Raw genomic sequence first — 72,089 nt, forward strand, 5'->3', positions numbered from 1 at the left:
CTTCGGAGTCCTCGTGGTCACTCAACCATGATCCTACCTACCATGCACATATCATTAGGTTGATCAGGCCCAATACTATATATAGTGATATTAAGAATCATGTTGGCTAAATACACATATGAGGCAGGAATAGATTTTTACTTATGATGTTTCAAGGATAGATCGAGAATCGACCTGCTCTGATACCAACTGTAACAGCCCGTATAATATATATCTAAAATAATATCATACAAGTGTTAAATTTTGGTACTCTCACAACATAAGTGCCTAATGGCATCAATATATCTATACATGTCCAAACTAAAAACATCAATGGAACATGTTATACAATAATGCCTAAATAATAAAATCTAAGAACTATGTGCAGTATCTTCATTGCACGCAACTCCACAGCGGAAGATCCGAATAACTGCGTCCCTTGAAACATCCATAACAGCTTCTCATAGATTCAACCTGTAAGGATTACCTGAAAAATAACAACAATAGTGGGATGAGATAATAATCTCAATGAGTTCTCCTATCCTATGGGTCCACTCGGCTCTACAGGGTTTCTAATCAATATTCAACTCATATCCAACTCAAGTCAACAAGGGAACGAAGACTTGAGCGATGGGGAGACTATCTCGCAATTGTATGGCAACATGCATCTGAGTCCTCATAACTCAACCACGATAATTATCCAGATCACGACGCATCAATTCCCGAACGGACTTACGTCTAAGCCAAGCCCGGTTCATGCATGCTCGTATGATTCGACTTTTGCGGTGGATATCCGGTTCCCCTATGGGACTTAAACCCACTATTGAGAACCATCACTCGTATGGGACTTTACCCACTTTGAGTCTCTTTCACTGTATGGGCCTTATCCCACTTTGGTGTCCACCTTTCCCCCATGTCCGCCATGGTTGGGGCTCAAACCCAATTGAGGCTCGAATCATTGGTCCCACATCCCAATGCTTACACGTTTAAGCATACCAAAATAGATGTGTATCTCAATTGATATTTCATCTTCTAGTACCAATTGACCAATTATTAATGTTACCAAAAATGTCCTCTCTTGTACTTATTAATATTGGTCTGTCTCTTTATTAATAGTTAATCTCTTTAGAGTTCACTGGTTACTCTATTGGTCCCAACTGACAGCATTTAGAGCACATAGGAGCTCTAATTGTTACAACTAACAAAAGATATAATACACAGGTACTCAATTGATCTCAACTGACAACTAATTGAGCATTTAAGGAAATATGGGATATCACAGTTGTATAAATATTTTCTACTTCTTTCTTTAAAAGAAACTATTAAATTAATACTTTAGACAATATACACGCATGGCCCATTAACTCAGTTGGTTAGAGTGTCGTGCTAATAATGCGAAGGTCACACGTTCGAGACTTGCATGGGCCAATGATTGTTTCATTATGGGTTAAATCTGAAATCATTTGAGAAACATACCTAGTAGCTTAATTTCTATAATCTTTTTTATTTCTCCTTGTTCAAATATGTCATATAAATTACTTTACAAAAAGAAGTATGTGATAGAAAAATGTTCACATGCAATCGTTGTGCTGATGGTTGTCTTTGAAGGCATGCATCGCCATGTAAAATATTTCTCATGGTTAAACCTTGGCAAATTAGGGTTTCTATTTATTTTTCCACATATAAACCGCGGCTAACCTACATAGGACTTCTAACAATTTAACACAGTCATGATTATGCTTATAGGTATCTAAAAACTAATTCCATCATATGCATATTCTTAAATTTCATTTCCTTTTGTTGGTTTATATGGCCATAATTGATAAACCATGACCGAGCAACCCTATATTTAATTCAGAAAAGATTTAAGATGAACAATTATTGCTAGCTCAAGAAAGAAGTACCTATACGAAGGATGTGATAATTTGTTATGTACACTAGGAAAATACATACTCCCTCCGACCTTATTTATCAGAAGAAAAAAATCTTCTAATATGTTTAGTCTTAAATATAAGTCAGTGATAAAGAAAATCTAGGCACATTAAATTCTTTTAATAAAAAAAGTTAATCTTGCATTAATTACTTAATACTGCCTCTTTTTTTAATTAGAAGTAGTTTTGACATTTTCGCTCATATTAAAAAACGTAATCATTGTTGTATGAAAAAGAGAAATTATGAAATATTATTAAATTATCTTTTATTAATGGTATTATAAAGATAAACTTAAAGAAAGGGAATAAGAGAGAGTAATAAATTCTCAACCGTATAATAAGAAAAATAATATTAATGATTTATTGGTATTGTTAAATGACTTATAATTTGGTACATTTATTTTCTCAAAGCGACTTATAATAAAAAAAATAGAGGGAGTATCTTTAGGGGATGACAATTTAATTAAGGGAAAATTAGTAATTGTGTCTATTCTTGTAGGTGGAATCAAGAAAATTAAATATATTAACTACCATCCTTAATAAACGTGAAAGTTGTATTTTTTTTTTGTTTATAAGTATGTCCGAAGTACTATTTGATTAGGACGAACAATGTTATTATGATATAATAATTAGCGGTCGTACATGAAAGAAGGTCTTTATAGGCTATCACATGGCCAACCAAGAACATGATTTGATCAACCCTTCAAAAAAGTCAATGACTAGAAAATGGTCCTTTGAATATGTTTTTATTATCATTTCCTCAAGAGAATGACATAATAAAATGAATTGTATAATTAGTGTTTCTTATCTTATGTCTTCATCAGATTCATTCATTAATATGATGACCCTTCTTATCCGTCTCATTGAACTTTACAAAAGGTAATGACAGTGACAACTAGTTAATTGTGGATAACAGTTGGGAAGTTGAAGAGTATGCCTCTAAACGCCTTAGCAATGCCCCTTATTTCATGTAAGACCTTTCTACTAAATTCCCATAAGTCCATTAGGGTGTTTTCTCCAATTTTATCACGACATGTTTCCTTTGGCATGTCTTCTATATGGAACTTAGAAAGACCTTATTTAATAACATCATTGTCAAATAACACTCATCTGATATTGAAACTTGACACATACCGTGATTCACATGTCATAATAGTTTGATTTTATCGTTAATAAATTATGATTACACGAAACAATATTTTAAAACATAACACTAATATCAAGATTAATCAAGCTTTATCTTAAATGACTTAATTATTATATACATTCATTAACTAACCTAATTAAGTCTAATCACACTTCATTGTCTATCACCCATTTAGTCTTAAGTCTTACTATTATCTCATGCTTACTTAAAAATAAATGTCTTACAACCTAAAAATTGATTTCTATAACGCTTCAAAAATTAAGACTTTTACATACCTAAAATAATTTTTAATGCGTTATAAATCGATTTTTAGCTACCAAATAGCCTAATCAGTTCAAATACCTTATAAATTCATCTCCACATAACAACCACACCTTAGTATTTTCATATTTTCAGCGCCTGACTAACCTGACTCATATGACTTAACCTAACAAATACATTGTTGTTGTTGAAATTCAAGTACTTGATTTCCTATTATTGTAAATTTTCAACCTATTGTGAGATTTTCTCATTGTTTCCTCTATCACCTTAGCTTTCTTTGCATCCTTCTAGCCCACATTCAATTTTAAAATAAGATTGAAATTATGAAAAGTTAGAGATGCATGAACAATATTGTAGAAGAAGAAGATAAGGGTAACACATCAATACAATTGTATAAATATTTTCTACTTCTTTTTTTAAAAGAAACTATTAAATTTATATTTTAGACAATATACACTAATGGCCCATTAGCTCAGTTGGTTAGAGCGTCGTGTTAATAACGCGAATGTCCCAGGTTTGAGACCTGGATGGGCCAATGATTATTTTATTTTTGGCTAATAACACGAATGCCGCAGATTTAAGATGAAAAATTATTGCTAGCTCAAGAAAGAAGTACCTATATGAAGGATGTGATAATTTGTTATGTACACTAGGAAAATACATACTCCCTCCGACCTTATTTATCAGAAGAAAAAAAATCTTCTAATATGTTTAGTCTTAAATATAAGTCAGTGACAAAGAAAATCTAGGCACGTTTAATTCTTTTAATAAAAAAAAATTAATCTTGCATTAATTACTTAATATTGCCTCTTTTTTTTATTATAAGTAGTTTTGACATTTTCGCTCATATTAAAAAACGTAATCATTGTTGTATGAAAAAGAGAAATTATATAATATTATAAAATTATCTTTTATTAATGGTATTATAAAGATAAACTTAAAGAAAGGGAAGAAGAGAGAGTAGTAAATTCTCAAGCGTATAATAAGAAAAAAAAATATTAATGATTTATTGGTATTGTGAAATGACTTATAATTTGGTACATTTATTTTCTCAAAGCGAATTATAATAAAAAAAATAGAGGGGGTATTGTTAGGGGATGACAATTTAATTAAGGGTAAATTAGTAATTGTGTTTATTCTTATCTGTGGAATCAAGAAAATTAAATATATTAACTACAATTCTTAATAATCGTGAAAGTTGTATTTTTTTTGTTTATAATTATGGCCGAAACACTATTTGATTAGGATGAACAATGTTATTATGATATAATAACTAGCGGCCGTACATGAAAGAAGGTCTTTATAGGCTATCACATGGCCAACCAAGAACATGATTTGATCAACCCTTCAAAAAAGTCAATGACTAGAAAATGGTCCTTTGAATATGTTTTTATTATCATTTCCTCAAGAGAATGACATAATAAAATGAATTGTATAATTAGTGTTTCTTATATTATGTCTTCATCAGATTCATTCATTAATATGACGATCCTTCTTATCCGTCTCATTGAACTTTACAAAAGGTAATGACAGTGACAAGTAGTTAATTGTGGATAACAGTTGCGAAGTTGAAGAGTGCGCCTCTAGACTCCTTAGCGATGCCCCTTATTTCATGTAAGACCTTTCTACTAAATTCCCATATGTCCATTAGGGTGTTTTCTCCAATTCTATCACGACATGTTTCCTTTGGCATGTCATCTATATGGAACTTAGAAAGACCTTATTTAATAGCATCATTGTCAAATAACACTCATCTGATATTGAAACTTGACACATACCGTGATTCACATGTCATAATAGTTTAATTTTATCGTTAACAAAATATGATTACACGAAACAATATTTTAAAACATAACACTAATATCGAGATTAATCAAGCTTTATCTTAAATGACTTAATTATTATTTACATCCATTAACTAACCTAATAAAGTCTAATTACACTTCATTATTTATCACCCATTTATTCTTAAGTCTTACTAATATCTCATGCTCACCTAAAAATAAATGTCTTACAACCTAAAAATTGATTTCTATAACGCTTCAAAAATTTATGACTTTTACATCCCTAAAACAATTTTTAATGCCTTATAAATCGATTTTTAGCTACTAAATAGCCTAATCAGTTCTAATACCTTATAAATTAATCTCCACATAACAACCACACCCTAGTATTTTCATATTTTCAGCGCCTGACTAACTTGACTCATATGATTGAACCTAACAAATACATTGTTGTTTTATTGAAATTCAAGTACTTGCTTTCCTATTATTGTATATTTTCAACCTATTGTGAGATTTTCTCATTGTTTCCTCTATCACCTTAGCTTTCTTTGCATCCTTCTCGGACACATTCAATTCTAACATAAGATTGAATTTATGAAAAGTTAGAGATGCATGAACAATATTGTAGAAGAAGACGATAAGGGTAACACATCAATACACTTGTATAAATATTTCCTACTTCTTTATTTAATAGAAACCATTAAATCAATATTTTAGACAATATACACGCATGGCCCATTAGCTCAGTTGGTTAGAGCGTCGTGCTAATAATGTGAAGGTTGCATGTTCGAGACCTATATAGGCCAATCATTGTTTTATTTTTGGTTAAATCTGAAATCATTTGAGAAATATACCTAGTAGCTTAGCTTCTATAATCTTTTTTATTTCTCCTTGTTCAAATATGTTATATAAATTACTTTACAAAAAGAGGTATATAATAGAAAAATGTTCACACTCAATCGTTGTGCTGATGGTTGTCTTTGAAGGCATGCATCATATACATATTCTTAAATTTCATTTCCTTTTGTTGGTTTATATGGTCACAATTGATACACCATGACCGAGAAACCCTATATTTAATTCAAAAAATATTTAAGATGAACAATTATTGCTAGTTCAAGAAAGAAGTACCTATATGAAGGATGTGATAATTTGTTATGTACACTAGGAAAATACATACTCCCTCCGACCTTATTTATCATAAAAAAATCTTCTAATATGTTTAGTCTTAAATATAAGTCAGTGACAAAGAAAATCTAGGCACGATTAATTCTTTTAATAAAAAAAATTAATCTTGCATTAATTACTTAATACTGCCTCTTTTTTTATTAGAAGTCATTTTGACATTTTTCGTTTATATTAAAAAATGTAATCATTGTTGTATAAAAAAGAGAAAATATGAAATATTTCAAAATTATCTTTTATTAATGGTATTATAAAGATAAACTTAAAGAAAGGGAAGAAGAGAGAGTAGTAAATTCTCAAGCTTATAATAAGAAAAATAGTATTAATGATTTATTGGTATTGTGAAATGACTTATGATTTGGTACATTTATTTTCTCAAAGCGACTTATAATAAAAAAATAGATGGAGTATTGTTAGGGGATGACAATTTAATTAAGGGTAAATTAGTAATTGTGTTTATTCTTATAGGTGGAATCTAGAAAATTAAATATATTAATGTAATATCCCATATTCCCTTAAATGCTCAATTAGTTGTCAGTTGAGATCAATTGAGTTCCTGTATACTATATCTTTTGTTAGTTGTAACAATTGGAGCTCCTATATGCTCTAAATGTTGTCAATTGGGACCAATAGAGTAACCAGTGAACTCTGAAGATATTAATTATTACTAAAAGAGACAGACCAATATTAATAAGTACAAGAGAGGGCATTTTTGGTAACATTAATAATTGGTCAATTGGTACTGGAAGATGATATATCAGTTGAGATATTTTATGTTACTACCTAATATTATAATATATATAAAGTATATGTTATATATTTGTGTGGTTGTAAGAGAAAGAGAAAGAAAAGGATAAGAAGAGTAGGTAGAAAAAGAGAGAGAGAGTTATCAGAAAGAAGAAAGGGAAGAGTAGAGAAGAGGAAAAGAGAAGAAAGAAGAAGAGAGAAAGAAGGAAGAAAGGCTTAAAGGAGAAGAAGGAAAAGCTCATCATCACCATTTTCTACTCATCATCCTCACCAAACTTCATCTTCTTCTTCTACTAGGTGAGTTCTAGTTAGAAACTCTAGGTTTCTAGAAAAGTTAGGGTTGTAGAATGTTAGACAAATCATGATAATCCATGCCATATAATGAATATGTTCTTGCTCTTGTTGATTTCCATGAACATGTGCTTTGTTGTGTTCTTATATTGGTTATGATAACATGATTTGTTATGGTTGTGGTGAGATGATTGGTTGTGATTATGACCTTGAAAATCCTTGTGATTGTGAGCTTGAAAGCCTTGATTTATATGTGTATGAGAACATGTAATATGATGGGTTGTTGTTGGAAGAAGTAGTGGTAATTTGTAGAAATGGTAGAACAAAGGAAAATGGTGTCTGTGAGGTGAAATGAGAAAATGTGAGAGGATCAATCGATTGGCCTCTGTTTGTGAAGAAGTGAAGTTTTTCAGGAACTAATCGATTGGTCATTTGCATCAATCGATTGTTTAAACTTTCTGTTTTTGAAGAAATTGAAATTTTTCAAAGACCAATCAATTGATTCCTTTGTATTTTGTGAGTACGGAGTTCCAACCAATCGATTGGTCCTTCCCCAGCAGAGTCGCCACTTTTCTGTAGCGGGGTATTCGTTACCATTAGAGATATTGACTAAATCCAAGGTAAACCATACAAGTCGAGTCACCACCGCACTTCTATTTATCCAAAGGAATGGTTAGAAAGCGAACAAAAACCTAAAAGTTTTATCGAATCAAAAACTAGTAAAAATGTCAGAGATCTGGGTAAGGGGGTTGGTTATGCAATGGGAAGGTTTTAAGCACCCCAAAACATCCTATGTACTCCTAGGGAGCCCTTTTCATAAGTGTTGTTCTAGTCTAAAGGGTGTAGGTATATCTAAAGTACTATTTACTAAAAGGAAGGTTAAAAGAAAATGACTCGCAAGGATGTCGCATCCACTGCCTACGTATCTCATCTGAGTATGAGAATCAGAGTCTTCGTAGCTCGGCTACCTATGGGTTAAAGAGAAGTGTGCTCGGTAAGACGTCGCATCTTATGCCTACGTATCTTATCTGGAATGAGAATCAAAGCAAAACGTAGTTCGGCTAACTAGGGGTTAAGGATTTCCATCTAAACATGGACTTACAAAAGAGGACACCAGTTGTGTCAAAGGAGGGTGGGCAGTGTATTCAATGTCCTAGCAGTAGGTGTCAAAGCTCGCTGAATCGAGTCTTAGGCAGTTACCTCTTTGCAATAGAACTGACTGACATGCCACAAGATCGGAGACGCACGGAAGGTCTAAAAGTGGGGAAGCTCTGCTCTAGAGTTGTCATGCAATATGGACCTATGTGTTAAGATTTGCAAAGGGGAACATTTACCTAATGTTAGCATGCAAAGAATAAGGGAATTCTACCTATGTTATCATACAAAGGGTTCTACCTAATGGGTGCTACCTAAACGGAACAAGAGTCGACGGATGGAGCGCGGAGAGGAGTTACGGATAAGGGTAGATGGCGATGCCGGAGGCAATCGACTTATAGGTAGATGGCGATGCCTGAGGCAATCGACTTACAAGAGGATGGATGAATGCGTGCTGGTTTTGTTAAGTTTTGAAAATGATTACTCGACGTTGGATCGAGCTTTTGATCTTATTTTGAAATGATTATCGGATGTTCGTTTTAATTCTTGTATTAATAGATGAATAAAGAATGAAAGAATAAATATTATACACTTCATGGGAGAGGGGTATATTTTTTATGAATGGGGATTGTTCATGGCAAACAAACAATAAGAATATATGCCTCATGCATCATACAAGTAGGCAACAGTTATCAATCAGATCGGATAAATAAACAATATATAATCAAACCAAAGAATCAAATAATGGAGCATTTAAACAATGCATGGGAGTATGAACATGTTAAATAATCAAGCAATAGAAAGCATGAATGAGAGAAACAAGTATAAAAGATAACAGATGAATCAAACAGATGAAAATATACACACGAAGGGTCCACTGAATAATTTGATCAGGAAATGAGGTAAGGACCAAATAAAATCAAGGTAAAAGGCCTCTAATACATGGCATATGAGATGAACAAGGGAGGATCAAAAGATCTCTTCAATTGCCATAAGCAATCCCTAAGTCAAACATCGATCATAAAGAAGTCAACTGAAAATTCAAGTCAACTTAAAAAATAACAAATAAATAGCAAATTAATCAAGAAAATTATGAAAAATTAAACTAAATAAGGTGGGGTCAGGACATCATCATCCCCCAAAAAGATTTTAACATTAACGAAAATTGGTACATAAATTAATTAAAATAAAACAGATGTCAAACCAAAAGTCAATTAATGAGACTGTGTTAGAAATAAATCAAGAATAAATAGCAAATTAATCAAGAAAATTATGAAAAATAAAATTAAATAAGGTGGGGTCAGGGCATCATCATCCCCCAGAAATATTTTAAAAATAACGAAAATTGGTACATAAATTAATTAAAATAAAACAGAGGTCAAACCAAAAGTCAATTAATGAGACTAGGTTAGAAATAAATCAAGAATAAATAGTAAATTAATCAAGAAAATTATGAAAAATTAAAATAAATGAGTTGGGGTCAGGAAATCATCACCCCCCAAAAAGATTTTAAAAATAATGAAAATTGGTATGTGAATTAATTAAAATAAAACAGAAGTCAAATTAAAAGTCAACCAACCAAACTAGGTCAAAAATAAATCCAAAATAAATTGAAAACGTGAAATAAAATTCCAAGAAAAGGTCAGGTTGACCATGAGACAGTGGTAAACCTTCATCTCAAAAATCAAACGCTAACAATAATTTTAAGTCATTAAAATAAAATCAATAAAATAAGTGTGTTAAAATGGACGAGTTATAATAAATAATTAAAATAAAATATTAATATTAAAAAAATACGAAATTAAAAATTATATAAAATTAAATAAAATGTTAAGAAAAGTGAAAAATATTTTTGGGTAATTTTATGGACAAAGAAAATATTTTAAATAAGAAAAAGAAATATGAAAATGGAAGGATTAATGGTGATGAACATGGTAAGCAAGCGCAGATATATCAAAACATGGCCATGGAAGAGATGATTACCTAATGGAAAATAGAAGTGAAATGGAATCTGATATGTGATGAAGCTTTTCCTCCTTTCCACGAAATTCTAATGCTCCTTTAGGGTTAGGGTTTCAGCTTCTTAAATAGGGTGGATTAGGTGTTCTCATGGCCTTTTTAATAAGTGATTTATCCATAAGAATAAAAGTGTGAAGTGAGGTGTAAAATGTTGTTATTTTGGGTCAAACTTAAGTGAATGGATTTCCCATGCATGGCCAAAAGAGGTAAAAAAAAACGTGGCTGGTTTGTGCAGCATGCTTAAAAAATCTGATTGGGCCAGCCAGGCCCAAAATCTGCCTAGAAAATCAAGTCATGGTGCCCACTTTAAATGAATGTATCTCTCAAACCATGGATCCAAATGAGATGATTCCGAAAGGATGTGAAAGAGGACATGGCAAGGTACAATTGTTGTGAATAAAGTATTTTCAAATAATGTCTTGAAGTGCAAGAAAACTGGCCAAGAAGTCTTGACAAATTTTGAAGATTTTGGACTTAGAAATTTTTCTAAGTGTCCTAAAAAAATGTCTCATTTTGACTAAGCATAACTTTCTCAATTCTAATAAAAATGGAGCAAACTTTATATCTCTAGAAAGCTTGGAACAAGAGGAACAACTTTCATGTTAGAGAAATTTTCAAATGGAGCTTTTATCTTGATGAAAAATGGGCTTAAAGTGAGTGCAACGATCATGAAAACTTACCCTAAATAGAAAGTCAACCATTTCCAAATTAAGTAACTTTTCCAATTCCTGATTAAATGATAAATCCATGATCCAACCTTGATCAAATTTCACATGTAGGATCCCCTAGGCATGGATTTTGAGATTCCACTCTCAAAATGTCAGGAGTTGACTTTTCTGGCCCCACAGTTGACTTTTCCCAAACTGTCTGATTCCCGATTCCATTGATCAATTGAAGCACTTCTAGCTCAAATAAAGAGCTGATGTTTTGTATGTAGACCCTTGTGGACATATGGAGTCCATGGAGAAGAGTTTCACCCAAAGAATCAAAAATAAACTGATTTTATACCAAATCCTAGTTTTAGGGCAAAATGATCAGGAACTGATTGCACTGATTGCCAATGGATCTTTCTGAGATAATTGTGTATCTTCCTAGGCTAAGATACCTCTCTTATCATGACATGGATGAGCTCCTCTACTTCCAACCAAACATTTCATGTTGTAGGTAGCCATGAAACCCTAATTTCTGATTAAATCCAGATGAACACTCTAATAGCTTTGAATCCTTCACTGATGAACTGAGGACCATAATAAGATACTTGGACCCCCCTGAGACCCTTGAGACTTGTATACTTAGAAAATGAAGTCCAATTCTCAATCTTGCTTTGTGTGGGCTCCTTCTGTTAAGGAGTGATCGATCAAAACCTGATCTCCATGTCAGTAATGCAGTATGCAATGAGTATGACCTAATATGATGATAATGAAGTGTAAAACATAATCCCATGCTTCCAGGAAAAATGAAGGGTAAATTTTGGGGTATTACAGCTACCCCTATTCAATCAACTGGAAACCCGAAAGGAAGATAGCAACGGCTTTCACACTTTTGAGGTATCAAGTGTTTGAATACGATAAAAGCCCGAAAATTTACACTGAAGTGAAAAAATGAAGTAACAATGCCTGTCAGAATCGGCCAAGAGGTGGTCTTGAAAAAGAACCCGTCTGGTACGGTGAGAGTCGGTCTGAACACCGAAACAAGGAATGTTATCCTGAATACCAAAATAAATGGTAACACAGAAATAACCATGGCCTGAATGTCACTCATCAATCTGAATACTGGAAATGACTTCGATATGAGCATCGGACGATACTTGATTATCAAACATCGGTCTGAACACCGGGAAACTGGCCTGAATGCCACTTCGGTCTGAATACTGGAAAACTGGCCTGAATGCCACAAGTTGCATTGACCTGAATGTCGGAAACTTCTTCGATCTGAACATCGGAAGATATTAGATTATCAAACATCGGTCTGAACACCGGGAAACTGGCCTGAGTGCCACTTCGGTCTGAATACCGAAAAACTGGCCTGAATGCCACAAGTTGCATCGACCTGAATGTCGGAAACTTCTTTGATCTGAACATCGAAAAACTGGCCTGAATGCCACTTCGGTCTGAATACCGGAAACTTGGCCTGAATGCCACAAGTTGCATCGACCAGAACGTTGGAAACTTCTTCGATCTGAACATCGGAAGATATTAGATCATCAAACATCGGCCTGAACACCGGGAAATTGGCCTGAGTGCCACTTCGGTCTGAATACCGAAAAACTGGCCTGAATGCCACAAGTTGCATCGACCTGAATGTCAGAAACTTCTTCTATTTGAACATCGGAAAACTGGCCTGAATGCCACTTCAGTCTGAATACCGGAAACTTTCATGCCTGTCAGCATCGGTAGAAATAGGGAAAATGATAATTGAGGCGGCGCGTGGGCCAACGACCCCTGTTGGGAATAATAAAGATAAGTCATGAACAATCTTCAGTCTGAGTACTGTAAACAACTTATGGCTTATCACTTGGGATACTGAGAATGCCTTATGCTTTACATGTGTATGTTTGAATTTTTCAATGGCGTAATGCTCCATGAAAATGGAAATGCTACGCAATTTGGGAGGATGCAATGCAATATGATTCTACATGCAGGGATGCGAAATGCTTGATTAGAGAGAACGCCAAGCCGAGGCAAGGAATTCTGCTGGGGAAATGATCGCCATCTTCTGGACCCTGGCAAGGTTGTTGGAGATGCACAGCACAAAGAACTCTGTGGGGAAATGACCCGCCACACGGTGTTCTGGCAAATAACAAAATACTGAGGCTCTGACTGGGGAGAGAATGGCACTAAAAACTTGTTGCTGAGGAAAGCGACAGTGGTTCTGGCAACCATAATCTGCGAGAGAGATGACTCAGCAGGGGAAGCAAACACCGATACGGTACCGAGATTCTGCTTCAAGGAAAGAGACCATGGGTCTAGCGTCGAGATCATCGATCTGGCATCGAACTCTGAGGAGCAGCCGCTTCTGCTGGGAAGATATAGTTTGGCACTGTCAACTCCGCTGGGGATATACAGTCTGACACTGTCAACTCCGTTAGTGAATGTATAATCTGAAACAAATGCTTGGGGAAGTACAGCAGTGAGAGCCTGCTGGGGATTTAGGAATCCAACGCTCGGACCAGCTCTGCAGGGATAAGATACCAAATTCCAACTGTTGAGGAAAAACATCCGTGATCATTTGATGGGGACCTTAAGGAAATGCCCCGAGTGTACCTGTTCTGAATAGACGATCCAAAGCACTTAAAATTTACAGCAATTTTCAATGTTTATTAAGCACGTACCTATAAAGCTCTTATGTTTCATGATGCAATGTTTATCAAAAATTCGGACGTCATTTTTGCAAACAAAACAGTAAAATGAAAATGAACACAGAGATGTACTGAATAACATGATTTTATTGATTGAGTGGCCTCTGAATAGGTATTTACATCAGGAAGCAATCCCTGGAAAGAGGTAATTGCACAATAGATAAAAAACAGAAATTAATCTAATGGCAATGTGAAATGGATTTCTATCGGGTTCCAATTCTACTATGATTCGCTCGTCTTCAAGATCCTCCAGATGATCAGCTTTCCGAAAAAGGTGATTGGACTGTTTCCTATCCTTCGGAAGTTTCCGATTATCGACACGAGATGATATTCAGAACTACTCAGAACGCAGCCATTCGCTTAATCCCTAACTTTTTCCTGGATCGCCCTTTCGGGTTTTCAATCCACCGGGATACCCATTTTTGCCTAAGTTGCCCTTTCAGGTTTTCAACTTATCGGGTGTACAATCTTTTCATTTTTTAATCCCTAACTTTTGCCCGAACCTTTTTCATTTTCTTGGTTCGCCGGGATGCCCATTTTTTTGCCTGGACTATTCTTTTTATCGTCTAGCGGGTCTATTTTATGTGTAGTATTTTTTAACTGCATCTGAGTTCACAGGGGAAGTGAAGTTTTCACCATCCATAGTTGCAAGCATTAAGTCTCCACCATCAAAAACCTTGGTGACAATATACGGTCCATCATAATTAGGAGTCCACTTGCCCCTGTGATCTGTCTGAGGAGGAAGGATCCTTTTCAACACCAAATCTCCGAATTGGAAGCATCGAGGACGCACCTTCTGATCAAAGACTCTCTTCATCCGACTCTGATATAATTTCCCATGACAAATGGCTGCCATTCGCTTCTCTTCGATAAGACTCAACTCATTGAACCTTCTCTGAATCCATTCAGCTTCGTCTAACTTGACATCCAACATGACTCTTAGAGAAGGAATCTCCACTTCAACAGGTAGGACTGCTTCCATACCATACACAAGGGAATAAGGGGTTGCCCCGGTCGATGTACGTACTGAAGTACGGTACCCATGCAAGGCGAAGGGTAGCATCTCATGCCAATCTCTGTACATAACGACCATCTTCTGCACAATCTTCTTTATGTTCTTATTTGCTGCCTCAACAACACCATTCATCTTAGGACGATAAGGGGAAGAGTTGTGATGTTGAATGTTGAAGTTCTTGCACAACTCTTTCATCATTTTGTTATTGAGATTAGAACCATTATCAGTAGTGATTCTTTCGGGAATCCCATAACGACAAATGATTTCTTTCTTGATGAATCGAGAAACCACATGTCTGGTGACCTTCGCAAATGACGCTGCTTCGACCCACTTGGTGAAATAGTCGATGGCAACAAGGATGAAGCGATGCCCATTGGAAGCAGTTGGCTCAATCTTTCAAATCATATCAATGCCCCACATAGCAAACGGCCTCGGGGAAGACATCACATTCAGAGGATTTGGCAGCACATGCACCTTATCAGCATAAATCTGGCATTTATGACACTTCCGAGCATATTTGAAACAATCAGATTCCATGGTCATCTAGTAATAACCCGCTCTCAACAATTTCTTAGCCATTGCATGTCCGCCGACATGAGCACCGAAGGAGCCTTCATGAACTTCTTGCATTAACATGTCCGCTTCGTGTCTATCCACGCATCTGAGCAAAACCATGTCGAAGTTCCTCTTATACAGCACATCGTCTTTGTTCAAAAAGAAACTGCCTGCCAATCTTCTCAAAGTCTTTCTATCATTGTTGGATGCCCCTTCAAGGTACTCTTGATTCTTCAGAAAGCACTTGATGTCGTGATACCAGGGCTTGTCATCAACTACCACTTCAGCAGCAAACACATACGCGGCCCTATCAAGGCGCATAACATCAATCCTGGGAACATGGTTCCACCGAATCACCTTGATCATGGAGGACAGAGTAGCAAGAGCATCTGCCATCTAGTTCTCATCACGAGGTATATGATACAGCCTTACTGTTGTGAAGAAAGTCAACAGTCTTCTCGTGTAGTCTCTGTAGGGGACCAGATTAGGCTGGAGAGTATTCCAATCACCATTCACTTAATTGATCACTAGAGCTGAATCTCCGAAGATGTCCAGAGTCTTGATTCTCAAATCAATGGCTTGCTCGATGCCCAAGATACAGGCTTCATACTCAGCTTCATTATTGGTGCATTCAAAAGTCAGACAAGCGGTGAAAGGCATGTGGGCACCTTTCGGAGTGGTAATGACAGCACCAATTCCACTTCCTTTGGCATTGACGGTCCCATCAAACATTAAAGTCCACTTTTCATCTGGATCAGGTCCCTCCTCAACAACTGGCTCTTCACAGTCTTTCATCTTGAGGAACATGATGTCTTCATCCGGAAAATCAAACTTCATCGGCTTATAATCATCAATCGGCTGCTGAGCAAGATAGTCTGACAGAATACTCCCTTTGATGGCTTTCTGGGATGTATATTGGATGTCGTACTCTGTCAGTACCATTTACCAACGAGCAACCCTTCTGGTGAGAGTTGGCTTCTCAAATATATACTTGACTAGATCCATTTTGGAGATTAGTAAGGTTGTGTGAGTCAGCATGTATTGTCTCAATCGCTTAGAAGCCCATGCAAGTGCACAACATGTCTTTTCAAGCATTGAGTATCTCGACTCGCAATCTGTGAATTTTTTACTCAGGTAGTAGATGGCATGCTCTTTCCTACCCGTCTCGTCGTGTTGACCAAGAACACAACCCATGGAATTATCAAGTACTGTCAAATACATAATCAGCGGTCTCCCTGGGACTGGAGGCATAAGGATTGGAGGATTCTGCAAATACTCTTTTATCTTCTCGAAAGCCCTTTGGAAATCATCATTCCACCTGACGGCCTGATCTTTTCTCAACAATTTGAATATTGGCTCACACGTGGCTGTTAGGTGAGAGATGAACCTTGCAATTTAGTTCAACCTTCCTAAGAAACCACAAACTTGTTTTTCTGTTCTTGGCTCAGGAATTTCTTGTATCACTTTCACTTTGGCCGGATCCACCTCAATCCCTTTTTCACTAATAATAAAACCCAGCAGTTTTCCAAATCTCACCCCGAAAGTACACTTGTTCGGATTAAGCCTCAGCTTGAATTTCCTCAAACGCTCAAACAGTTTCTGCAGATTCACCAAATGTTCTTCCCCTGTCTGAGATTTGGCAATCATATCATCAACATAAACCTCGATTTCATGATGAATCATATCATGGAAAAGAGTTACCATAGCTCGTTGATATGTTGCCCCGGCATTTTTCAGACCAAACGGCATCACCTTGTAGCAGAAGGTGCCCCATGGGGTTATGAAAGTTGTCTTCTCCATGTCTTCTGGTGCCATCTTAATTTGATTATAGCCAGAAAAGCTATCCATGAAGGAGAATACCGAGAACTGAGCCGTGTTATCCACCAAAACATCGATGTGAGGTAATGGGAAATCATCTTTAGGGCTAGCTCTATTCAGATCCCGATAGTCGACACACATTCGTACCTTTCCATCCTTCTTAGGTACCGGAATGATATTTGCAACCCATGGCGGATAATTTGTAACCGCTAGGAACCCTGCATCCAACTGTTTTCGCACTTCTTCCTTTATCTTGACGGCCATCTCTGGTCTTGTTCTTCTGAGCTTCTGCTTGACCGGAGGACAATCCTCTTTGAGAGGCAAACGGTGTACCACAATGTCTGTGTCAAGCCCTGGCATGTCCTGATAAGACCAAGCGAAGATGTCAACATACTCTTGCAGCAATTCAATCAGCCCCTTCTTCACATTATCTTCCAAAGCAACCCCTATCTTGACCTCTCTCTTGACGTCCTCGGTGCCGAGATTAATCACTTCAGTAGACTCTTGATGCGGTTGAATGACCCTTTCTTCCTGTTTTAACAACCTGGCAAGTTCTTTAGGGAGTTCACAGTCTTCATCACCCTCTTCTTCAGCTTGAAAGATTGGATTTTCAAAGTCGAAGCGAGCCATAGCAGAACTATTATCAATAGGATCCGGTGACGTGCATCTGCATGAGTGATGGTATGTGCTTATGAGTGTGAACAAGAAGTGGAAACTAAACAAAACATTGCCAAATGTATATGATTTTTTTTATATTTTTGATTTTTGAAAACTGCAAAAATAGAAAGACAGTGAACAAAATATTTGAATGCAAAAAGACGTCCTTTATGATAAAAAATGCAGGTATCCACATAGATGAGCCCTACAATGAGTCATCACGCCCTGGGCGGAACGTAAGACTTGGATATGCATGAATAAACAAAGAAAATTACTCTTTAAGAAGAGTGACTTAGATAATCTCTTCAGAAGACCAGTTGCGGAGAACTTCACCCGGGACCCTTGGACGCACCCAGTTGTCAATGTCGCAATCACTATCCCCGTCTTCTTTGTTGATTGCAGAGACCTGGCCATACTGAATGATGCCAACACTGGAGAAAGTAATCGACCCCTGACGAGTCTGAGGCGTTGAAGTTCTAGAAGTCAATGCCGGCTGATACCCAATCCCAAACTTGTCTTCCTTTACAGGTAAATCCACCAGACGTCCCCAACCGGGAGCAACACCTGAATTTACCAAGGCATGTGCCTGCTTGAAGGACGACAAAGAGGCACCTGCTTCAACCTCTTCCACTGGAGCTGCATCCTTGACTTGAACTGCCTCAAAGGCCTGACACAGTGTCTCATGAATCTCACCTTCTACCTCTACATACTTGAATGTAGACAGGTTACTGACCAGAATATCCTCCTCACCATAGACAGTGATAATTCTTCCGTTGACCGGGAATTTGATTTTCTAATGCAAAGTTGAGGAGACTTCCCCAGCATTGTGGATCCAAGGACGATCCAGCAAGCAGCTATAGGAAGGACTGATATCCATCACATAGAATACGGTGTTAAAGGTTTATGATCCAATCTGAATTAGCAATTCTATCTCTCCGAACACCGACCTCTTAAAACCATCGAAGGCTCTTACCACAAGATCAGAAGGCTTCAAGATCAAACCTTCTACATATAACCTTGACAGGGCTCTCTTAGGTAGCACATTGAGAGAGGAACCTGTATCCACCAGAACATGGGATAGCACAGTGTCTTTACACTCCATCGAGATGTGCAAAGCCTTGTTATGATCGTGTCCAACTGGCGTCAAGTCAGAATCAGTAAAACCCAACCTGTTGCTTGTATGAACATTTGCAACGATCCCTTCTAGTTGGTTCACTGAGATCTCCTGAGGCACATATGCAGCATTAAGGACCTTCAGGAGTGCCTCCCTGTGTGCCTCCGAACACAGCAGGAATGAGAGAATAGATATCTTAGACGGCGTCTGAATCAACTGATTGACTACCTTGTAGTCTCTTTTCTTTATGATCCTCAAGAGCTCGTCCACATCCTTCGTGAAAGAAGGCTCAGAGCCAGCCTGTGGCGCAGAGGTACCCTCATTCACAACTTGCTTACCTTTGGCCTTCGCCGTGGCGTCAGCACTATCAGGTTGGGTAACCGGTGGTGAGAACAGTCTACCACTTCTGGTGAATCGCCCGATTCCACCAACATTGTCCACTGCGGGATCTTTTATTTCAATTCCAGGTTCAGACTTCTGATCCTGCACCTCTTCTACTTTCAGTGGCTTCTCCACTCCATGATCATGCGTGTACACACTCCCCCCGTAATGCCAAGGAATGGCCCTTTCGCTGGTGAAAGGTAAAGGACCAGGGGTCGTGATGGTCATAGTGGATTGATGCGGTCGCATTGGTGGTACCGGTTGCGCTACTGGCGCACTGATCTGAGTGGTCGGGTAGAAAATTATGATAGTGGCAACGTCACAGTCATACTCAGAAATCTTATTTATTGAAGTACAAACATCCGAAACATCGGAATCAAGTTCGGCAAGTACATCAGAATCAAACACCATGTTTGGAATATCAGCATCTGAAGAATTAATTACATCATTGGGAATTACAAAATCAGCAGGAACAACACTTGTAAATTCTTCAGCATCTTCAGGAAAGAGAGGATCAACATCTGCATTCTCAACAACCCCTTCAACAGACCTTTAGGCAGATAAGTCTTCAGCTTGGAGGATACCATTGTCAAGCAAGTCCTGGATACCCTGCTGCAGCTTCACACAACCCCCACTCTGTGCAACATAACCCAAACAACCGCTCCCACAGCCGGGTAAAACATCTGCCTTTAGCAAGTATTCTTTGATTTCTAACAGCGGAGTCTTCAGCTTCAACACCTCCTTGACTAATTTGACTTCTCCTTCAACCGTGTTAACATTTGCTCTACCATGATGCGGCATAGGATTGTTGACAACATTAGGAGCCGGCGCAAAGTTAATGGCCTTTGAATCAATAAGGTCCTGAACTACGTGCTTAAAAGCTTTGCATTTCTCAATAGTGTGGCCAGGTGCCCCAGAGTGGAAATTACACCTAGCATTGGCGTCATAACCCACTGGAAGCCTGCTAATGGGAGGAGCCAAAGTGTGTAACTGCACAAGTTGCAAATGTTGAAGTTTGGGAAGCAACTGGGCATACGACATCCGAAGAGTGTCGAAATGCCTACCCATCATCCTCTGTCTCTGTTGATAAGCAGGTCTGTGACCCTGTTGTTGTTGGTATTGATTTTGTTGATGTTGAGGTTATTGTTGTTGCACTGGTGCTGCAGCCGGAATGGTCACTGCTGCAACATAAGGTTGTTGATGGTAATTCTGAAAGTTATTCCTCCAGTTACTCCTGTTCTGATAAGAAGATATGGCATTTGCATCCCCTTCTCTCCTCTTCTGCCCTCCTAAGAACGGCTTCTTTGACCCCGAAGATGATCCAACCCCATTTTGGATCTTACATGTCTTCAAGTAGTTCTCCACCCCCTCACCGGTAGAGACCACATCAGCAAAATTCGAGGCGTTGCAACCCACCAGACGCTCCAAATAAGATCCAGGCAGTGTGTTCATAAACATGTTGGCCATCTCTTTTTCCAACATCGGAGGCTGAACACGGGAAGCCAACTCTCTCCAGCGTTGAGCATACTCTTTGAAGCACTCGATGCTCTTGAGAGATAGATTCTGGAGCTGAGTCCTGTCAGGTGCCATATCCGTATTGTACTGATATTACTTCACAAAGGCCTCAGCCAAGTCTCTCCAGCAGCGAATATGGACTCTGTCCAGCCTCATATACCACTCCAAGGATGCCCCAACTAGGTTGTCCTGGAAGAAGTACATGAGCAGCTTCTCATCATCAGAATACACGATCATCTTGCGGAAGTAAGCTTGTACATGAGTCTTCGGGCAAGAGTTGCCATTGTACTTATCAAACACGAGGACTTTGAATTTTGGCGGAACTCTCACGCCTGGGACCAGCCCCAAGTCAGCAACATCCACACCAAGAGCATTTTTCCCTTCCACAGCTTTCAACCTCCCTTCCAGTCTCCGAAACATAGGGTCCATACCATGGCCCATGCCAAAGTCCTCCTGAAGCAGGGGGAATTGATCCTCCTGATCATCATGGATGGGTTGTTGACCAAGGTTGCCATGTGGGATTGGGGTAGGCCCTGGTCCATTGGGTCCATTAGCCTCTCCAGCGGGAGGATCAGCCACAACTTCCGGTTGAGTAGTAGGGGGATTCCCCTATACCAACAATCTAATCTCCTGTTGTCCCTGAGCCACTCCTTGGACCACTTCCATGAACTGATTGATGTGAATCATCATCTCAGCGAGCTCTGCTTGTAAACCTTCCATTACTCTCTGTTGATTCCTTCGGGTACCGTATCGGTGAATGCCTGAGTCAGCTATCCTAATAATGGAATACCAAATAAGATGAGAACACTGCGGCGGTACTTGTTATGCAAGACATGCTAATGAATATGCAAATGCAATGACATGTTTATCAATTTCAAAGGGTATTCTACCCCTTGATTCCAGTCTCACATTAGATAAACAATGTAAGAAAACCCCGACTAGAATCAAGAAGAAGATATAAACCCCTAGGAATATATAAACATGATGCATGCAATGCTTATGATTTAATTTTTATATCAGAGGAACTTTAGAGTCTTATTTGCAAATTTTGGAAATATTAAACGTTTATCACATACGGAAATATCACGTCAATTAATATTTGGAAATGTTTTTACGCCAAAGAAGTACAGTCTTGGTAACCAAATACAATACAAGAGAGAAGGAAAATGAACATCCTATGGATCCCTAGAAGCAATCGTCCAAAGCCCTCGAGACCGGAAGATAAGCTGCATGAAGCCTCTTCACCTCCCTCTCATAGGTTGCCTCCATATCTGCCTTCTCTTTGGCGAGTCGATTATACTTCCTCTTCCAAAACTTGGAACACTGAGGAAGTAGAGAAGTCAATGCGTCACCAGGATCATCAATAACCTGGTGCTCAAATAACTCTAACAAAGCATCCTTCTCTCTGATCTACTGAAGCAACTCCTCTCGTTCACGAATCCAAGCACGCGAACGGTCTTCATCTCTCACATGGCCGTACATGAAAGAAGGTCTTTATAGGCTATCACATGGTTGAAGTACTATTTGATTAGGATGAACAATGTTATTATGATATAATAATTAGCGGTCGTACATGAAAGAAGGTCTTTATAGGCTATCACATGGCCAACCAAGAACATGATTTGATCAACCCTTCAAAAAAGTCAATGACTAGAAAATGGTCCTTTGAATATGTTTTTATTAACATTTCCTCAAGAGAATGACATAATAAAATGAATTGTATAATTAGTGTTTCTTATGTTATGTCTTCATCCGATTCATTCATTAATATGATGACCCTTCTTATTCGTCTCATTGAACTTTACAAAAGGTAATGACAGTGAAAACTAGTTAATTGTGGATAATAGTTGGGAAGTTGAAGAGTATGCCTCTAAACTCCTTAGCGATGCCCCTTATTTCATGTAAGACCTTTCTACTATATTCCCATAACTCCATTAGGGTGTTTTCTCCAATTCTATCACGACATGTTTCCTTTGGCATGTCATCTATATGGAACTTAGAAAGACCTTATTTAATAACATCATTGTCAAATAACACTCATCTGATATTGAAACTTGACACATACCGTGATTCACATGTCATAATAGTTTAATTTTATCGTTAACAAAATATGATTACACGAAACAATATTTTCAAACATAACACTAATATCGAGATTAATCAAGTTTTATCTTAAATGACTTAATTATTATATACATCCATTAAATAACCAAATTAAGTCTAATTACACTTCATTATTTATCACCCATTTATTCTTAAGTCTTACTATTATCTCATGCTCACCTAAAAATAAATGTCTTACAACCTAAAAATTGATTTCTATAACGCTTCGAAAATTATGACTTTTACATCCCTAAAACAATTTCTAATGCCTCATAAATCGATTTTTAGCTACCAAATAGCCTAATCAGTTCTAATACCCTATAAATTAATCTCCACATAACAACCACACCCTAGTATTTTCATATTTTCAGCGCCTGACTAACCTCACTCATATGACTGAACCTAACAAATACATTGCTGTTGTAGAAATTCAAGTACTTGCTTTCCTATTATAGTGTATTTTCAACCTATTGTGAGATTTTCTCATTGTTTCCTCTATCACCTTAGCTTTCTTTGCATCCTTCTAGGCCACATTCAATTCTAACATAAGATTGAAATTATGAAAAGTTAGATATTGTAGAAGAAGACGATAAGGGTAACACATCAATACACTTGTATAAATATTTTCTACTTCTTTCTTTAAAAGAAACTATTAAATTAGTATTTTAGACAATATACACGCATGGCCCATTAGCTCAGTTGGTTAGAGCGTCGTGCTAATAACGCGAAGGTCGCAGGTCTCATGGGCCAATGGTTGTTTTATTTTTGGTTAAATCTGAAATCATTTGACAAACATACCTAGTAGCTTAATTTCTATAATATTTTTTATTTCTCCTTGTTCAAATATATCATATAAATTACTTTACAAAAAGAAGTATATGATAGAAAAATGTTCACACGCAATCGTTGTGCTGATGGTTGTCTTTGAAGGCATGCATCGCCTTGTAAAATATTTCTCATGGTTAAACCCTGGCAAATTAGGGTTTCTATTTATTTTTCCACATATAAACCGCGGCTAACCTACATAGTGTAACACCTCAAAATTTGCCCTCCTCTCTTGGGACTAGCTTAACATCTATTGCATATCATTTTTTAGGGCATTAGGCATTGCATATTGCATATCATGTGATTACATTGTGCAAGCTATCCTCCCAAGTCTTGATCAGAAGATGAAGAAGTCAAAAGTGCAAGCCTAGGGTTTACTGACTGATCATTGGCCATCTGAGGATTGGGCTGTGAATTAGGGTTTTGTGATTCTCAATGGATGTTGGTCTTAATCTTGATTGCAATGATACATCATCATCATCATGGTTGGTTATCATCAGAAGAATCAAGTGTTGAAGCAGATTCCTCGAGATTAGGGTTTTGACCACTGGTCAACCCTAATCGGTTGCATTGGGCCAATCAGGGCATGGTCAGGAGATGGGGTTTATGATGGTTATGGGGTTCATTCTTTGGTTATTTTGAGCTTATTGAGGCTAGGGTTTCACCCTTGAGCCATTTCAGTTGGAGATTGGGGCTTAGATTGATCAATGCATTGCCAGATTCATCTATCAGATGAAAAAGTCAACTGTGGTCAACTGTACATGATCTGATGGATTTGGAGGTGGAAATGAGTTGGATACACTTCATTCATGTTGGAACAAGTGTTATTTGATATCTCAAAGCTTAAGAATGGAGAAAATCAAGTCAGAACAAAAACTGCCAAAAATAGAAAGTGACTTGTAATTGAAGTTTCCAAAAATGGAAAGTTTTTGACCTCAAGACCACGTGTCCAAGGAAGCTTCAAATGAAAATTTGTTCAACATGAAAGTTGTAGATCTTGTTCTCACCTTTCCAAAAAGTCCAAGAACTTGAAAATCCCATGTATGGTTGTCAAGTTATGGCTCAGTGAAATTCAAAAATGACCCATAATCAGGAGGCCATAACTTCCACATGGATTGTCCAAATTGGAAGTTCTTTATATGCACAAACTCCATTTGACATGTACTTTCATGGTGCATAATTGGATTTTCTCAAAAGTGGCCAATGCAAAAAGTCAAATTTCAACTGGACAGTTAAATGGACCAAGGGCAAAATTGTCCAACTTGTGAAATAATTGGAATTTTTGAGTGGGGATTTTTGCAACACCTCATAAATGGTATTTGGAACTTGTTGGAATATTCATAATATGCCAAAGCCTTATGGTTTGAAAATTGGATTTTGAAATGGACTTGAAAATGAACACATAAGCCATCACATAGTGAAAATGAGAATTACACATCCAATGAACATCCAACAAGTGGCAACAGCTCATGACAGGTGTTTAGAAGGTGTATGAGGTGGCATTGAGCTGTCATGAGCTGGCATGTGAAAGTTCAATTTTGCCCCTAGCTTGAAAATAACCACTTTCACTAATTATTTGCATTTTGTTAATTGGTGTGATTAAGGCTTGGATTAATCATGAATATATAAGCTTAATCACAACTAATCATAACAGAATTCACAATTCCAAGAATCAGATCAAAAACTCTCCAAATTCTCAAAATTCTCTCAAGAACACTTCATACCAAAATTCATCAAACTTCCTCAGTTCTTGATCATTTGGAAAAGCGCTTGTGGATTCGAGTTTCATACATCATCTACTTCATCTGTTTGTGAAGATTCATCTCAAATTCACCACCATTCACGACTGTTCAAGCAAGGTCCTTCCATGGTGAAATCGAATTTCTCCTTCTAGAAGCCATTGCCATTGATCCTGAGTGTTCCAGGCTACTTCTTGAAGCTTGTTCTTCGACTGTTTCGCGTCACAACACCTTGAAAGCTCCGATTCCAACACTGCAATCTCAAGGTACTCAAAATTCGAGTCTCACGATTTTGCCAATTGTCATATGCGTTGTGTAGGTCATTTGTCATAGGTTAACATGTAGCAATTGGTTTGAAAAATGATTGAGCGAGTTGAGAGAAATCGCGACTCGAAGCTTTGAATGTGAAACTTTAATTGATCGATCCGTGAGATGTGTTAGGAATTAGGTGGAATTAGTTACATAGTTGAGATGTACATGGTGAGACGATTCCAACGGATATCAGTTTGTGAAATTTGGTTGTGAAATGAGCAATGTCGAAGTTGCCGTTGATGAACGTGTTAATGCCGCGCGGCGAAGAAGATGAAGTCTGGGAATTCTTCCTGTTGATTCACGTTTCAGGCCTTTTCCAAATTCAAAATGAGTTTACCGCGCCACTGTTCACAGGAATTACAAGACTGCCATTAATAATTCAATTTAATTATATTAATTCATAAAAAATTGTAAAAAATTCATAACACTTTAAAAAATTCACCAAAAATCATAGAAAATTCAGAAAAATATAGGAATTTTTTCTTTGACTTCCTTGTTGACTGTAGATGTTTTTTGACCTATTGGTTGAAGTTGTGCATGGTAATATTTGTGTTTGACTTAGGTTTCTTTAACATGTGCTACATTTTGATACATTCTACCATTTTGATTGTGAAATGCTCATAGTATGAAATAAATTCTTGAAAATTTTTGTGATGATTGTGGACTGATCAATGTTTATTTACATGTAAATTTCATGAATTTTTGATACCTGGCCATTGAGATGTGAATTTTTGAACTTAGGTGTGACAATGTGTGTCACACCTCATTATGTCAACTTGCTGGATTTTTTTGAGTGACCTATACTTGTTGGAATGACATGAAATTTTGCATGATGTTGGATTGACATGTTAAGATGCTATGTGAATTTTTGTGGAATTTTATGTGGCATTTTCAAATTGATTGCTATTTTTCATTTCTGGTAGTTGAATTTGCAAGTTCATGTGACATATGTTGGAATATTTGGTGTGAAATACTCATATGGTATTGTGTGATCATGAAATTTGATATGATTGTAATAGACACATGATAGGACATCCCTGTTTTGGTCTCATCCATTTCTTTTTTGTTCTCATGGAGTTATGAATTTTTGAAGTGGAAGCATGTGTTGATGTTGTGATTTGGAGCATATAATTGTGTCTGTTTTTGTTGATTTTCATTGACATGGTTCCTTTTGCCCAATTAAGCTGAAATTTGGTATGCTAGACCTTGAATAGTCCCTGTTTAGGTGTAAATTATTTGAGAATTTTTGGAAGTGTTTTGATGTGGATTTGAATGCAATAGTTCTGTTTGCATGTTTGATGCTTCATTTGAGCTAGTTTGCTTTGTTTTGTGCATAACATGAATATAATGAATGATATGGACATGGGACTAATTGTGTTGGCTTTTGTTTGACATTAATTTGAGTTTGGTTAGAGATACCTTGCTGTTTAGGAATTTTTCTTGCCTTTGGACCCTAGGCTTGGCCTAGTGGTCTAGTTGCTAATGTTTGCTTGATTTTTCAGGATGAATAGCACAATGCACATGGAGAATGAATCAAGTTAAATGCAATTGATGTTGTTTGATGTTTGTACACTAACATAACATTGTTTTGTAGGTTGTGAAGCTTGGGCTTGAGCTCATAGCTTGCCTTTGTTGTGCATTAGTTTGCATAGTTTGACTGATTAACTTGTTGTTTTCTGATTGGTTGTCTGAGTACTAACTGTGTTTGACTGTTTCCAGGTACTTTTAGTTGCTCAGTTCCTTGTGAACTTTTGCTTTGCTTTGCTTAAGCAACTTGCATTGAGGTATAACTTCCTAACTTCATGTAGTCTGGAGACCCGGTCTGTTATTTGACCGGGCAAACTGTCTGAAGTCCTCCTTAAGAGGCGATGATTGTGGTTGTTTATTTTTCGTGCCAAGCAGGTGAAAGTCCTTTAAATAAGGCAATTGGTGGAAGGTAGGGGTATGCAGTCTACCCCCCACTATTATGTGAGTCTTCTCCTTGCTCCCATTACATGGTTGTAGCATTGAGATTACAAGCCCAAGATCCGTGCAGTGCACATTGTGTCAGAGTCTCTGAGTATAGAAGGGTTCCCCCATTCTGGACCCATGCTCATTTGTCAGAAGCTCTCCCTGGTTAGGGATAAGAGCTGTGAGGTCTGATCCTCACTTCACCTATCATCTGCTTCACCTTAGCCTCGTAATGGCAAGGTTAAGAGCAAAACCAGCCTGTACAGATGACTCGCTGAGGCAGTCAAACCTATTGATTGAGCCCCCTTGTTTGGCTATAGTGGGTGCTCTGTGGATATCTGATTGACATGCCTGTTTGAGATGCTTGTTCTCATTTGATGTATGCTTGTATGTTGTTTGCTTGTGTGCTTGCTTCTTTCCTGGATAGGAATAGTTTGCTTATGCAAGTAGGATAGAAAACTGAACTTAGGGTAACGATGCATGACAACACTAGGCTCGAGTAGTAGTCTCCCTAGTGTTGTGTCTCCCCGGTTTCTGGCTGAAATCTTTTTCCCTTTCGGGGGAACTACATCGCCCTGATCCTCGTTCCAGACGAGGTATGTAGGCAGGTGGTCGTGCGAGACCACTCCGGGCAACCTTTTTCTTTTTTGCGTGTGTTTACTTGTTATCTGATTGTGTGTTTGGTTCGGATGCCGACGTAAGCCCAGTGATTGGCTGTCGGGCTCCACGTTTGCCCTTTTGAGTGTGTTTTGGTTCGGATGCCGACGTAATTCCATCCAGTGGTTGTCGGGCTCCATGTTTGCCACCCTTGCTTGTTTGTATGTTTTGTGTTGTTTGGCGTGCGTAAGCCGAACTACAGTGGCTCTGATTCTTGTTCCAGACAAGATATGTAGGCATAAGGTGCGATACCTTATCGAGCCCGTTTCTCCTAACCCCACCTGTGTTCCCTGTGTGTGTGTGTGATGTTTAGCAACCTATTCTTTATTCTAGGACGTGGATCCCGTCGAGTACGATGGACGTGAGGGGTGCTAATACCTTCCCCTCGCGTAACCGACACCCTTACCCTTTCTCTTTGGTCACGAGACCATTTCCTTTCCAGGTTTCTCTGAGCGTTTCCTTTCCCTATCTTGGGATAAATAACGCGCAGTGGCGGCTCTGTGTTGTGTTTTTATTCGAGTCTCGCCGGTTGTTTTTCGCAGGATGCGACACATAGGACTTCTAAAAATTTAACACAATCATGATTATGCTTATAGGTATCTGAAAACTAATTCCATCATATGCATATTCTTAAATTTCATTTCCTTTTGTTGGTTTATATGGTCACAATTGATACACCATGACCGAGCAACCCTATATTTAATTCAGAAAAGATTTAAGATGAACAATTATTGCTAGCTCAAGAAAGAAGTACCTATACGAAGGATGTGATAATTTGTTATGTACACTAGGAAAATACATACTCCCTCCGACCTTATTTATCTAGAAAAAAATCTTCTAATATGTTTAGTCTTAAATATAAGTCAGTGACAAAGAAAATCTAGGCACGTTTAATTCTTTTAATAAATAAAAAATTAATCTTGCACTAGTTACTTAATACTACCTCTTTTTTTTTAGAAGTCGTTTTGACATTTTCGTTTATATTAAAAAAATGTAATCATTGTTGTATGATAAAGAGAAATTATGAAATATTATAAAATTATCTTTTATTAATGGTATTATAAAGATAAACTTAAAGAAAGGGAAGAAGAGAGAGTAATAAATTCTCAAGCGTATAGTAAGAAAAATAATATTAATGATTTATTGGTATTGTGAAATGACTTATAATTTGGTACATTTATTTTCTCAAAGTGAATTTTAACAAAAAAATAGAGGGAGTATTATTAGGCGATGACAATTTAATTAAGGGTAAATTAGTAATTATGTTTATTCTTGTTAGTGGAATCAAGAAAATTAAATATATTAACTACCATTCTTAATAAACGTGAAAGTTGTATTTTCTTTGTTTATAATTATGGCCCAAGTACTATTTGATTAGGATGAACAATGTTATTATGATATAATAATTAGCGGTCGTACATGAAAGAAGGTCTTTATAGGCTATCACATGGCCAACCAAGAACATGATTTGATCAACCCTTCAAAAAAGTCAATGACTAGAAAATGGTCATTTGAATATGTTTTTATTATCATTTCCTCAAGAGAATGACATAATAAAATGAATTGTATAATTAGTGTTTCTTATGTTATGTCTTCATCAGATTCATTCATTAATATGATGACCCTTCTTATTCGTCTCATTGAACTTTACAAAAGGTAATGACAGTGAAAACTAGTTAATTGTGGATAATAGTTGGGAAGTTGAAGAGTACGCCTCTAAACTCCTTAGCGATGCCCCTTATTTCATGTAAGACCTTTCTACTAAATTCCCATAAGTCCATTAGGGTGTTTTCTCCAATTCTATCACGACATGTTTCCTTTGGCATGTCATCTATATGGAACTTAGAAAGACCTTATTTAATAACATCATTGTCAAATAACACTCTTCTGATATTGAAACTTGACACATACCGTGATTCACATGTCATAATAGTTTAATTTTATCGTCAACAAAATACGATTACACGAAACAATATTTTCAAACATAACACTAATATCGAGATTAATCAAGCTTTATCTTAAATGACTTAATTATTATATACATCCATTAAATAACCTAATTAAGCCTAATTACACTTCATTATTTATCACCCATTTATTCTTAAGTCTTACTATTATCTCATGCTCACCTAAAAATAAATGTCTTACAACCTAAAAATTGATTTCTATAACGCTTCGAAAATTTATGACTTTTACATCCTAAAACAATTTCTAATGCCTCATAAATCGATTTTTAGCTACCAAATAGCCTAATCAGTTCTAATACCCTATAAATTAATCTCCACATAACAACCACACCTTAGTATTTTCATATTTTCAGTGCCTGACTAACCTCACTCATATGACTGAACCTAACAAATACATTGCTGTTGTTGAAATTCAAGTACTTGCTTTCCTATTATAGTGTATTTTCAACCTAGTGTGAGATTTTCTCATTGTTTCCTCTATCACCTTAGCTTTCTTTGCATCCTTCTAGGCCACATTCAATTCTAACATAAGATTGAAATTATGAAAAGTTAGATATTGTAGAAGAAGACGATAAGGGTAACACATCAATACACTTGTATAAATATTTTCTACTTATTTCTCTAAAAGAAACTATTAAATTAGTATTTAGACAATATACACGCATGGCCCATTAGCTCAGTTGGTTAGAGCGTCGTGCTAATAACGCGAAGGTCGCAGGTTCGAGACCTGCATGGGCCAATGGTTGTTTTATTTTTGGTTAAATATGAAATCATTTGACAAACATACCTAGTAGCTTAATTTCTATAATATTTTTTATTTCTCCTTGTTCAAATATATCATATAAATTACTTTACAAAAAGAAGTATATGATAGAAAAATGTTCACACGCAGTCGTTGTGCTGATGGTTGTCTTTGAAGGCATGCATTGCCTTGTAAAATATTTCTCATGGTTAAACCCTGGCAAATTAGGGTTTCTATTTATTTTTCCACATATAAACCGCGGCTAACCTACATAGGACTTCTAAAAATTTAACACAGTCATGATTATGCTTATAGGTATCTGAAAACTAATTCCATCATATGCATATTCTTAAATTTCATTTCCTTTTGTTGGTTTATATGGTCACAATTGATACACCATGACCGAGCAACCCTATATTTAATTCAGAAAAGATTTAAGATGAACAATTATTGCTAGCTCAAGAAAGAAGTACCTATACGAAGGATGTGATAATTTGTTATGTACACTAGGAAAATACATACTCCCTCCGACCTTATTTATCAGAAAAAAAATCTTCTAATATGTTTAGTCTTAAATATAAGTCAGTGACAAAGAAAATCTAGGCACGTTTAATTCTTTTAATAAATAAAAAATTAATCTTGCACTAGTTACTTAATACTACCTCTTTTTTTTTAGAAGTCGTTTTGACATTTTCGTTTATATTAAAAAAAATGTAATCATTGTTGTATGATAAAGAGAAATTATGAAATATTATAAAATTATCTTTTATTAATGGTATTATAAAGATAAATTTAAAGAAAGGGAAAAAGTGAGAGTAATAAATTCTCAAGCGTATAGTAAGAAAAATAATATTAATGATTTATTGGTATTGTGAAATGACTTATAATTTGGTACATTTATTTTCTCAAAGCGAATTTTAACAAAAAAATAGAGGGAGTATTGTTAGGGGATGACAATTTAATTAAGGGTAAATTAGTAATTATGTTTATTCTTGTTAGTGGAATCAAGAAAATTAAATATATTAACTACCATTCTTAATAAACGTGAAAGTTGTATTTTCTTTGTTTATAATTATGGCCCAAGTACTATTTGATTAGGATGAACAATGTTATTATGATATAATAATTAGCGGTCGTACATGAAAGAAGGTCTTTATAGGCTATCACATGGCCAACCAAGAACATGATTTGATCAACCCTTCAAAAAAGTCAATGACTAGAAAATGGTCATTTGAATATGTTTTTATTATCATTTCCTCAAGAGAATGACATAATAAATTGAATTGTATAACTAGTGTTTCTTATGTTATGTCTTCATCAGATTCATTCATTAATATGATGACCCTTCTTATTCGTCTCATTGAACTTTACAAAAGGTAATGACAGTGAAAACTAGTTAATTGTGGATAATAGTTGGGAAGTTGAAGAGTACGCCTCTAAACTCCTTAGCGATGCCCCTTATTTCATGTAAGACCTTTCTACTAAATTCCCATAAGTCCATTAGGGTGTTTTCTCCAATTCTATCACGACATGTTTCCTTTGGCATGTCATCTATATGGAACTTAGAAAGACCTTATTTAATAACATCATTGTCAAATAACACTCATCTGATATTGAAACTTGACACATACAGTGATTCACATGTCATAATAGTTTAATTTTATCGTTAACAAAATATGATTACACGAAACAATATTTTCAAACATAACACTAATATCGAGATTAATCAAGCTTTATCTTAAATGACTTAATTATTATATACATCCATTAAATAACCTAATTAAGTCTAATTACACTTCATTATTTATCACCCATTTATTCTTAAGTCTTACTATTATCTCATGCTCACCTAAAAATAAATGTCTTACAACCTAAAAATTGATTTCTATAACGCTTCAAAAATTTATGACTTTTACATCCCTAAAACAATTTCTAATGCCTCATAAATCGATTTTTAGCTACCAAATAGCCAAATCAGTTCTAATACCCTATAAATTAATCTCCACATAACAACCACACCCTAGTATTTTCATATTTTCAGCGCCTGACTAACCTCACTCATATGACTGAACCTAACAAATACATTGTTGTTGTTGAAATTCAAGTACTTGCTTTCCTATTATAGTGTATTTTCAACCTATTGTGAGATTTTCTCATTGTTTCCTCTATCACCTTAGCTTTCTTTGCATCCTTCTAGGCCACATTCAATTCTAACATAAGATTGAAATTATGAAAAGTTAGATATTGTAGAAGAAGACGATAAGGGTAACACATCAATACACTTGTATAAATATTTTCTACTTCTTTCTTTAAAAGAAACTATTAAATTAGTATTTTAGACAATATACACGCATGGCCCATTAGCTCAGTTGGTTAGAGCGTCGTGCTAATAACGCGAAGGTCGCAGGTTCGAGACCTGCATGGGCCAATGGTTGTTTTATTTTTGGTTAAATCTGAAATCATTTGACAAACATACCTAGTAGCTTAATTTCTATAATATTTTTTATTTCTCCTTGTTCAAATATATCATATAAATTACTTTACAAAAAGAAGTATATGATAGAAAAATGTTCACACGCAATCGTTGTGCTGATGGTTGTCTTTGAAGGCATGCATCGCCTTGTAAAATATTTCTCATGGTTAAACCCTGGCAAATTAGGGTTTCTATTTATTTTTCCACATATAAACCGCGGCTAACCTACATAGGACTTCTAAAAATTTAACACAGTCATGATTATGCTTATAGGTATCTGAAAACTAATTCCATCATATGCATATTCTTAAATTTCATTTCCTTTTGTTGGTTTATATGGTCACAATTGATACACCATGACCGAGCAACCCTATATTTAATTCAGAAAAGATTTAAGATGAACAATTATTGCTAGCTCAAGAAAGAAGTACCTATACGAAGGATGTGATAATTTGTTATGTACACTAGGAAAATACATACTCCCTCCGACCTTATTTATCAGAAAAAAAATCTTCTAATATGTTTAGTCTTAAATATAAGTCAGTGACAAAGAAAATCTAGGCACGTTTAATTCTTTTAATAAATAAAAAATTAATCTTGCACTAGTTACTTAATACTACCTCTTTTTTTTTTAGAAGTCGTTTTGACATTTTCGTTTATATTAAAAAAATGTAATCATTGTTGTATGATAAAGAGAAATTATGAAATATTATAAAATTATCTTTTATTAATGGTATTATAAAGATAAACTTAAAGAAAGGGAAGAAGAGAGAGTAATAAATTCTCAAGCGTATAGTAAGAAAAATAATATTAATGATTTATTGGTATTGTGAAATGACTTATAATTTGGTACATTTATTTTCTCAAAGCGAATTTTAACAAAAAAATAGAGGGAGTATTGTTAGGGGATGACAATTTAATTAAGGGTAAATTAGTAATTATGTTTATTCTTGTTAGTGGAATCAAGAAAATTAAATATATTAACTACCATTCTTAATAAACGTGAAAGTTGTATTTTCTTTGTTTATAATTATGGCCCAAGTACTATTTGATTAGGATGAACAATGTTATTATGATATAATAATTAGCGGTCGTACATGAAAGAAGGTCTTTATAGGCTATCACATGGCCAACCCAGAACATGATTTGATCAACCCTTCAAAAAAGTCAATGACTAGAAAATGGTCATTTGAATATGTTTTTATTATCATTTCCTCAAGAGAATGACATAATAAAATGAATTGTATAATTAGTGTTTCTTATGTTATGTCTTCATCAGATTCATTCATTAATATGATGACCCTTCTTATTCGTCTCATTGAACTTTACAAAAGGTAATGACAGTGAAAACTAGTTAATTGTGGATAATAGTTGGGAAGTGGAAGAGTACGCCTCTAAACTCCTTAGCGATGCCCCTTATTTCATGTAAGACCTTTCTACTAAATTCCCATATGTCCATTAGGGTGTTTTCTCCAATTCTATCACGACATGTTTCCTTTGGCATGTCATCTATATGGAACTTAGAAAGACCTTATTTAATAACATCATTGTCAAATAACACTCATCTGATATTGAAACTTGACACATACCGTGATTCACATGTCATAATAGTTTAATTTTATCGTTAACAAAATATGATTACACGAAACAATATTTTCAAACATAACACTAATATCGAGATTAATCAAGCTTTATCTTAAATGACTTAATTATTATATACATCCATTAAATAACCTAATTAAGTCTAATTACACTTCATTATTTATCACCCATTTATTCTTAAGTCTTACTATTATCTCATGCTCACCTAAAAATAAATGTCTTACAACCTAAAAATTGATTTCTATAACGCTTCGAAAATTTATGACTTTTACATCCCTAAAACAATTTCTAATGCCTCATAAATCGATTTTTAGCTACCAAATAGCCTAATCAGTTCTAATACCCTATAAATTAATCTCCACATAACAACCACACCCTAGTATTTTCATATTTTCAGCGCCTGACTAACCTCACTCATATGACTGAACCTAACAAATACATTGTTGTTGTTGAAATTCAAGTACTTGCTTTCCTATTATAGTGTATTTTCAACCTATTGTGAGATTTTCTCATTGTTTCCTCTATCACCTTAGCTTTCTTTGCATCCTTCTAGGCCACATTCAATTCTAACATAAGATTGAAATTATGAAAAGTTAGATATTGTAGAAGAAGACGATAAGGGTAACACATCAATACACTTGTATAAATATTTTCTACTTCTTTCTTTAAAAGAAACTATTAAATTAGTATTTTAGACAATATACACGCATGGCCCATTAGCTCAGTTGGTTAGAGCGTCGTGCTAATAACGTGAAGGTCGCAGGTTCGAGACCTGCATGGGCCAATGGTTGTTTTATTTTTGGTTAAATCTGAAATCATTTGACAAACATACCTAGTAGCTTAATTTCTATAATATTTTTGATGGTTGTCTTTGAAGGCATGCATCGCCTTGTAAAATATTTCTCATGGTTAAACCCTGGCAAATTAGGGATTCTATTTATTTTTCCACATATAAACCGCGGCTAACCTACATAGGACTTCTAAAAATTTAACACAGTCATGATTATGCTTATAGGTATCTGAAAACTAATTCCATCATATGCATATTCTTAAATTTCATTTCCTTTTGTTGGTTTATATGGTCACAATTGATACACCATGACCGAGCAACCCTATATTTAATTCAGAAAAGATTTAAGATGAACAATTATTGCTAGCTCAAGAAAGAAGTACCTATACGAAGGATGTGATAATTTGTTATGTACACTAGGAAAATACATACTCCCTCCGACCTTATTTATCAGAAAAAAAATCTTCTAATATGTTTAGTCTTAAATATAAGTCAGTGACAAAGAAAATCTAGGCACGTTTAATTCTTTTAATAAATAAAAAATTAATCTTGCACTAGTTACTTAATACTACCTCTTTTTTTTTTAGAAGTCGTTTTGACATTTTCGTTTATATTAAAAAAAATGTAATCATTGTTGTATGATAAAGAGAAATTATGAAATATTATAAAATTATCTTTTATTAATGGTATTATAAAGATAAACTTAAAGAAAGGGAAGAAGAGAGAGTAATAAATTCTCAAGCGTATAGTAAGAAAAATAATATTAATGATTTATTGGTATTGTGAAATGACTTATAATTTGGTACATTTATTTTCTCAAAGCGAATTTTAACAAAAAAATAGAGGGAGTATTGTTAGGGGATGACAATTTAATTAAGGGTAAATTAGTAATTATGTTTATTCTTGTTAGTGGAATCAAGAAAATTAAATATATTAACTACCATTCTTAATAAACGTGAAAGTTGTATTTTCTTTGTTTATAATTATGGCCCAAGTACTATTTGATTAGGATGAACAATGTTATTATGATATAATAATTAGCGGTCGTACATGAAAGAAGGTCTTTATAGGCTATCACATGGCCAACCAAGAACATGATTTGATCAACCCTTCAAAAAAGTCAATGACTAGAAAATGGTCATTTGAATATGTTTTTATTATCATTTCCTCAAGAGAATGACATAATAAAATGAATTGTATAATTAGTGTTTCTTATGTTATGTCTTCATCAGATTCATTCATTAATATGATGACCCTTCTTATTCGTCTCATTGAACTTTACAAAAGGTAATGACAGTGAAAACTAGTTAATTGTGGATAATAGTTGGGAAGTTGAAGAGTACGCCTCTAAACTCCTTAGCGATGCCCCTTATTTCATGTAAGACCTTTCTACTAAATTCCCATAAGTCCATTAGGGTGTTTTCTCCAATTCTATCACGACATGTTTCCTTTGGCATGTCATCTATATGGAACTTAGAAAGACCTTATTTAATAACATCATTGTCAAATAACACTCATCTGATATTGAAACTTGACACATACCGTGATTCACATGTCATAATAGTTTAATTTTATCGTTAACAAAATATGATTACACGAAACAATATTTTCAAACATAACACTAATATCGAGATTAATCAAGCTTTATCTTAAATGACTTAATTATTATATACATCCATTAAATAACCTAATTAAGTCTAATTACACTTCATTATTTATCACCCATTTATTCTTAAGTCTTACTATTATCTCATGCTCACCTAAAAATAAATGTCTTACAACCTAAAAATTGATTTCTATAACGCTTCGAAAATTTATGACTTTTACATCCCTAAAACAATTTCTAATGCCTCATAAATCGATTTTTAGCTACCAAATAGCCTAATCAGTTCTAATACCCTATAAATTAATCTCCACATAACAACCACACCCTAGTATTTTCATATTTTCAGCGCCTGACTAACCTCACTCATATGACTGAACCTAACAAATACATTGTTGTTGTTGAAATTCAAGTACTTGCTTTCCTATTATAGTGTATTTTCAACCTATTGTGAGATTTTCTCATTGTTTCCTCTATCACCTTAGCTTTCTTTGCATCCTTCTAGGCCACATTCAATTCTAACATAAGATTGAAATTATGAAAAGTTAGATATTGTAGAAGAAGACGATAAGGGTAACACATCAATACACTTGTATAAATATTTTCTACTTCTTTCTTTAAAAGAAACTATTAAATTAGTATTTTAGACAATATACACGCATGGCCCATTAGCTCAGTTGGTTAGAGCGTCGTGCTAATAACGCGAAGGTCGCAGGTTCGAGACCTGCATGGGCCAATGGTTGTTTTATTTTTGGTTAAATCTGAAATCATTTGACAAACATACCTAGTAGCTTAATTTCTATAATATTTTTTATTTCTCCTTGTTCAAATATATCATATAAATTACTTTACAAAAAGAAGTATATGATAGAAAAATGTTCACACGCAATCGTTGTGCTGATGGTTGTCTTTGAAGGCATGCATCGCCTTGTAAAATATTTCTCATGGTTAAACCATGGCAAATTAGGGTTTCTATTTATTTTTCCACATATAAACCGCGGCTAACCTACATAGGACTTCTAAAAATTTAACACAGTCATGATTATGCTTATAGGTATCTGAAAACTAATTCCATCATATGCATATTCTTAAATTTCATTTCCTTTTGTTGGTTTATATGGTCACAATTGATACACCATGACCGAGCAACCCTATATTTAATTCAGAAAAGATTTAAGATGAACAATTATTGCTAGCTCAAGAAAGAAGTACCTATACGAAGGATGTGATAATTTGTTATGTACACTAGGAAAATACATACTCCCTCCGACCTTATTTATCAGAAAAAAAATCTTCTAATATGTTTAGTCTTAAATATAAGTCAGTGACAAAGAAAATCTAGGCACGTTTAATTCTTTTAATAAATAAAAAATTAATCTTGCACTAGTTACTTAATACTACCTCTTTTTTTTTTAGAAGTCGTTTTGACATTTTCGTTTATATTAAAAAAAATGTAATCATTGTTGTATGATAAAGAGAAATTATGAAATATTATAAAATTATCTTTTATTAATGGTATTATAAAGATAAACTTAAAGAAAGGGAAGAAGAGAGAGTAATAAATTCTCAAGCGTATAGTAAGAAAAATAATATTAATGATTTATTGGTATTGTGAAATGACTTATAATTTGGTACATTTATTTTCTCAAAGCGAATTTTAACAAAAAAATAGAGGGAGTATTGTTAGGGGATGACAATTTAATTAAGGGTAAATTAGTAATTATGTTTATTCTTGTTAGTGGAATCAAGAAAATTAAATATATTAACTACCATTCTTAATAAACGTGAAAGTTGTATTTTCTTTGTTTATAATTATGGCCCAAGTACTATTTGATTAGGATGAACAATGTTATTATGATATAATAATTAGCGGTCGTACATGAAAGAAGGTCTTTATAGGCTATCACATGGCCAACCAAGAACATGATTTGATCAACCCTTCAAAAAAGTCAATGACTAGAAAATGGTCATTTGAATATGTTTTTATTATCATTTCCTCAAGAGAATGACATAATAAAATGAATTGTATAATTAGTGTTTCTTATGTTATGTCTTCATCAGATTCATTCATTAATATGATGACCCTTCTTATTCGTCTCATTGAACTTTACAAAAGGTAATGACAGTGAAAACTAGTTAATTGTGGATAATAGTTGGGAAGTTGAAGAGTACGCCTCTAAACTCCATAGCGATGCCCCTTATTTCATGTAAGACCTTTCTACTAAATTCCCATAAGTCCATTAGGGTGTTTTCTCCAATTCTATCACGACATGTTTCCTTTGGCATGTCATCTATATGGAACTTAGAAAGACCTTATTTAATAACATCATTGTCAAATAACACTCATCTGATATTGAAACTTGACACATACCGTGATTCACATGTCATAATAGTTTAATTTTATCGTTAACAAAATATGATTACACGAAACAATATTTTCAAACATAACACTAATATCGAGATTAATCAAGCTTTATCTTAAATGACTTAATTATTATATACATCCATTAAATAACCTAATTAAGTCTAATTACACTTCATTATTTATCACCCATTTATTCTTAAGTCTTACTATTATCTCATGCTCACCTAAAAATAAATGTCTTACAACCTAAAAATTGATTTCTATAACGCTTCGAAAATTTATGACTTTTACATCCCTAAAACAATTTCTAATGCCTCATAAATCGATTTTTAGCTACCAAATAGCCTAATCAGTTCTAATACCCTATAAATTAATCTCCACATAACAACCACACCCTAGTATTTTCATATTTTCAGCGCCTGACTAACCTCACTCATATGACTGAACCTAACAAATACATTGTTGTTGTTGAAATTCAAGTACTTGCTTTCCTATTATAGTGTATTTTCAACCTATTGTGAGATTTTCTCATTGTTTCCTCTATCACCTTAGCTTTCTTTGCATCCTTCTAGGCCACATTCAATTCTAACATAAGATTGAAATTATGAAAAGTTAGATATTGTAGAAGAAGACGATAAGGGTAACACATCAATACACTTGTATAAATATTTTCTACTTCTTTCTTTAAAAGAAACTATTAAATTAGTATTTTAGACAATATACACGCATGGCCCATTAGCTCAGTTGGTTAGAGCGTCGTGCTAATAACGCGAAGGTCGCAGGTTCGAGACCTGCATGGGCCAATGGTTGTTTTATTTTTGGTTAAATCTGAAATCATTTGACAAACATACCTAGTAGCTTAATTTCTATAATATTTTTTATTTCTCCTTGTTCAAATATATCATATAAATTACTTTACAAAAAGAAGTATATGATAGAAAAATGTTCACACGCAATCGTTGTGCTGATGGTTGTCTTTGAAGGCATGCATCGCCTTGTAAAATATTTCTCATGGTTAAACCATGGCAAATTAGGGTTTCTATTTATTTTTCCACATATAAACCGCGGCTAACCTACATAGGACTTCTAAAAATTTAACACAGTCATGATTATGCTTATAGGTATCTGAAAACTAATTCCATCATATGCATATTCTTAAATTTCATTTCCTTTTGTTGGTTTATATGGTCACAATTGATACACCATGACCGAGCAACCCTATATTTAATTCAGAAAAGATTTAAGATGAACAATTATTGCTAGCTCAAGAAAGAAGTACCTATACGAAGGATGTGATAATTTGTTATGTACACTAGGAAAATACATACTCCCTCCGACCTTATTTATCAGAAAAAAAATCTTCTAATATGTTTAGTCTTAAATATAAGTCAGTGACAAAGAAAATCTAGGCACGTTTAATTCTTTTAATAAATAAAAAATTAATCTTGCACTAGTTACTTAATACTACCTCTTTTTTTTTTAGAAGTCGTTTTGACATTTTCGTTTATATTAAAAAAAATGTAATCATTGTTGTATGATAAAGAGAAATTATGAAATATTATAAAATTATCTTTTATTAATGGTATTATAAAGATAAACTTAAAGAAAGGGAAGAAGAGAGAGTAATAAATTCTCAAGCGTATAGTAAGAAAAATAATATTAATGATTTATTGGTATTGTGAAATGACTTATAATTTGGTACATTTATTTTCTCAAAGCGAATTTTAACAAAAAAATAGAGGGAGTATTGTTAGGGGATGACAATTTAATTAAGGGTAAATTAGTAATTATGTTTATTCTTGTTAGTGGAATCAAGAAAATTAAATATATTAACTACCATTCTTAATAAACGTGAAAGTTGTATTTTCTTTGTTTATAATTATGGCCCAAGTACTATTTGATTAGGATGAACAATGTTATTATGATATAATAATTAGCGGTCGTACATGAAAGAAGGTCTTTATAGGCTATCACATGGCCAACCAAGAACATGATTTGATCAACCCTTCAAAAAAGTCAATGACTAGAAAATGGTCATTTGAATATGTTTTTATTATCATTTCCTCAAGAGAATGACATAATAAAATGAATTGTATAATTAGTGTTTCTTATGTTATGTCTTCATCAGATTCATTCATTAATATGATGACCCTTCTTATTCGTCTCATTGAACTTTACAAAAGGTAATGACAGTGAAAACTAGTTAATTGTGGATAATAGTTGGGAAGTTGAAGAGTACGCCTCTAAACTCCATAGCGATGCCCCTTATTTCATGTAAGACCTTTCTACTAAATTCCCATAAGTCCATTAGGGTGTTTTCTCCAATTCTATCACGACATGTTTCCTTTGGCATGTCATCTATATGGAACTTAGAAAGACCTTATTTAATAACATCATTGTCAAATAACACTCATCTGATATTGAAACTTGACACATACCGTGATTCACATGTCATAATAGTTTAATTTTATCGTTAACAAAATATGATTACACGAAACAATATTTTCAAACATAACACTAATATCGAGATTAATCAAGCTTTATCTTAAATGACTTAATTATTATATACATCCATTAAATAACCTAATTAAGTCTAATTACACTTCATTATTTATCACCCATTTATTCTTAAGTCTTACTATTATCTCATGCTCACCTAAAAATAAATGTCTTACAACCTAAAAATTGATTTCTATAACGCTTCGAAAATTTATGACTTTTACATCCCTAAAACAATTTCTAATGCCTCATAAATCGATTTTTAGCTACCAAATAGCCTAATCAGTTCTAATACCCTATAAATTAATCTCCACATAACAACCACACCCTAGTATTTTCATATTTTCAGCGCCTGACTAACCTCACTCATATGACTGAACCTAACAAATACATTGTTGTTGTTGAAATTCAAGTACTTGCTTTCCTATTATAGTGTATTTTCAACCTATTGTGAGATTTTCTCATTGTTTCCTCTATCACCTTAGCTTTCTTTGCATCCTTCTAGGCCACATTCAATTCTAACATAAGATTGAAATTATGAAAAGTTAGATATTGTAGAAGAAGACGATAAGGGTAACACATCAATACACTTGTATAAATATTTTCTACTTCTTTCTTTAAAAGAAACTATTAAATTAGTATTTTAGACAATATACACGCATGGCCCATTAGCTCAGTTGGTTAGAGCGTCGTGCTAATAACGCGAAGGTCGCAGGTTCGAGACCTGCATGGGCCAATGGTTGTTTTATTTTTGGTTAAATCTGAAATCATTTGACAAACATACCTAGTAGCTTAATTTCTATAATATTTTTTATTTCTCCTTGTTCAAATATATCATATAAATTACTTTACAAAAAGAAGTATATGATAGAAAAATGTTCACACGCAATCGTTGTGCTGATGGTTGTCTTTGAAGGCATGCATCGCCTTGTAAAATATTTCTCATGGTTAAACCATGGCAAATTAGGGTTTCTATTTATTTTTCCACATATAAACCGCGGCTAACCTACATAGGACTTCTAAAAATTTAACACAGTCATGATTATGCTTATAGGCATCTGAAAACTAATTCCATCATATGCATATTCTTAAATTTCATTTCCTTTTGTTGGTTTATATGGTCACAATTGATACACCATGACCGAGCAACCCTATATTTAATTCAGAAAAGATTTAAGATGAACAATTATTGCTAGCTCAAGAAAGAAGTACCTATACGAAGGATGTGATAATTTGTTATGTACACTAGGAAAATACATACTCCCTCCGACCTTATTTATCAGAAAAAAAATCTTCTAATATGTTTAGTCTTAAATATAAGTCAGTGACAAAGAAAATCTAGGCACGTTTAATTCTTTTAATAAATAAAAAATTAATCTTGCACTAGTTACTTAATACTACCTCTTTTTTTTTTAGAAGTCGTTTTGACATTTTCGTTTATATTAAAAAAATGTAATCATTGTTGTATGATAAAGAGAAATTATGAAATATTATAAAATTATCTTTTATTAATGGTATTATAAAGATAAACTTAAAGAAAGGGAAGAAGAGAGAGTAATAAATTCTCAAGCGTATAGTAAGAAAAATAATATTAATGATTTATTGGTATTGTGAAATGACTTATAATTTGGTACATTTATTTTCTCAAAGCGAATTTTAACAAAAAAATAGAGGGAGTATTGTTAGGGGATGACAATTTAATTAAGGGTAAATTAGTAATTATGTTTATTCTTGTTAGTGGAATCAAGAAAATTAAATATATTAACTACCATTCTTAATAAACGTGAAAGTTGTATTTTCTTTGTTTATAATTATGGCCCAAGTACTATTTGATTAGGATGAACAATGTTATTATGATATAATAATTAGCGGTCGTACATGAAAGAAGGTCTTTATAGGCTATCACATGGCCAACCAAGAACATGATTTGATCAACCCTTCAAAAAAGTCAATGACTAGAAAATGGTCATTTGAATATGTTTTTATTATCATTTCCTCAAGAGAATGACATAATAAAATGAATTGTATAATTAGTGTTTCTTATGTTATGTCTTCATCAGATTCATTCATTAATATGATGACCCTTCTTATTCGTCTCATTGAACTTTACAAAAGGTAATGACAGTGAAAACTAGTTAATTGTGGATAATAGTTGGGAAGTTGAAGAGTACGCCTCTAAACTCCATAGCGATGCCCCTTATTTCATGTAAGACCTTTCTACTAAATTCCCATAAGTCCATTAGGGTGTTTTCTCCAATTCTATCACGACATGTTTCCTTTGGCATGTCATCTATATGGAACTCAGAAAGACCTTATTTAATAACATCATTGTCAAATAACACTCATCTGATATTGAAACTTGACACATACCGTGATTCACATGTCATAATAGTTTAATTTTATCGTTAACAAAATATGATTACACGAAACAATATTTTCAAACATAACACTAATATCGAGATTAATCAAGCTTTATCTTAAATGACTTAATTATTATATACATCCATTAAATAACCTAATTAAGTCTAATTACACTTCATTATTTATCACCCATTTATTCTTAAGTCTTACTATTATCTCATGCTCACCTAAAAATAAATGTCTTACAACCTAAAAATTGATTTCTATAACGCTTCGAAAATTTATGACTTTTACATCCCTAAAACAATTTCTAATGCCTCATAAATCGATTTTTAGCTACCAAATAGCCTAATCAGTTCTAATACCCTATAAATTAATCTCCACATAACAACCACACCCTAGTATTTTCATATTTTCAGCGCCTGACTAACCTCACTCATATGACTGAACCTAACAAATACATTGTTGTTGTTGAAATTCAAGTACTTGCTTTCCTATTATAGTGTATTTTCAACCTATTGTGAGATTTTCTCATTGTTTCCTCTATCACCTTAGCTTTCTTTGCATCCTTCTAGGCCACATTCAATTCTAACATAAGATTGAAATTATGAAAAGTTAGATATTGTAGAAGAAGACGATAAGGGTAACACATCAATACACTTGTATAAATATTTTCTACTTCTTTCTTTAAAAGAAACTATTAAATTAGTATTTTAGACAATATACACGCATGGCCCATTAGCTCAGTTGGTTAGAGCGTCGTGCTAATAACGCGAAGGTCGCAGGTTCGAGACCTGCATGGGCCAATGGTTGTTTTATTTTTGGTTAAATCTGAAATCATTTGACAAACATACCTAGTAGCTTAATTTCTATAATATTTTTTATTTCTCCTTGTTCAAATATATCATATAAATTACTTTACAAAAAGAAGTATATGATAGAAAAATGTTCACACGCAATCGTTGTGCTGATGGTTGTCTTTGAAGGCATGCATCGCCTTGTAAAATATTTCTCATGGTTAAACCATGGCAAATTAGGGTTTCTATTTATTTTTCCACATATAAACCGCGGCTAACCTACATAGGACTTCTAAAAATTTAACACAGTCATGATTATGCTTATAGGCATCTGAAAACTAATTCCATCATATGCATATTCTTAAATTTCATTTCCTTTTGTTGGTTTATATGGTCACAATTGATACACCATGACCGAGCAACCCTATATTTAATTCAGAAAAGATTTAAGATGAACAATTATTGCTAGCTCAAGAAAGAAGTACCTATACGAAGGATGTGATAATTTGTTATGTACACTAGGAAAATACATACTCCCTCCGACCTTATTTATCAGAAAAAAAATCTTCTAATATGTTTAGTCTTAAATATAAGTCAGTGACAAAGAAAATCTAGGCACGTTTAATTCTTTTAATAAATAAAAAATTAATCTTGCACTAGTTACTTAATACTACCTCTTTTTTTTTTAGAAGTCGTTTTGACATTTTCGTTTATATTAAAAAAATGTAATCATTGTTGTATGATAAAGAGAAATTATGAAATATTATAAAATTATCTTTTATTAATGGTATTATAAAGATAAACTTAAAGAAAGGGAAGAAGAGAGAGTAATAAATTCTCAAGCGTATAGTAAGAAAAATAATATTAATGATTTATTGGTATTGTGAAATGACTTATAATTTGGTACATTTATTTTCTCAAAGCGAATTTTAACAAAAAAATAGAGGGAGTATTGTTAGGGGATGACAATTTAATTAAGGGTAAATTAGTAATTATGTTTATTCTTGTTAGTGGAATCAAGAAAATTAAATATATTAACTACCATTCTTAATAAACGTGAAAGTTGTATTTTCTTTGTTTATAATTATGGCCCAAGTACTATTTGATTAGGATGAACAATGTTATTATGATATAATAATTAGCGGTCGTACATGAAAGAAGGTCTTTATAGGCTATCACATGGCCAACCAAGAACATGATTTGATCAACCCTTCAAAAAAGTCAATGACTAGAAAATGGTCATTTGAATATGTTTTTATTATCATTTCCTCAAGAGAATGACATAATAAAATGAATTGTATAATTAGTGTTTCTTATGTTATGTCTTCATCAGATTCATTCATTAATATGATGACCCTTCTTATTCGTCTCATTGAACTTTACAAAAGGTAATGACAGTGAAAACTAGTTAATTGTGGATAATAGTTGGGAAGTTGAAGAGTACGCCTCTAAACTCCATAGCGATGCCCCTTATTTCATGTAAGACCTTTCTACTAAATTCCCATAAGTCCATTAGGGTGTTTTCTCCAATTCTATCACGACATGTTTCCTTTGGCATGTCATCTATATGGAACTTAGAAAGACCTTATTTAATAACATCATTGTCAAATAACACTCATCTGATATTGAAACTTGACACATACCGTGATTCACATGTCATAATAGTTTAATTTTATCGTTAACAAAATATGATTACACGAAACAATATTTTCAAACATAACACTAATATCGAGATTAATCAAGCTTTATCTTAAATGACTTAATTATTATATACATCCATTAAATAACCTAATTAAGTCTAATTACACTTCATTATTTATCACCCATTTATTCTTAAGTCTTACTATTATCTCATGCTCACCTAAAAATAAATGTCTTACAACCTAAAAATTGATTTCTATAACGCTTCGAAAATTTATGACTTTTACATCCCTAAAACAATTTCTAATGCCTCATAAATCGATTTTTAGCTACCAAATAGCCTAATCAGTTCTAATACCCTATAAATTAATCTCCACATAACAACCACACCCTAGTATTTTCATATTTTCAGCGCCTGACTAACCTCACTCATATGACTGAACCTAACAAATACATTGTTGTTGTTGAAATTCAAGTACTTGCTTTCCTATTATAGTGTATTTTCAACCTATTGTGAGATTTTCTCATTGTTTCCTCTATCACCTTAGCTTTCTTTGCATCCTTCTAGGCCACATTCAATTCTAACATAAGATTGAAATTATGAAAAGTTAGATATTGTAGAAGAAGACGATAAGGGTAACACATCAATACACTTGTATAAATATTTTCTACTTCTTTCTTTAAAAGAAACTATTAAATTAGTATTTTAGACAATATACACGCATGGCCCATTAGCTCAGTTGGTTAGAGCGTCGTGCTAATAACGCGAAGGTCGCAGGTTCGAGACCTGCATGGGCCAATGGTTGTTTTATTTTTGGTTAAATCTGAAATCATTTGACAAACATACCTAGTAGCTTAATTTCTATAATATTTTTTATTTCTCCTTGTTCAAATATATCATATAAATTACTTTACAAAAAGAAGTATATGATAGAAAAATGTTCACACGCAATCGTTGTGCTGATGGTTGTCTTTGAAGGCATGCATCGCCTTGTAAAATATTTCTCATGGTTAAACCATGGCAAATTAGGGTTTCTATTTATTTTTCCACATATAAACCGCGGCTAACCTACATAGGACTTCTAAAAATTTAACACAGTCATGATTATGCTTATAGGCATCTGAAAACTAATTCCATCATATGCATATTCTTAAATTTCATTTCCTTTTGTTGGTTTATATGGTCACAATTGATACACCATGACCGAGCAACCCTATATTTAATTCAGAAAAGATTTAAGATGAACAATTATTGCTAGCTCAAGAAAGAAGTACCTATACGAAGGATGTGATAATTTGTTATGTACACTAGGAAAATACATACTCCCTCCGACCTTATTTATCAGAAAAAAAATCTTCTAATATGTTTAGTCTTAAATATAAGTCAGTGACAAAGAAAATCTAGGCACGTTTAATTCTTTTAATAAATAAAAAATTAATCTTGCACTAGTTACTTAATACTACCTCTTTTTTTTTTAGAAGTCGTTTTGACATTTTCGTTTATATTAAAAAAAATGTAATCATTGTTGTATGATAAAGAGAAATTATGAAATATTATAAAATTATCTTTTATTAATGGTATTATAAAGATAAACTTAAAGAAAGGGAAGAAGAGAGAGTAATAAATTCTCAAGCGTATAGTAAGAAAAATAATATTAATGATTTATTGGTATTGTGAAATGACTTATAATTTGGTACATTTATTTTCTCAAAGCGAATTTTAACAAAAAAATAGAGGGAGTATTGTTAGGGGATGACAATTTAATTAAGGGTAAATTAGTAATTATGTTTATTCTTGTTAGTGGAATCAAGAAAATTAAATATATTAACTACCATTCTTAATAAACGTGAAAGTTGTATTTTCTTTGTTTATAATTATGGCCCAAGTACTATTTGATTAGGATGAACAATGTTATTATGATATAATAATTAGCGGTCGTACATGAAAGAAGGTCTTTATAGGCTATCACATGGCCAACCAAGAACATGATTTGATCAACCCTTCAAAAAAGTCAATGACTAGAAAATGGTCATTTGAATATGTTTTTATTATCATTTCCTCAAGAGAATGGCATAATAAAATGAATTGTATAATTAGTGTTTCTTATGTTATGTCTTCATCAGATTCATTCATTAATATGATGACCCTTCTTATTCGTCTCATTGAACTTTACAAAAGGTAATGACAGTGAAAACTAGTTAATTGTGGATAATAGTTGGGAAGTTGAAGAGTACGCCTCTAAACTCCATAGCGATGCCCCTTATTTCATGTAAGACCTTTCTACTAAATTCCCATAAGTCCATTAGGGTGTTTTCTCCAATTCTATCACGACATGTTTCCTTTGGCATGTCATCTATATGGAACTCAGAAAGACCTTATTTAATAACATCATTGTCAAATAACACTCATCTGATATTGAAACTTGACACATACCGTGATTCACATGTCATAATAGTTTAATTTTATCGTTAACAAAATATGATTACACGAAACAATATTTTCAAACATAACACTAATATCGAGATTAATCAAGCTTTATCTTAAATGACTTAATTATTATATACATCCATTAAATAACCTAATTAAGTCTAATTACACTTCATTATTTATCACCCATTTATTCTTAAGTCTTACTATTATCTCATGCTCACCTAAAAATAAATGTCTTACAACCTAAAAATTGATTTCTATAACGCTTCGAAAATTTATGACTTTTACATCCCTAAAACAATTTCTAATGCCTCATAAATCGATTTTTAGCTACCAAATAGCCTAATCAGTTCTAATACCCTATAAATTAATCTCCACATAACAACCACACCCTAGTATTTTCATATTTTCAGCGCCTGACTAACCTCACTCATATGACTGAACCTAACAAATACATTGTTGTTGTTGAAATTCAAGTACTTGCTTTCCTATTATAGTGTATTTTCAACCTATTGTGAGATTTTCTCATTGTTTCCTCTATCACCTTAGCTTTCTTTGCATCCTTCTAGGCCACATTCAATTCTAACATAAGATTGAAATTATGAAAAGTTAGATATTGTAGAAGAAGACGATAAGGGTAACACATCAATACACTTGTATAAATATTTTCTACTTCTTTCTTTAAAAGAAACTATTAAATTAGTATTTTAGACAATATACACGCATGGCCCATTAGCTCAGTTGGTTAGAGCGTCGTGCTAATAACGCGAAGGTCGCAGGTTCGAGACCTGCATGGGCCAATGGTTGTTTTATTTTTGGTTAAATCTGAAATCATTTGACAAACATACCTAGTAGCTTAATTTCTATAATATTTTTTATTTCTCCTTGTTCAAATATATCATATAAATTACTTTACAAAAAGAAGTATATGATAGAAAAATGTTCACACGCAATCGTTGTGCTGATGGTTGTCTTTGAAGGCATGCATCGCCTTGTAAAATATTTCTCATGGTTAAACCATGGCAAATTAGGGTTTCTATTTATTTTTCCACATATAAACCGCGGCTAACCTACATAGGACTTCTAAAAATTTAACACAGTCATGATTATGCTTATAGGCATCTGAAAACTAATTCCATCATATGCATATTCTTAAATTTCATTTCCTTTTGTTGGTTTATATGGTCACAATTGATACACCATGACCGAGCAACCCTATATTTAATTCAGAAAAGATTTAAGATGAACAATTATTGCTAGCTCAAGAAAGAAGTACCTATACGAAGGATGTGATAATTTGTTATGTACACTAGGAAAATACATACTCCCTCCGACCTTATTTATCAGAAAAAAAATCTTCTAATATGTTTAGTCTTAAATATAAGTCAGTGACAAAGAAAATCTAGGCACGTTTAATTCTTTTAATAAATAAAAAATTAATCTTGCACTAGTTACTTAATACTACCTCTTTTTTTTTTAGAAGTCGTTTTGACATTTTCGTTTATATTAAAAAAATGTAATCATTGTTGTATGATAAAGAGAAATTATGAAATATTATAAAATTATCTTTTATTAATGGTATTATAAAGATAAACTTAAAGAAAGGGAAGAAGAGAGAGTAATAAATTCTCAAGCGTATAGTAAGAAAAATAATATTAATGATTTATTGGTATTGTGAAATGACTTATAATTTGGTACATTTATTTTCTCAAAGCGAATTTTAACAAAAAAATAGAGGGAGTATTGTTAGGGGATGACAATTTAATTAAGGGTAAATTAGTAATTATGTTTATTCTTGTTAGTGGAATCAAGAAAATTAAATATATTAACTACCATTCTTAATAAACGTGAAAGTTGTATTTTCTTTGTTTATAATTATGGCCCAAGTACTATTTGATTAGGATGAACAATGTTATTATGATATAATAATTAGCGGTCGTACATGAAAGAAGGTCTTTATAGGCTATCACATGGCCAACCAAGAACATGATTTGATCAACCCTTCAAAAAAGTCAATGACTAGAAAATGGTCATTTGAATATGTTTTTATTATCATTTCCTCAAGAGAATGGCATAATAAAATGAATTGTATAATTAGTGTTTCTTATGTTATGTCTTCATCAGATTCATTCATTAATATGATGACCCTTCTTATTCGTCTCATTGAACTTTACAAAAGGTAATGACAGTGAAAACTAGTTAATTGTGGATAATAGTTGGGAAGTTGAAGAGTACGCCTCTAAACTCCATAGCGATGCCCCTTATTTCATGTAAGACCTTTCTACTAAATTCCCATAAGTCCATTAGGGTGTTTTCTCCAATTCTATCACGACATGTTTCCTTTGGCATGTCATCTATATGGAACTCAGAAAGACCTTATTTAATAACATCATTGTCAAATAACACTCATCTGATATTGAAACTTGACACATACCGTGATTCACATGTCATAATAGTTTAATTTTATCGTTAACAAAATATGATTACACGAAACAATATTTTCAAACATAACACTAATATCGAGATTAATCAAGCTTTATCTTAAATGACTTAATTATTATATACATCCATTAAATAACCTAATTAAGTCTAATTACACTTCATTATTTATCACCCATTTATTCTTAAGTCTTACTATTATCTCATGCTCACCTAAAAATAAATGTCTTACAACCTAAAAATTGATTTCTATAACGCTTCGAAAATTTATGACTTTTACATCCCTAAAACAATTTCTAATGCCTCATAAATCGATTTTTAGCTACCAAATAGCCTAATCAGTTCTAATACCCTATAAATTAATCTCCACATAACAACCACACCCTAGTATTTTCATATTTTCAGCGCCTGACTAACCTCACTCATATGACTGAACCTAACAAATACATTGTTGTTGTTGAAATTCAAGTACTTGCTTTCCTATTATAGTGTATTTTCAACCTATTGTGAGATTTTCTCATTGTTTCCTCTATCACCTTAGCTTTCTTTGCATCCTTCTAGGCCACATTCAATTCTAACATAAGATTGAAATTATGAAAAGTTAGATATTGTAGAAGAAGACGATAAGGGTAACACATCAATACACTTGTATAAATATTTTCTACTTCTTTCTTTAAAAGAAACTATTAAATTAGTATTTTAGACAATATACACGCATGGCCCATTAGCTCAGTTGGTTAGAGCGTCGTGCTAATAACGCGAAGGTCGCAGGTTCGAGACCTGCATGGGCCAATGGTTGTTTTATTTTTGGTTAAATCTGAAATCATTTGACAAACATACCTAGTAGCTTAATTTCTATAATATTTTTTATTTCTCCTTGTTCAAATATATCATATAAATTACTTTACAAAAAGAAGTATATGATAGAAAAATGTTCACACGCAATCGTTGTGCTGATGGTTGTCTTTGAAGGCATGCATCGCCTTGTAAAATATTTCTCATGGTTAAACCATGGCAAATTAGGGTTTCTATTTATTTTTCCACATATAAACCGCGGCTAACCTACATAGGACTTCTAAAAATTTAACACAGTCATGATTATGCTTATAGGTATCTGAAAACTAATTCCATCATATGCATATTCTTAAATTTCATTTCCTTTTGTTGGTTTATATGGTCACAATTGATACACCATGACCGAGCAACCCTATATTTAATTCAGAAAAGATTTAAGATGAACAATTATTGCTAGCTCAAGAAAGAAGTACCTATACGAAGGATGTGATAATTTGTTATGTACACTAGGAAAATACATACTCCCTCCGACCTTATTTATCAGAAAAAAAATCTTCTAATATGTTTAGTCTTAAATATAAGTCAGTGACAAAGAAAATCTAGGCACGTTTAATTCTTTTAATAAATAAAAAATTAATCTTGCACTAGTTACTTAATACTACCTCTTTTTTTTTTAGAAGTCGTTTTGACATTTTCGTTTATATTAAAAAAAATGTAATCATTGTTGTATGATAAAGAGAAATTATGAAATATTATAAAATTATCTTTTATTAATGGTATTATAAAGATAAACTTAAAGAAAGGGAAGAAGAGAGAGTAATAAATTCTCAAGCGTATAGTAAGAAAAATAATATTAATGATTTATTGGTATTGTGAAATGACTTATAATTTGGTACATTTATTTTCTCAAAGCGAATTTTAACAAAAAAATAGAGGGAGTATTGTTAGGGGATGACAATTTAATTAAGGGTAAATTAGTAATTATGTTTATTCTTGTTAGTGGAATCAAGAAAATTAAATATATTAACTACCATTCTTAATAAACGTGAAAGTTGTATTTTCTTTGTTTATAATTATGGCCCAAGTACTATTTGATTAGGATGAACAATGTTATTATGATATAATAATTAGCGGTCGTACATGAAAGAAGGTCTTTATAGGCTATCACATGGCCAACCAAGAACATGATTTGATCAACCCTTCAAAAAAGTCAATGACTAGAAAATGGTCATTTGAATATGTTTTTATTATCATTTCCTCAAGAGAATGGCATAATAAAATGAATTGTATAATTAGTGTTTCTTATGTTATGTCTTCATCAGATTCATTCATTAATATGATGACCCTTCTTATTCGTCTCATTGAACTTTACAAAAGGTAATGACAGTGAAAACTAGTTAATTGTGGATAATAGTTGGGAAGTTGAAGAGTACGCCTCTAAACTCCATAGCGATGCCCCTTATTTCATGTAAGACCTTTCTACTAAATTCCCATAAGTCCATTAGGGTGTTTTCTCCAATTCTATCACGACATGTTTCCTTTGGCATGTCATCTATATGGAACTTAGAAAGACCTTATTTAATAACATCATTGTCAAATAACACTCATCTGATATTGAAACTTGACACATACCGTGATTCACATGTCATAATAGTTTAATTTTATCGTTAACAAAATATGATTACACGAAACAATATTTTCAAACATAACACTAATATCGAGATTAATCAAGCTTTATCTTAAATGACTTAATTATTATATACATCCATTAAATAACCTAATTAAGTCTAATTACACTTCATTATTTATCACCCATTTATTCTTAAGTCTTACTATTATCTCATGCTCACCTAAAAATAAATGTCTTACAACCTAAAAATTGATTTCTATAACGCTTCGAAAATTTATGACTTTTACATCCCTAAAACAATTTCTAATGCCTCATAAATCGATTTTTAGCTACCAAATAGCCTAATCAGTTCTAATACCCTATAAATTAATCTCCACATAACAACCACACCCTAGTATTTTCATATTTTCAGCGCCTGACTAACCTCACTCATATGACTGAACCTAACAAATACATTGTTGTTGTTGAAATTCAAGTACTTGCTTTCCTATTATAGTGTATTTTCAACCTATTGTGAGATTTTCTCATTGTTTCCTCTATCACCTTAGCTTTCTTTGCATCCTTCTAGGCCACATTCAATTCTAACATAAGATTGAAATTATGAAAAGTTAGATATTGTAGAAGAAGACGATAAGGGTAACACATCAATACACTTGTATAAATATTTTCTACTTCTTTCTTTAAAAGAAACTATTAAATTAGTATTTTAGACAATATACACGCATGGCCCATTAGCTCAGTTGGTTAGAGCGTCGTGCTAATAACGCGAAGGTCGCAGGTTCGAGACCTGCATGGGCCAATGGTTGTTTTATTTTTGGTTAAATCTGAAATCATTTGACAAACATACCTAGTAGCTTAATTTCTATAATATTTTTTATTTCTCCTTGTTCAAATATATCATATAAATTACTTTACAAAAAGAAGTATATGATAGAAAAATGTTCACACGCAATCGTTGTGCTGATGGTTGTCTTTGAAGGCATGCATCGCCTTGTAAAATATTTCTCATGGTTAAACCATGGCAAATTAGGGTTTCTATTTATTTTTCCACATATAAACCGCGGCTAACCTACATAGGACTTCTAAAAATTTAACACAGTCATGATTATGCTTATAGGTATCTGAAAACTAATTCCATCATATGCATATTCTTAAATTTCATTTCCTTTTGTTGGTTTATATGGTCACAATTGATACACCATGACCGAGCAACCCTATATTTAATTCAGAAAAGATTTAAGATGAACAATTATTGCTAGCTCAAGAAAGAAGTACCTATACGAAGGATGTGATAATTTGTTATGTACACTAGGAAAATACATACTCCCTCCGACCTTATTTATCAGAAAAAAAATCTTCTAATATGTTTAGTCTTAAATATAAGTCAGTGACAAAGAAAATCTAGGCACGTTTAATTCTTTTAATAAATAAAAAATTAATCTTGCACTAGTTACTTAATACTACCTCTTTTTTTTTTAGAAGTCGTTTTGACATTTTCGTTTATATTAAAAAAAATGTAATCATTGTTGTATGATAAAGAGAAATTATGAAATATTATAAAATTATCTTTTATTAATGGTATTATAAAGATAAACTTAAAGAAAGGGAAGAAGAGAGAGTAATAAATTCTCAAGCGTATAGTAAGAAAAATAATATTAATGATTTATTGGTATTGTGAAATGACTTATAATTTGGTACATTTATTTTCTCAAAGCGAATTTTAACAAAAAAATAGAGGGAGTATTGTTAGGGGATGACAATTTAATTAAGGGTAAATTAGTAATTATGTTTATTCTTGTTAGTGGAATCAAGAAAATTAAATATATTAACTACCATTCTTAATAAACGTGAAAGTTGTATTTTCTTTGTTTATAATTATGGCCCAAGTACTATTTGATTAGGATGAACAATGTTATTATGATATAATAATTAGCGGTCGTACATGAAAGAAGGTCTTTATAGGCTATCACATGGCCAACCAAGAACATGATTTGATCAACCCTTCAAAAAAGTCAATGACTAGAAAATGGTCATTTGAATATGTTTTTATTATCATTTCCTCAAGAGAATGGCATAATAAAATGAATTGTATAATTAGTGTTTCTTATGTTATGTCTTCATCAGATTCATTCATTAATATGATGACCCTTCTTATTCGTCTCATTGAACTTTACAAAAGGTAATGACAGTGAAAACTAGTTAATTGTGGATAATAGTTGGGAAGTTGAAGAGTACGCCTCTAAACTCCATAGCGATGCCCCTTATTTCATGTAAGACCTTTCTACTAAATTCCCATAAGTCCATTAGGGTGTTTTCTCCAATTCTATCACGACATGTTTCCTTTGGCATGTCATCTATATGGAACTCAGAAAGACCTTATTTAATAACATCATTGTCAAATAACACTCATCTGATATTGAAACTTGACACATACCGTGATTCACATGTCATAATAGTTTAATTTTATCGTTAACAAAATATGATTACACGAAACAATATTTTCAAACATAACACTAATATCGAGATTAATCAAGCTTTATCTTAAATGACTTAATTATTATATACATCCATTAAATAACCTAATTAAGTCTAATTACACTTCATTATTTATCACCCATTTATTCTTAAGTCTTACTATTATCTCATGCTCACCTAAAAATAAATGTCTTACAACCTAAAAATTGATTTCTATAACGCTTCGAAAATTTATGACTTTTACATCCCTAAAACAATTTCTAATGCCTCATAAATCGATTTTTAGCTACCAAATAGCCTAATCAGTTCTAATACCCTATAAATTAATCTCCACATAACAACCACACCCTAGTATTTTCATATTTTCAGCGCCTGACTAACCTCACTCATATGACTGAACCTAACAAATACATTGTTGTTGTTGAAATTCAAGTACTTGCTTTCCTATTATAGTGTATTTTCAACCTATTGTGAGATTTTCTCATTGTTTCCTCTATCACCTTAGCTTTCTTTGCATCCTTCTAGGCCACATTCAATTCTAACATAAGATTGAAATTATGAAAAGTTAGATATTGTAGAAGAAGACGATAAGGGTAACACATCAATACACTTGTATAAATATTTTCTACTTCTTTCTTTAAAAGAAACTATTAAATTAGTATTTTAGACAATATACACGCATGGCCCATTAGCTCAGTTGGTTAGAGCGTCGTGCTAATAACGCGAAGGTCGCAGGTTCGAGACCTGCATGGGCCAATGGTTGTTTTATTTTTGGTTAAATCTGAAATCATTTGACAAACATACCTAGTAGCTTAATTTCTATAATATTTTTTATTTCTCCTTGTTCAAATATATCATATAAATTACTTTACAAAAAGAAGTATATGATAGAAAAATGTTCACACGCAATCGTTGTGCTGATGGTTGTCTTTGAAGGCATGCATCGCCTTGTAAAATATTTCTCATGGTTAAACCCTGGAAAATTAGGGTTTCTATTTATTTTTCCACATATAAACCGCGGCTAACCTACATAGGACTTCTAAAAATTTAACACAGTCATGATTATGCTTATAGGCATCTGAAAACTAATTCCATCATATGCATATTCTTAAATTTCATTTCCTTTTGTTGGTTTATATGGTCACAATTGATACACCATGACCGAGCAACCCTATATTTAATTCAGAAAAGATTTAAGATGAACAATTATTGCTAGCTCAAGAAAGAAGTACCTATACGAAGGATGTGATAATTTGTTATGTACACTAGGAAAATACATACTCCCTCCGACCTTATTTATCAGAAAGATAAAGAGAAATTATGAAATATTATAAAATTATCTTTTATTAATGGTATTATAAAGATAAACTTAAAGAAAGGGAAGAAGAGAGAGTAATAAATTCTCAAGCGTATAGTAAGAAAAATAATATTAATGATTTATTGGTATTGTGAAATGACTTATAATTTGGTACATTTATTTTCTCAAAGCGAATTTTAACAAAAAAATAGAGGGAGTATTGTTAGGGAATGACAATTTAATTAAGGGTAAATTAGTAATTATGTTTATTCTTGTTAGTGGAATCAAGAAAATTAAATATATTAACTACCATTCTTAATAAACGTGAAAGTTGTATTTTCTTTGTTTATAATTATGGCCCAAGTACTATTTGATTAGGATGAACAATGTTATTATGATATAATAATTAGCGGTCGTACATGAAAGAAGGTCTTTATAGGCTATCACATGGCCAACCAAGAACATGATTTGATCAACCCTTCAAAAAAGTCAATGACTAGAAAATGGTCATTTGAATATGTTTTTATTATCATTTCCTCAAGAGAATGACATAATAAAATGAATTGTATAATTAGTGTTTCTTATGTTATGTCTTCATCAGATTCATTCATTAATATGATGACCCTTCTTATTCGTCTCATTGAACTTTACAAAAGGTAATGACAGTGAAAACTAGTTAATTGTGGATAATAGTTGGGAAGTTGAAGAGTACGCCTCTAAACTCCATAGCGATGCCCCTTATTTCATGTAAGACCTTTCTACTAAATTCCCATAAGTCCATTAGGGTGTTTTCTCCAATTCTATCACGACATGTTTCCTTTGGCATGTCATCTATATGGAACTTAGAAAGACCTTATTTAATAACATCATTGTCAAATAACACTCATCTGATATTGAAACTTGACACATACCGTGATTCACATGTCATAATAGTTTAATTTTATCGTTAACAAAATATGATTACACGAAACAATATTTTCAAACATAACACTAATATCGAGATTAATCAAGCTTTATCTTAAATGACTTAATTATTATATACATCCATTAAATAACCTAATTAAGTCTAATTACACTTCATTATTTATCACCCATTTATTCTTAAGTCTTACTATTATCTCATGCTCACCTAAAAATAAATGTCTTACAACCTAAAAATTGATTTCTATAACGCTTCGAAAATTTATGACTTTTACATCCCTAAAACAATTTCTAATGCCTCATAAATCGATTTTTAGCTACCAAATAGCCTAATCAGTTCTAATACCCTATAAATTAATCTCCACATAACAACCACACCCTAGTATTTTCATATTTTCAGCGCCTGACTAACCTCACTCATATGACTGAACCTAACAAATACATTGTTGTTGTTGAAATTCAAGTACTTGCTTTCCTATTATAGTGTATTTTCAACCTATTGTGAGATTTTCTCATTGTTTCCTCTATCACCTTAGCTTTCTTTGCATCCTTCTAGGCCACATTCAATTCTAACATAAGATTGAAATTATGAAAAGTTAGATATTGTAGAAGAAGACGATAAGGGTAACACATCAATACACTTGTATAAATATTTTCTACTTCTTTCTTTAAAAGAAACTATTAAATTAGTATTTTAGAAAATATAAACGCATGGCCCATTAGCTCAGTTGGTTAGAGCGTCGTGCTAATAACGCGAAGGTCGCAGGTTCGAGACCTGCATGGGCCAATGGTTGTTTTATTTTTGGTTAAATCTGAAATCATTTGACAAACATACCTAGTAGCTTAATTTCTATAATATTTTTTATTTCTTCTTGTTCAAATATATCATATAAATTACTTTACAAAAAGAAGTATATGATAGAAAAATGTTCACACGCAATCGTTGTGTTGATGGTTGTCTTTGAAGGCATGCATCGCCTTGTAAAATATTTCTCCTGGTTAAACCATGGAAAATTAGGGTTTCTATTTATTTTTCCACATATAAACCGCGGCTAACCTACATAGGACTTCTAAAAATTTAACACAGTCATGATTATGCTTATAGGCATCTGAAAACTAATTCCATCATATGCATATTCTTAAATTTCATTTCCTTTTGTTGGTTTATATGGTCACAATTGATACACCATGACCGAGCAACCCTATATTTAATTCAGAAAAGATTTAAGATGAACAATTATTGCTAGCTCAAGAAAGAAGTACCTATACGAAGGATGTGATAATTTGTTATGTACACTAGGAAAATACATACTCCCTCCGACCTTATTTATCAGAAAAAAAATCTTCTAATATGTTTAGTCTTAAATATAAGTCAGTGACAAAGAAAATCTAGGCACGTTTAATTCTTTTAATAAATAAAAAATTAATCTTGCACTAGTTACTTAATACTACCTCTTTTTTTTTTAGAAGTCGTTTTGACATTTTCGTTTATATTAAAAAAAATGTAATCATTGTTGTATGATAAAGAGAAATTATGAAATATAATAAAATTATCTTTTACTAATGGTATTATAAAGATAAACTTAAAGAAAGGGAAGAAGAGAGAGTAATAAATTCTCAAGCGTATAGTAAGAAAAATAATATTAATGATTTATTGGTATTGTGAAATGACTTATAATTTGGTACATTTATTTTCTCAAAGCGAATTTTAACAAAAAAATAGAGGGAGTATTGTTAGGGGATGACAATTTAATTAAGGGTAAATTAGTAATTATGTTTATTCTTGTTAGTGGAATCAAGAAAATTAAATATATTAACTACCATTCTTAATAAACGTGAAAGTTGTATTTTCTTTGTTTATAATTATGGCCCAAGTACTATTTGATTAGGATGAACAATGTTATTATGATATAATAATTAGCGGTCGTACATGAAAGAAGGTCTTTATAGGCTATCACATGGCCAACCAAGAACATGATTTGATCAACCCTTCAAAAAAGTCAATGACTAGAAAATGGTCATTTGAATATGTTTTTATTATCATTTCCTCAAGAGAATGACATAATAAAATGAATTGTATAATTAGTGTTTCTTATGTTATGTCTTCATCAGATTCATTCATTAATATGATGACCCTTCTTATTCGTCTCATTGAACTTTACAAAAGGTAATGACAGTGAAAACTAGTTAATTGTGGATAATAGTTGGGAAGTTGAAGAGTACGCCTCTAAACTCCATAGCGATGCCCCTTATTTCATGTAAGACCTTTCTACTAAATTCCCATAAGTCCATTAGGGTGTTTTCTCCAATTCTATCACGACATGTTTCCTTTGGCATGTCATCTATATGGAACTTAGAAAGACCTTATTTAATAACATCATTGTCAAATAACACTCATCTGATATTGAAACTTGACACATACCGTGATTCACATGTCATAATAGTTTAATTTTATCGTTAACAAAATATGATTACACGAAACAATATTTTCAAACATAACACTAATATCGAGATTAATCAAGCTTTATCTTAAATGACTTAATTATTATATACATCCATTAAATAACCTAATTAAGTCTAATTACACTTCATTATTTATCACCCATTTATTCTTAAGTCTTACTATTATCTCATGCTCACCTAAAAATAAATGTCTTACAACCTAAAAGTTGATTTCTATAACGCTTCGAAAATTTATGACTTTTACATCCCTAAAACAATTTCTAATGCCTCATAAATCGATTTTTAGCTACCAAATAGCCTAATCAGTTCTAATACCCTATAAATTAATCTCCACATAACAACCACACCCTAGTATTTTCATATTTTCAGCGCCTGACTAACCTCACTCATATGACTGAACCTAACAAATACATTGTTGTTGTTGAAATTCAAGTACTTGCTTTCCTATTATAGTGTATTTTCAACCTATTGTGAGATTTTCTCATTGTTTCCTCTATCACCTTAGCTTTCTTTGCATCCTTCTAGGCCACATTCAATTCTAACATAAGATTGAAATTATGAAAAGTTAGATATTGTAGAAGAAGACGATAAGGGTAACACATCAATACACTTGTATAAATATTTTCTACTTCTTTCTTTAAAAGAAACTATTAAATTAGTATTTTAGACAATATACACGCATGGCCCATTAGCTCAGTTGGTTAGAGCGTCGTGCTAATAACGTGAAGGTCGCAGGTTCGAGACGTGCATAGTTGTCTTTGAAGGCATGCATCGCCTTGTAAAATATTTCTCATGGTTAAACCCTGGAAAATTAGGGTTTCTATTTATTTTTCCACATATAAACCGCGGCTAACCTACATAGGACTTCTAAAAATTTAACACAGTCATGATTATGCTTATAGGTATCTGAAAACTAATTTCATCATATTGTTTTATTTTTGGTTAAATCTGAAATCATTTGACAAACATACCTAGTAGCTTAATTTCTATAATATTTTTTATTTCTCCTTGTTCAAATATATCATATAAATTACTTTACAAAAAGAAGTATATGATAGAAAAATGTTCACACGCAATCGTTGTGCTGATGGTTGTCTTTGAAGGCATGCATCGCCTTGTAAAATATTTCTCATGGTTAAACCCTGGAAAATTAGGGTTTCTATTTATTTTTCCACATATAAACCGCGGCTAACCTACATAGGACTTCTAAAAATTTAACACAGTCATGATTATGCTTATAGGTATCTGAAAACTAATTTCATCATATGCATATTCTTAAATTTCATTTCCTTTTGTTGGTTTATATGGTCACAATTGATACACCATGACCGAGCAACCCTATATTTAATTCAGAAAAGATTTAAGATGAACAATTATTGCTAGCTCAAGAAAGAAGTACCTATACGAAGGATGTGATAATTTGTTATGTACACTAGGAAAATACATACTCCCTCCGACCTTATTTATCAGAAAAAAAATCTTCTAATATGTTTAGTCTTAAATATAAGTCAGTGACAAAGAAAATCTAGGCACGTTTAATTCTTTTAATAAATAAAAAATTAATCTTGCACTAGTTACTTAATACAACCTCTTTTTTTTTTAGAAGTCGTTTTGACATTTTCGTTTATATTAAAAAAATGTAATCATTGTTGTATGATAAAGAGAAATTATGAAATATTATAAAATTATCTTTTATTAATGGTATTATAAAGATAAACTTAAAGAAAGGGAAGAAGAGAGAGTAATAAATTCTCAAGCGTATAGTAAGAAAAATAATATTAATGATTTATTGGTATTGTGAAATGACTTATAATTTGGTACATTTATTTTCTCAAAGCGAATTTTAACAAAAAAATAGAGGGAGTATTGTTAGGGGATGACAATTTAATTAAGGGTAAATTAGTAATTATGTTTATTCTTGTTAGTGGAATCAAGAAAATTAAATATATTAACTACCATTCTTAATAAACGTGAAAGTTGTATTTTCTTTGTTTATAATTATGGCCCAAGTACTATTTGATTAGGATGAACAATGTTATTATGATATAATAATTAGCGGTCGTACATGAAAGAAGGTCTTTATAGGCTATCACATGGCCAACCAAGAACATGATTTGATCAACCCTTCAAAAAAGTCAATGACTAGAAAATGGTCATTTGAATATGTTTTTATTATCATTTCCTCAAGAGAATGACATAATAAAATGAATTGCATAATAGGGTTTCTTATGTTATGTCTTCATCAGATTCATTCATTAATATGATGACCCTTCTTATTCGTCTCATTGAACTTTACAAAAGGTAATGACAGTGAAAACTAGTTAATTGTGGATAATAGTTGGGAAGTTGAAGAGTACGCCTCTAAACTCCTTAGCGATGCCCCTTATTTCATGTTGTCGCAACCTGAAAAATACAGTGTGCGAAAAAACAATCGGCGAAAGAAAATGACAGAAGAGTCGCCACCGTGCGTTATTTATCCCAAAGGAGGGAAATGAAATGCTCGAAGTAAACATGAAAAGAGGAAAGGAAAAGACAAGGTCTCGCAACCAAATCTTGGGTTCGGGAGTCGGTTATGCGAAGGGAAGGTATTAGCACCCCTACGCATCCGTATTACTCTACGGGATCCACTTTTGTAGTTCTTGTCTAAAGGGTGTGAGTTTATCTTGTGCTGTTTACTAAAAAAGGGGTTAAATGAAAATGACTCGCGCGGATGTCGCATCCACTGCCTACGTGTCTCATCTGGAATGAGAATCAGAGCAAGCCGTAGTTCGGCTAACTACGGGGTTAAGGATTATGTTTTGGGGCGGACGACGTTACTATGAAATCTACCGGATGCTCGACCTTTGGAGACTTACTCACCTGTAGTAGAAGGAGTAAACGTGTGTTTAGGAGAAGAAAAATCAATGAAGGGTTAGGGTTTGGGATGCTCATGCAAAAAGGAAATCCTTGACGAAGGAACCGCGCTACCTGCGGGGATACGAACACATACAAAACAAACATGTATAAAGTAAATGTGCCAACAAGGCAATCAGAATAAATCTCCCAAATGGTATCCCACAAGCAAAGTGGAATATCCAGCGAGCTATCCCTGCAAAAGTCATGTGAGCCTTCACAAAAACTCAACAAAAGGGTTAGTGAAACAAGATAAGGATTAGGAGAAAACATGTTATGACAAACGTAAGTCAGATTAGAGCAAAACAATATGGTTTCAAAAACCTCAAACCCTGTGGCATACACTTCAGAAATTAAACGATTAAGCATTCAAGGCATTATTTATACATTCATACATAATTATGAACCCGTGGGCAAAAACCTAATGAAATTCATCCATCATACCTCAAACATTCAGAGTATTCAACTTCAAAGCACAAAGGTAATGGGAATAAGGGCAAACCTGATTGGAGAGGTCGGTTGAAATCAAATGGCACGGCTGGATTTGCAAACCAATGTTAGGGTTTGCTTGAGCTGAAAGTGTGTGAGTCAGAATGAACCTTTCAGAGTTGCCTGGAGGTTGCTCTGAACTCTGTTAGCTCTTCTCTCACTATCTTTTTCCCCAGGGTTCTTCTCTCACTATCTTTTTCCCAGACAGGGTAATAGGAATAGAATGCCTTTTGTTTCACTGAAACTCTGAATTTATAACCTGATTTTTGTGGATCTGTGGGCTCAAATGAGAGAGGTCCAAGTCCAAGATTTTTTATTTTATTTATTTATTTATTTCGTTTTTCGTTTTTTTTTTTTTTTTTCAAAACACGTGGGCTTCGCTTAGCGAGTATGACAGCTCATGAACAAACCTTTGCTCCGTCAAGATTAACGTTTTAACTGATGAATAGACCCCTGTTGGAAGTAACCCAAGTCTTTCCCTTGTGTTGACTGATCATCTAAATAGAGTCCACAAAGTGTCCTGGATGATGTTCAAGCTTCTTGGATCCGATTCCGATTGCCATGATGAAATTCAAATGCTAAATGACCTAAAAATGAATGCATGCATGAGGTGTAAAGCGTATGCTTCCAGGAAAAATGAAGGGTAAATTTTGGGGTATTACAGCTGCCCCTATTCAATCAACTGGAGACCTGGAAAGAAGATAGCAGCGGGTTTCGTGCTTTCGAGGTATCAAGGGATTGAATACAATAAAAGCCCGAAAATTTGCACTGAAGTGAAGTAAAGTAACAATGCCTGTCAGAATCGGCAAAAAGGTGGTCTTGAAAGAAGAATCCATCTGGTACGGTGAGAGTCAGTCTGAATACCGAAAAAGAATGTTAACCTGGATACCAAAATAAATGGTAACACAGAAATAACCATGGCCTGAATGCCGCTCATTAGTCTGAATACCAAAAAAGACTTCGATCTGAACATCGGGAGATATGAGATTATTAATATCGGTCTGAACACCGAGAGGCTGGCCTGAATGCCACAAGTTGCATCGACCTAAACGTCGGAAACTTCTTCGATCTGAACGTCGGAAAATTGGCCTGAATGCCACAAGTTGCATCGACCTGAACGTCGGAAACTTCTTCGATCTGAACATCGGAAAACTGGCATGAACGCCACAAGTTGCATCGACCTGAATGTCGGAAACTTCTTCGATCTGAACATCGGAAAACTGGCCTGAACGCCACTTCGGTCTGAATACCAGAAACTTCATGCCTGTCAGCATCGGCAGAAATAGGGAACGATAATAGAGGCGGCGCATGGGCCAATGACACTTGTTGGGGATAACAAAGGTAAGTCATGAACAATCTTCAGTCTGAGTCCTGGAAACAACTTCTGGCTTATCACTTGGGATACCGAGAATGTTTTATGCTTACATGCGTATGTTTGAATTTTTCAATGGCGTAATGCTCCATGAAAATGGAAATGCTACGCGATTTGGGAGGATGCAATGCAATATGATTCTACATGCAGGGATGCGAAATGCTGGGTAGAATGCCAAGCTGAGGCAAGGGGATCTGCTGGGGAAATGATCACCATCTTCTGGACCCTGGCAAGGCTGATGGAGATGCACAACGCAAAGAATTCTGTGGGGAAATGACCCGCCACACGGTGTTCTAGCAATGACGAAATACTGAGATTCTGACTGGGGAGAGAACGGCACTGAAAACCTGTTGTTGGGGAAAGCGATAGTGGTTCTGGCAACCACGATCTGCGAGAGATGACTCAGCAGGGGAAGCAAACACCGATACGGTACCGAGGTTCTGCTTCAAGGAAAGAAACCATGGATCTGGCATTGGGATTATCGATCTGGCCTCGAACTCTGAGGAGCAGCCGCTTCTGTTGGGAAGATACAGTCTAACACTGTCAACTCCGCTGGGGGTATATAGTCTGACACTGTCAACTCTACTGGGGAGTGTATAATCTGAAACCACCGCTTTGGGGGAGGTACAGTGGTGAGAACCTGCTGGAGATTGAAGAATCCAACGCTCTGATCAGCTCTGCGGGGATAAGATACCGAATTCGTCTGTTGGGGGAAAACATTCCCGATCATCTGCAGGGGATTTTAAGGAAATGCCCCGAGGGTACCTGTTCTGAATAGACGATCCAAAGCACTTAAAATTTACAGCAATTTTAAATGTTTATTAAGCATGTACCTGTAAAGCTCTTATGTGTCATGATGCAATGTTTATCAAAAATTCGGACGTCATATTTGCAAACAAAACAGGAAAAATGAAAATGAAAACAGAGATATACTGAATAACATGATTTTATTGATTGAACGGCCTCTGATTAGGCATTTACATCAGGAAGCAATCCCTGGAAAGAGGTAATCGCACAACAGACATTAATCTAATGGCAATGTGAAATGGATTTCTATTGGGTTCCAATTCTGCTATGACTTGCTCGTCTTCAAGATCCTCCAGATGATCAGCTTTCTGAAAAGAGTGATTGGACTGTTTCCTATCCTTCAAAAGTTTCCAGTCATTGACACGAGATGAGATTCAGAACTACTCAGAACGCAGTCATTCGCTTAATCCCTAACTTTTGCCTGGATCGCCCTTTTCGGGTTTTCAATCCATCGGGATACCCATTTTTGCCTGAGTTGCCTTTTGGTGTTTTCAACTTACCGGGTGTACAATCTTTTCACTTTTAATCCCTAATTTTTGCCCGAACCTTTTTCATTTTCTTGGTTCGCCGGGATGCCCATTTTTTCCTGGACTACTCTTTTTATTGTCCAGCGGGTCTATTTCATGCGAAGTATTTTTTAACTACGTCTGAGTTCACTGGGGAAGTGAAGTTTTCGCCATCCATCGTTGCAAGTATTAAGGCCCCACCATCAAAAACCTTGGTGACAATATACGGTCCATCATAGTTAGGAGTCCACTTGCCCCTATGATCTGTTTGAGGAGGAAGGATCCTTTTCAACACCAAATCTCCGACCTGGAAGCATCGAGGACGCACTTTCTGATCAAAGGCTCTCTTCATCCGACTTTGATACAACTGCCCATGACAAATGACTGCCATTCGCTTCTCTTCGATAAGACTCAACTCATTGAACCTTGTCTGAATCCATTTAGCTTCGTCTAACTTGACATCCAATAGGACTCTTAGAGAAGGAATTTCCACTTCAACAGGTAGGACTGCTTCCATACCATACACAAGGGAGTAAGGGGTTTCCCCGGTCGATGTACGTACTAAAGTACGGTACCCATGCAAGGCGAAGGGTAGCATCTCATGCCAATCTCTGTACGTAACGACCATCTTCTGCACAATCTTCTTTATGTTCTTATTTGCTGCCTCAACAACACCGTTCATCTTAGGGCGGTAAGGGGAAGAATTGTGATGCTGAATGTTGAAGTTCTGGCACAACTCCTTCATCATTTTGTTGTTGAGATTAGAACCATTATCAGTAATGATTCTTTCGGGAATCCCATAGCAACAAATGATTTCTTTCTTGATGAATCGGGCAACCACATGTCCGGTGACCTTCGCAAATGACGCTGCTTCGACCCACTTGGTGAAATAGTCGATGGCAACAAGGATGAAGCGATGCCCATTGGAAGCGGTCGGCTCAATCCTTCCAATCATATCGATGCCCCACATAGCGAAAGGCCATGGCGAAGACATCACATTCAAAGGACTCGGCGGCACATGCACCTTATCAGCATAAATCTGGCATTTATGGCACTTCCGAGCATATTTGAAACAATCAGATTCCATGGTCATCCAGTAATAACCTGCTCTCAACAATTTCTTAGCCATTGCATGTCCGCCGGCATGAGTACCGAAGGAGCCTTCATGAACTTCCTGCATTAACATGTCTGCTTCGTGTCTATCCACGCATCTAAGCAGAACCATGTCGAAGTTCCTCTTATACAGCACATCGTCTTTGTTCAAGAAGAAACTGCCTGCCAATCTTCTCAAAGTCTTTCTATCATTGTTGGATGCCCCTGCAGGGTACTCTTGATTCTTCAGAAAGCACTTGATGTCGTGATACTAGGGCTTATCATCAACTACCAGTTCAGCAGCAAACACATAAGCGACCCTATCAAGGCGCATCACGTCGATCTTGGGAGCATGGTTCCAACGGATCACCGTGATCATGGAGGATAGAGTAGCAAGAGCATCTTCCATCTGGTTCTCATCACGAGGTATATGGTACAACTTTACTATTATAAAGAAAGTCAACAATCTTCTCGTGTAATCTCTGTAGGGGACCAGATTGGGCTGGAGAGTGTTCCAATCACCATTCACTTGATTGATCACCAGAGCTGAATCTCCGAAGATGTCCAGAGTCTTGATTCTCAAATCAATGGCTTGCTCAATACCCAAGATACAGGCTTCATACTCAGCTTCATTATTGGTGCAATCAAAAGTCAGACGAGCGGTGAAAGGCATGTGGGCACCTTTCGGAGTAGTAATGACAACACCAATTCCACTTCCTCTGGCGTTGACGGCCCCATCAAACATTAAAGTCCACTTTTCGTCTGGATCAGGTCCCTCTTCAACAACTGGCTCTTCACAGTCTTTCATCTTGAGGAACATGATGTCTTCATCTGGAAAATCAAACTTCATCGGCTCATAATCTTCAACCGGCTGTTGAGCAAGATAGTCTGACAGAATACTCCCCTTGATGGCTTTCTGGGATGTATACTGGATATCGTACTCTGTCAATACCATTTGCCAACGAGCAACTCTTCCGGTGGGAGCTGGCTTCTCAAATATATACTTGATTGGATCCATTTTGGAGATCAGTAAGGTTGTGTGAGACAGCATGTATTGTCTCAATCGCTTAGCAGCCCATGCAAGTGCACAACATGTTTTTTCAAGCATTGAGTATCTCGACTCGCAATCTATGAATTTCTTACTCAGGTAGTAGATGGCATGCTCTTTCCTACCTGTCTCGTCGTGTTGACCGAGAACACAACCCATGGAATTGTCTAGTACTGTCAAATACATAATCAGCGGTCTCCCTGGGACCGGAGGCATAAGGATAGGAGGATTCTACAAATACTCTTTTATCTTCTCGAAAGCCCTTTGGCAATCATCATTCCACCTGATAGCCTGATCTTTTCACAGCAATTTGAATATTGGCTCGCACGTGGCTGTTAGGTGTGAGATGAAACTTGTAATGTAGTTCAACCTCCCTAAGAAACCACAGACTTGTTTCTCTGTTCTTGGCTCAGGCATTTCCTGTATCGCTTTCACTTTGGCTGGATCCACCTCAATCCCTTTTCCGCTAACAACAAAACCCAGTAGTTTTCCAGATCTCACCCCAAAAGTACACTTGTTCGGATTAAGCCTCAGCTTGAATTTCCTCAAACGCTCAAACAGTTTTTGCAAATTCACCAAATGTTCTTCTTCTGTATGAGATTTGGCAATCATATCATCAACATAAACCTCGACTTCATGATGAATCATATCATGGAACAGAGTCACTATCGCTCGCTGATATGTTGCTTCGGCATTTTTCAGACCAAACGGCATCACCTTGTAGCAGAAGGTGCCCCATGGGGTTATGAATGTTGTCTTCTCCATGTCTTCTGGTGCCATCTTAATTTGATTATAGCCAGAAAAGCCATCCATGAAGGAGAATACCGAGAACTGAGCCGTGTTATCCACCAAAACGTCAATGTGAGGTAAGGGGAAATCATCTTTAGGACTAGCCCTGTTCAGATCCCGGTAGTCAACACACATCCGTACCTTTCCATCCTTCTTAGGTACCGGAACGATATTTGCAACCCATGGCGGATAATTTGTGACTGCTAGAAACCCTGCATCCAACTGTTTTTGCACTTCTTCCTTTATCTTGACAGCCATCTCTGGTCTTGTTCTTCTGAGCTTCTGCTTGACCGGAGGACAACCTTCTTTGAGCGGAAAGCGATGTACCACGATGTCTTGATAAGACCAAGCGAAGATGTCAACATACTCTTGCAGCAATTCAATCAACCCCTTCTTCACATTGTCTTCCAAAGCAGCCCCTATCTTGATTTCTCTCTTGGCATCCTCGGTGCCGAGATTAGACTCTTGATGCGGTTGAATGACCCTTTCCTCTTGTTTTAATAACCTGGTAAGTTCTTCAGGGAGTTCACAGTCTTCATCACCCTCTTCTTCAGCTTGAAAGATTGGATTTTCAAAGTCGAAGTGAGCCATAGCAGAACCGTTATCAATAGGATCCGGTGATGTGCATCTGCATGAGTGATGGTATGTGCTTATGAGTGTGAAAAAAAAAGTGGAAACTAAACAAAACATTGCCATTTTTTTTTGAAAAAATGCAAAAATAGAAAGACAGGGAACGAAATATTTGAATGCAAAAAGACGTCCTTTATTTATGATAAAAAATGCAAGTGTCACATAGATGATCCCTACAATGAGTCATTACGCCCTGGAGGAACGTAAGACTTGGATATGCATGAATAAACAAAGAAAATTACTCCTCCAGACAAGTGGCTTGGACAATCTCCTCAGAAGACCAATTATTGAGAACTTCACCCAGTGTAACACCCACATATAATATATGTCTAGAATACATATTATACATAGTGTAAAACTGGTACTGAAATACATAAGTGCCTAGAAGCACATCATACATATACAATACATGCCCAAAATAACATAATATGGCATAAATGTACATAAGAGTGCCCAAAATAAAACTACTGATCTAGATCATTAGACAATGATCTCAAAAAAATATCTACACAGCGGAAGAAAAGCCACCAGTCCTCAGGTAAGCAAGACATCACTCTATCTTGCCCTTACCCTTATCCTGCTCAGAACCACCTGAAAAATAATCAACAACATGGGGTGAGATAATAATCTCAGTGGGTTCCCTATCTTATGGGTCCACTCGGCTTTACAGGGTTTTCTAATCAATATTCAGCTCATATCCAACTCAAGTCAACAAGGGAACGAAGACTTGAGCGA

The 72,089-nt window shown here is 34.1% G+C and overlaps 15 non-coding genes across 15 annotated transcripts; all 15 read left to right on the forward strand.

Moving 5' to 3' along the window:
• The first annotated feature begins 1,333 nt into the window (after window positions 1-1,333).
• On the forward strand, window positions 1,334-1,407 carry TRNAI-AAU (transfer RNA isoleucine (anticodon AAU)). The gene has a single exon. It is a non-coding gene; the product is annotated as a tRNA-Ile (tRNA).
• Window positions 1,408-3,779: 2,372 nt separating this feature from the next.
• TRNAI-AAU (transfer RNA isoleucine (anticodon AAU)) lies at window positions 3,780-3,853 on the forward strand. The gene has a single exon. It is a non-coding gene; the product is annotated as a tRNA-Ile (tRNA).
• Window positions 3,854-31,070: 27,217 nt separating this feature from the next.
• On the forward strand, window positions 31,071-31,144 carry TRNAI-AAU (transfer RNA isoleucine (anticodon AAU)). Its single transcript has one exon. It is a non-coding gene; the product is annotated as a tRNA-Ile (tRNA).
• A 2,357-nt stretch (window positions 31,145-33,501) lies between these two features.
• TRNAI-AAU (transfer RNA isoleucine (anticodon AAU)) lies at window positions 33,502-33,575 on the forward strand. The gene has a single exon. It is a non-coding gene; the product is annotated as a tRNA-Ile (tRNA).
• A 2,357-nt stretch (window positions 33,576-35,932) lies between these two features.
• Window positions 35,933-36,006, forward strand: TRNAI-AAU (transfer RNA isoleucine (anticodon AAU)). Its single transcript has one exon. It is a non-coding gene; the product is annotated as a tRNA-Ile (tRNA).
• Window positions 36,007-38,277: 2,271 nt separating this feature from the next.
• Window positions 38,278-38,351, forward strand: TRNAI-AAU (transfer RNA isoleucine (anticodon AAU)). Its single transcript has one exon. It is a non-coding gene; the product is annotated as a tRNA-Ile (tRNA).
• Window positions 38,352-40,709: 2,358 nt separating this feature from the next.
• Window positions 40,710-40,783, forward strand: TRNAI-AAU (transfer RNA isoleucine (anticodon AAU)). Its single transcript has one exon. It is a non-coding gene; the product is annotated as a tRNA-Ile (tRNA).
• A 2,358-nt stretch (window positions 40,784-43,141) lies between these two features.
• On the forward strand, window positions 43,142-43,215 carry TRNAI-AAU (transfer RNA isoleucine (anticodon AAU)). Its single transcript has one exon. It is a non-coding gene; the product is annotated as a tRNA-Ile (tRNA).
• A 2,357-nt stretch (window positions 43,216-45,572) lies between these two features.
• Window positions 45,573-45,646, forward strand: TRNAI-AAU (transfer RNA isoleucine (anticodon AAU)). Its single transcript has one exon. It is a non-coding gene; the product is annotated as a tRNA-Ile (tRNA).
• A 2,357-nt stretch (window positions 45,647-48,003) lies between these two features.
• On the forward strand, window positions 48,004-48,077 carry TRNAI-AAU (transfer RNA isoleucine (anticodon AAU)). Its single transcript has one exon. It is a non-coding gene; the product is annotated as a tRNA-Ile (tRNA).
• Window positions 48,078-50,435: 2,358 nt separating this feature from the next.
• TRNAI-AAU (transfer RNA isoleucine (anticodon AAU)) lies at window positions 50,436-50,509 on the forward strand. Its single transcript has one exon. It is a non-coding gene; the product is annotated as a tRNA-Ile (tRNA).
• Window positions 50,510-52,866: 2,357 nt separating this feature from the next.
• TRNAI-AAU (transfer RNA isoleucine (anticodon AAU)) lies at window positions 52,867-52,940 on the forward strand. Its single transcript has one exon. It is a non-coding gene; the product is annotated as a tRNA-Ile (tRNA).
• A 2,358-nt stretch (window positions 52,941-55,298) lies between these two features.
• TRNAI-AAU (transfer RNA isoleucine (anticodon AAU)) lies at window positions 55,299-55,372 on the forward strand. Its single transcript has one exon. It is a non-coding gene; the product is annotated as a tRNA-Ile (tRNA).
• Window positions 55,373-57,730: 2,358 nt separating this feature from the next.
• Window positions 57,731-57,804, forward strand: TRNAI-AAU (transfer RNA isoleucine (anticodon AAU)). Its single transcript has one exon. It is a non-coding gene; the product is annotated as a tRNA-Ile (tRNA).
• A 2,175-nt stretch (window positions 57,805-59,979) lies between these two features.
• On the forward strand, window positions 59,980-60,053 carry TRNAI-AAU (transfer RNA isoleucine (anticodon AAU)). The gene has a single exon. It is a non-coding gene; the product is annotated as a tRNA-Ile (tRNA).
• The last annotated feature ends 12,036 nt before the right edge of the window (window positions 60,054-72,089 follow it).

The sequence above is a fragment of the Lathyrus oleraceus genome, chromosome 7, assembly GCF_024323335.1.
Source record: "Lathyrus oleraceus cultivar Zhongwan6 chromosome 7, CAAS_Psat_ZW6_1.0, whole genome shotgun sequence".
Lineage (NCBI taxonomy): Eukaryota > Viridiplantae > Streptophyta > Magnoliopsida > Fabales > Fabaceae > Lathyrus > Lathyrus oleraceus.